At 50.3% G+C, this 60,981-nt stretch overlaps 1 protein-coding gene across 1 annotated transcript; it reads left to right on the forward strand.

Moving 5' to 3' along the window:
• The first annotated feature begins 14,782 nt into the window (after positions 1-14,782).
• LOC144889324 (uncharacterized) lies at positions 14,783-60,092 on the forward strand. Its single transcript, XM_078769469.1, has 13 exons — positions 14,783-14,905; positions 15,077-15,279; positions 15,360-15,419; positions 16,025-16,090; positions 16,196-16,261; positions 17,341-17,409; positions 50,218-50,319; positions 51,191-51,250; positions 51,874-51,939; positions 52,044-52,109; positions 52,755-52,820; positions 58,680-58,991; positions 60,021-60,092. Exons 2-12 carry the CDS (start codon positions 15,272-15,274, stop codon positions 58,849-58,851), a joined length of 801 nt encoding a protein of 266 aa, XP_078625595.1. The 5' UTR covers positions 14,783-14,905; positions 15,077-15,271; the 3' UTR covers positions 58,852-58,991; positions 60,021-60,092.
• The last annotated feature ends 889 nt before the right edge of the window (positions 60,093-60,981 follow it).

Consider the following 60,981-nt stretch of genomic DNA (forward strand, 5'->3'; position numbering starts at 1 on the left):
TGGTCTCAACTTTCTCACAAAATATACACTCTGGCGGGAAGATGGGTTCAGCAGAACCTCCTGGTTTACGAGGAGAGTGATGCCATGATGAGGTTGATGGCCCTGGTTCTGTATCATCTCCCAGACGATGAAAGTGGCGGACAAAGTGCTTATAACACTTGCTGTGATATCCTACTCTTTCTAGGTCATCAGGAAGAGTTGCCGGGATCTGATCACATACTGATTGCATACGACATGGGGAGTCATGCGGTTGGTTGAGACGTCTATCCCGGATCTTTTGAAGCAGTTGCAGTTTTTCTGAAGCAGATCCTTTAATTTTACGGAGGGGCGTGAAATCCCCATGATCAGACATGGATGGTACATGAAGGATGCATGTAGGAGGAGAGCTTTGGGCTGCAGGTTCTACACTCCGTTTTCTTTTGGGCATGCTTGCTGTCGATGTCTACCATCACTGTTAAATGACAAATAAGAAATCACGAATGATGTTAAAAGTGCCTGTGAAAGGAGGCTCTGAGTTTTCAGTGAGGTAACAGAGGTTCTGAGTCATGTTCTACACTAGGGTACTTTTTAGCTGACTAAACCATGTTTAGTGGCATCAAAAGTGCTAATAGCTAAAACATCTAAATTCTTCCACACTAACGTTAGCTATCTAGGCCAATGAAACATTGTGCTAAGTTACTGTAGCTAGCTCAGCTGTCGTGCCTCTTTCTGGTTCAATTCATATACAGAAGTCAACAGATATGTCTCATGTTTGGCATTAACAAAAGTTTAAGTTACACCGACATTAGGAACATACTGTACATAGATGAGGCTAGCTTTAACGTTAGCTAACATGGTGCTAGCTGGCTCAGCTGTTATTCTGCCTGTTTATGATTTCATGCAGAAACTGAAGTCAAGAGTGTGAGTAACATTATAGTTAGCATCTTACCTGGCTAGATTGGAGGATGAATACCAAGAACAACACACAGATGGAATGGAAGACTGAACTTTCAACTGAGGTATTCAATAACATCAACGTTACCAATTGATACGAGCGCGCGACATTACCAATTGATACGAGCGCGCGAGCGCGCATGTTACATGGATGGAAATGTAAAATGGCAGCTATAGCAGCACTAATTTGGATCTCTAGTCTGTCATTTCTGCACTGTGATTGGATAACATAAAAAAATATGTTTGGGAGTTAACAGCAGGAGTTGGTAGATTTTACGTGGGCTGGGTGAGAAACCTTTAAATAAGCAAGTGAAAATCTCTCGCAATACAAAGTCAATGGTGGGAAGAAAAGTTGAGTGGTACCAATGTTACTGCCAATGTCCCGCCCCTATGCAAGACTCAGGAGCATCTTGTTGACATTTAACCTTGAAAATACCTGGGTTTAGACCCCTTATGTACCATGTTAAGTTATCTGCAGTATTAACGTATCCTTATCATTTGTAAAACTGATTATTTTGTAATTACAGCATTAATATGCATACTAGTATACCATAGACACATGTAATCATGTTATGAATAGTTCTATCATGATCTATGCCCTTCAAAACATGGGTCTAGACACCTTCATTTTTCAATTATCTGCAATATTGGCTGAGATATGTCAAAAATCGTTTTTTTGATAATGGCAGCAGTAATTTGCATAAAAATGGTATGTGGGACATTTTTTCAGCTTGGGGCCATAGCTAGTCATTTTCTACACATTTTTTCCAATCTAGAAACACTGATTAGAAGTATATCTCCGGGGGGTGCAGGGGGACCTAGTCTTCCTACTAGACTATTCACAGTGTAATTTGTGCGAGGCTTTTGTCCGAGTGAGCTTGAGTCGAGAGGGCGAATGTACGGGTTGGGAATGTACGGGTCTCCCTTCCCCCGCCCGGCAACGCCGGTACTGGAGGACGTCACAGGATCGGTGAGTCTCCAAAAGCCGCTTCGTGCTGTTGCGAATATGCACGACTATGTCCGATTGTTGTGCTGCTCTCCGACCATGAGAACTGCAACGTCGTTGTTGACTGGCCATCCCCTTCCCTCCCCCTTTCCCCTCCCCCCTCCGTCCCCCCTTCCCTTCCCCCTCCACCCTACCCCCTCCACCCTACCCCTCCCCTTCTCCCCTCCCCCTCCCCTTCTCCCCTCCACCTCCATTTTCCCCCTCCTCCTCCCTTTTCCCCCTCCCCCCTCCCACCCCCTCCCCGCTCCCACCCCCTCCCCCCTCCCCCTCCCCCCTCCCCCTCCCCCCTCCCGCTCCCCCCTCCCATCCCCCACCCTCCCATCCCTCACCCTCCCCATCCCCTCCCTCCTCCCCTCCCCCCTCCCTCCTCCCCTCCTCCCATCCCCCCTCCCATCCCCCACCCTCCCATCCCTCACCCTCCCCATCCCCTCCCTCCTCCCCTCCCCCCTCCCTCCTCTCCTCCTCCCATCCCCCCTCCCCCCTCCCACCCCCTCCCGCTCCCCCCTCCCATCCCCCACCCTCCCATCCCTCACCCTCCCCATCCCCTCCCTCCTCCCCTCCCCCCTCCCTCCTCCCCTCTTCTCCCCTCTCCCCCTCCCCCTCCCACTCTTCTCCCCTCCCCCCCGTTCCCCTCCCCTCCCCCCCGTTCCCCTCAAGAAAGGTGGGCTAATGAAGAAGAAGTCACAGGAAGAAGATCGTGTTGAAGAATAGAATGACATGCTGTATTAAATATTTATTTATATCGTGTTATAGTTAAAGGAGTTAAAGGATTCTGATGTACAGTCCCATACTCCATCTATATAATAATAGCGTAAGGACTCGACTTTGTTATCCCTTTTACGCCGCACCCAGTGACCCGATGCCCACGGCACTAATGGATTTACGATCTACGAACCGCGCTCTTTGTTTATCACGTACAGCCATACTCGAAAAATCTGAATTAGCCGACGTTGGGGCCCAAAAGCATCCAATTAACTGCCGATACGACGCCATCTTACGACGCTATCGTATTGGAGTCTGCTGAGCGAAGGCGAAGCAAGCCGTCCGCTGATTGGACAGGCGAAGGCGAAAGCAAGCCGTCCACTGAGTGCACAATGCAGAGCATGCATTTGTGCTGGTGTCGGCGATCGTTGTTCATATATGCACTCTTCATTCTCATCTTTCTTCCTAACTCTTACTCGGACAAGCAAATCCCCATATGCCATCCATAATGGTACACTCTATCCATACACCACATCCTCCCTTCCGTGGATGTTCCACGGGTTTCGGCTAGTACTGTATGACAAAGACTCCGTCCTACCGAAACAGTTTCTTGACAATCGTCCCACTGCACTGGTGGTTTGCCATTGCATTCCCAGAAGTATTTCGGACAGGAATTTGTACTTTATTCAGGATGCCGGTGATGGCTCGCCTACTCTTCGTGAAGGACACCGTGGCGTGGGGTCTACCAACTAACGCCAGAAGACGGGATTCCCGTTTAACGTCCATCCTGGAAATGATGATTCACACTGCCTATGAATCACCACGATGCCACTTTATAGCTTGGTTGGGATTCGAACCCAGGGTAGACAGCTTGGAGCCGAGTTTGTGTACCTGCCAGCCCTTGTTTAAGAATTAAGCGATTTAAATCCAAACATCGGACCGAATTTACTAAAGTCGTTTAGCGAGCGTCTTGTCAACACACGTCTAACCCTTAAACACTGACAAAAACATTGTTGTACACGCACAGCAAAACACACGCCTAACACACGCGAATGGTATAAAATAATATAATATAATATTGTGGCGGACACAAAAGCCCACTGGCGTGGTGACATCATTCCGCGCACCAAGTGGGCGGTGGCCACGCCCGAGGGGTACGCGTGGCCTCATGATATACACCGGGCGCGCAGCCCGGAGTGCGCCAGTGTTACAGTGAGCTCCTGAAATAAAGACGCTTATAAGTTACCGCTTGTCCGCTTCCTCCTTGCTCGCAAGCAGCGCGCGTAACGCCGCGCTTTACTGGTGACCCCCTTGACGTTGGATCTGCCGGAGCGATCCTTCCACACGCGACGCCATTGCCATGGCCAACTTCATCAAACTTCCCGAATTTTGGGAGGCTCAGGCCGAAGTCTGGTTCGTCCAGGCCGAAGCCCAATTTCAGCTTCGGCGCCTCACCGGCGATGACACGCGCTATTGCCACGTCGTCGCCTCCCTCGGGCCCGGCACGGCCGCTCGAGTTGTGTCCGTCCTTCGCCACCCACCGGACGGCCACAAGTACGAGGCACTCAAGCGGCTACTCCTAGCCACGTTCGGCCTCACGGACGACGCACGGGCCGACCGCCTCCTGGATCTCCCCGAGCTCGGTGACACGCGCCCGTCGGTCCGAATGGACCATATGCTGTCACTGTTGGGCGACGAAGCCCCCGGTTCTCTATTCCGGGCGCTTTTCCGTCGCCAACTTCCAGCGCAGGTTCGCCTCGCGTTGGCCGGGACCGGGCTAACGGAACCCCGTGCATTGGCGGCCGAGGCGGACAAGTACTTCGCCGCTTCGGACACGCGGGCGAGAGTCGGCGTGGCCGTCACGGCCCTCGTGGCTGATGCTGCTGATGCTGCTGCTGATGCTGCTGATCCACAGCATCAGCTTATACAGCATACGCAGCATGCTGATACGCACCTCGTGACCGCCGCCACGCCCCGCCCACCGCCGCGGCGAAAACCGCCACCACGGGGAAACCCGCCAACTCCACCGGCCTGGCGGAGCCAGCCGCGCTCCTCCAGCTCCACCACCTGGTGCTGGTTCCACGCCAAGTTCGGCCACGAAGCTCGGCAGTGTCATCCGCCATGCTCCTTCAACAGGTCGGGAAATGCCTGGGCCGGCGCTCAATAGTGGCGATGAGCGCCGGCCGTTCGAGCAGCCTGCTGTTCATAACGGACACCTTCTCCGGGCGCCGTTACCTGTGTGACACGGGAGCGCAGGTGAGTGTCGTTCCCGCCGGCACGTCAGACAAGCACGCCGCGGGTGGGGGCCCCGCGCTGCTTGCCGCGAACGGGACGCCCATCCGTACGTACGGAAAATGCTGCCTCTCTCTGCGGTTCGGAGGGCAGGTTTTCCGATGGACGTTCGTCACCGCCGACGTGCCCATGGCACTGCTTGGCGCGGACTTCCTGTGCGCTAATGGGCTCCTGGTCGACGTCAAGCGCAGATGTCTTGTCCAGGCCGAGACGTTCAGCTCGCTCGCTTGTGCGTTGCCCAGCTCAACGAGCGGCTTGCCAAGCGGCTTGCCGAACGGTTCGGTTCCGGCCACGTTGGTCTGTACGCTTCCGGAAGCGGACGCATTCACCCGCCTCCTCGCCGGCTTCCCGGCCCTCACGCAGCCCACCTTCTCGGCGGGGGCCGTCAAGCACGGGGTGGCCCATCACATCCCCACCGTCGGGCCACTGGTCTACGCCCGGGCACACCGCCTCGAGCCGACGTAGCTGGCGGTGGCAAAAGCGGCGTTCGCTACCCTGGAGCGACTCGGCATCGTTCGGCGCTCAGAGAGTGCTTGGGCGTCGCCGCTGCACATCGTGCCGAAGCCCGGCGGGGGATGGCGACCGTGCGGGGACTATCGCCGTCTCAATGACGCCACGACTCCCGACCGCTACCCCGTCCCCCACATTCAGGACTTTTCCGCCCGTTTGGCGGGCATGTCCTTCTTCTCGAAGGTGGACCTCATACGCGGCTACCATCAGGTCCCCGTCAGGCCGGAGGACGTCCCGAAGACGGCGGTCATCACGCCATTCGGACTCTTCGAGTTCCTGCGCATGCCCTTCGGTCTGAAGAATGCGGCTCAGGCGTTCCAGCGACTGATGGACAGCGTCCTGCGTGACTTGGATTTTGTCTACGTCTACCTGGACGATATCCTCGTCGCCAGGGCGTCCCGCGAAGAGCACCTACGCCACCTCCGCACGCTCTTCGAACGCCTGGGCCAGCATGGCCTGATTGTGAACCCCGCAAAGTGCCGGTTCGGCGCCACCATAATCGATTTTCTGGGGCACCGTGTCACCAGGCACGGAGCCGTCCCCCTGCCGGCCAAGGTGGAGGCGGTGAAGGGGTGTCCGCGCCCCCGCACGATCAGAGGGCTGCAGGAGTTCCTGGGCATGGTGAACTTTTACCATCGGTTCCTGCCCCGTATCGCCCAGCTCCTGCGCCCCCTGCACGAAGCTCTCCGAGGTAAGCCGGGCAAAGGCGACGTTACCTGGACCGAGCAGATGGACACGGCGTTCACGGGCACGAAGCTCGCCTTGGCTAACGCCACCATGCTCGCGCACCCGGCGCCTGATGCACCGATCGCCCTCACCACCGATGCCTCGGACTATGCGGTGGGCGCGGTGCACGAGCAATGGGTGCGTGGAGCTTGGCAACCGCTGGCGTTCTTTAGCCGGCAGCTTCGCCCGCCCGAACGCCGTTACAGTACCTTCGACCGCGAGTTGCTCGGGCTTCACTTGGCGGTCAGGCACTTCCGCCATCTGCTCGAGGGCCGTGCGTTCACTGCCTTTGTCGACCACAAGCCGCTGATCTTCGCGATGGGCAAGGTCACCGAGCCGTGGTCGGCCCGGCAGCAGCGTCACCTCTCGGCCGTGTCCGAGTACACGACGGACATCCAGCACGTTGCGGGGAAGGACAACCCGGTGGTGGATTGCCTTTCCCGGGCCGTCGCCCACGCAGTCCACCTCGGCATCGACTATGCCCGGATGGCAGCGGACCAGGCCGCTAACCCTGACGTGCAGGCCTTGCGGACCGCTGTCACGGGCCTCTGCGTCACCGAGGTGGCGTTCGACGGCGCGGGCGCGGCCCTCTTGTGCGACGTCTCCCTCGGGCGTCCTCGCCCCATCGTGCCCACGGGCTGGCAGCGCCAGGTGTTTGACGCCATCCACGGCCTGTCCCACCCGGGCGCGAGGGCCTCCCAAAGGCTGATCGCCGACAAGTTCGTCTGGCATGGCCTCCGGAAGGCCGTCCGCGGCTGGGCCAGGACGTGCCTCGCGTGCCAGCGCGCCAAGGTGCACCGGCACACCCAGGCCCCGTTGGCCCAGTTCACGGTGCCGGAACGCCGGTTTGACCACGTCCACGTGGACCTGGTGGGACCTCTGCCCCCTCTCGCGGGGTTTCACCTACGTCCTCACCATGGTGGACCGCACCACCCGGTGGCCGGAGGCCGTGCCCTTGGCGTCGACAACGGCGGCCGATGTCGCGCAGGCTTTCATCGCCACCTGGGTCGCCCGGTTCGGCGCCCCCTCAGACATCTCATCCGACCGCGGCCCCCAGTTCACCTCGGAGCTCTGGGGGGCGGTCACGCAGGGGCTCGGGGTCCGGCTGCACCGAACCACGGCCTACCACCCCCAGGCTAACGGCCTGTGTGAGCGATTTCACCGCTCATTGAAGGCCGCGCTCCAGGCCACCCTCCGCGACGGCGGCTGGGTCGACAGGCTCCCCTGGGTCCTGCTGGGCCTCCGGACGGCACCCAAGGAGGACCTGCGCGCATCCGCGGCGGAGTTGGTCTTCGAGCAACCGCTGCGGGTGCCGGGCGAGTTCCTCCCCGACTCCACGGCACCATGGTCCGCGGCACAGCAGCGCTCCGCTCTGCAAGAGACCGCCCAGAGGTTCGCCCCGGTGCCAACGGCATGCCACGGGCACCCACCGACGCACGTCGCCCCGGAGCTTCGCACGGCGGAGTACGTCTTCGTCCGCCACGATGCCCACCGGACACCACTGCGGCCCCCGTACGACGGGCCTTTCCGCGTGCTGGAGACCGGGGCGAAGCACTTCACCCTGGACATCGGCGGTACTCCTGACCGCGTTTCGGTAGACCGCCTCAAGCCGGCCCACCTCGACGTGGACCATCCACCGCCAGTGGCCCGACTCCCACGTCGGCGCCCCTGCGGGCGGACCCCCGGCACCGCCCAGCCCCGCCGCCACGCCGCCCCCCGGTCCTGCACCCATCCCAGGGGCAGCCAGGGGCATCCCACCTGGCATCCCTGCACCCCGGACGCCGCCGATCGCCAGGGGGCGCTTCGGCCGGGTCATTCGTCTGCCCCGCAAACTGGCCCTCCAGGTGCGCGGGAATTCTGGGGGGGCACGTGTGGCGGACACAAAAGCCCACTGGCGTGGTGACATCATTCCGCGCACCAAGTGGGCGGTGGCCACGCCCGAGGGGTAGGCGTGGCCTCATGATATACACCGGGCGCGCAGCCCGGAGCGCACCAGTGTTACAGTGAGCTCCTGAAATAAAGACGCTTATAAGTTACCGCTTGTCCGCTTCCTCCTTGCTCGCAAGCAGCGCGCGTAACGCCGCACTTTAATATAATAATATAATATTATAGTATAATGGTCCAAATATACTGGTCTGCGAGCTAAAGACTGGTGGTACCACCAATCGTAATGTCGTGCAACCAGTCAGGACAGGTCGTGACTTGTCGCACTACCGATCGTGAGGTTGAACGACAGGTGGCACCACCAATCGTCAGGTGGCAGGACCAGTAGCATGACCAATCGTGCGAGTATTTGACCCACGATCATGCACGACTGGTGGTGCGTCCATGCGCGACTGGTGGTACGACCATGTAAGACCTGTCTGTGACCTCTTACGATTTGGAATCACAGGTCAGAAGTTTTGAACATGACCATCGACCTTGCTGCGACTGATTTTGCTCTGGCGATCACCCACGACCTCTGCGATCAGTCGCGCGCTCTTTCTACGATTTTCCCGCGATTAACAAAATTTTCGGTCGCAGCTAGGTCGTAACATGGTCGCAGGCCCGGTGTGACTGGGGCTTGAGCGACCTCCGTGGCCCACTCAGCAGGAGAGAATCAAGAATGCGACCGCTCACTATCTAGCACCGAGAAGACGACAAGATGGCCAGTCTCTCTCTCAAGTTTCGTTGCGCGTCTCCCTGACGTCACCCTCCGCCAGACACATGCCCCGTCACGAAGCTTGGGGCGTGCCCTCTCAGCTACAGGCCATCGGGGGGCAGAGCCCAGTCTTTTGGGAATGTTCGCTTGACGTTCCCTTGCCGATCGGTGAATGTGCTAGATTTGTCGGACCTGGTAGCGTGGTGAGTGAATGGATCCATTTACCGTGCTTGTTGCAGTTTGCTTGTCAAGTGCCTTTTTTGATTCAATAACAACAAAGGGAAAAATCACAGGGCAATTACACACTGGGTTTATCCTTATGGACCCTGTCTAGTTAGCATAGCTCCATGTATGGAGACACATATACGATCTACCCCGGACATTCGGCCTACTTAGATACAGAGATGGTTCTACACGACATTCAGAGTACGCTAGCCGACAATTTATATATCAAATGAGGTATGTCATGCCAACACACACTCTTTCTTAATCACCCACCTTAATAACAAACCATGAACATTTGTACAACCCCTGTATCTCTCGAAAGACCATGTTCCCCGGTGGATGCCACAATGCCCAACATTACCTGCGGAGCCATCCCAATGTACGCAAATTTCCACGGGCCCTGTACTTCCTCAGTGAGTACAGGTGAGTGACATGACGCGGTGGATCTTCCCCCATTCACTCACATAAACCCACGATAATCAATCATACACATTTCAATAAGGCCGAGGAAAATATATTTCCGGTCTCTGGTCAGCGCGCGCATCGATTTTGACCCTGCGCGTCAACAATTTTTTTTTCAAATTTGGTATTCACGTTCGCGCACGGTTCTCCCCTACCAAACTACGTTTAGTTTGTCCAAATCCAACCAGCCCTTCCAAAGATATGAGTAGTTTTTTGTTCCGTGACGTCATAAATCCAATCGGCTGGATATTATTTACTGAAACGAAGACGTTCTTTGTCGGGTTCGTGTGAAGCAACCAGAAGGCCGAGAGAGCTGCGGGCTACACGATGAAGTTTGCAGCGTCAAAATCGATTCAGCGGTTCGGCAGATAGATAAACGAATAAATGTGATCCGTTTACCCGATGACGTCACCACGTGTTTCTGAATTACGTGTCCTGCATAAATACGAATCCATTTTTTGAAAATAAACATCGTCTTGCGGTTCGTCCAGGATATCGCTACGACCACAAGGCCCACAAAGTCAGGAGTGGTCTCAAAATTTGTGCATTTATTCCCACTACACGAAGACCTTTACGGCGTCTAAATCCGACCGGTGGTTCGGGAGATAAATGAAGAAATGTGATCCGTTTACGTTATGACGTCACCACGTGCAGCGTGTCATCCCGTGCATGAACAGCTTTCCAGGGGGTGTAGTCATTTGCGCATGCGCGGTCTTTTCAGCGTTGAAGTCTTTCAGACCACTTGCGCATGCGCATTGTTGACGCGATGGACGCATTGGAATGTTTAACGGTATGGCGAGGCGATCTCGAGATCGAAATTGCAGTCTATAATATGCTTGAAGAACTTAATGATTTTCAGAATAAATACATTTTAAAATAACCTAAGCTTATGTTCATTATTTACAAAAAAAGGCCGACCAGTCCCATTGGTTGTCTTTAATTTCTCTCTGGACGGCGCCACAGCAGATGAGGAGGACCGCAAGACATGAGGACACAAAAAACACCTCTATATGTGCAATCCATGCTTTTCAAAAAAAAAACCGCATCGCCGCATCAATTCTGGAACTTTGGTCTGACCAGAGACCAGCAATATATATTTTTGGGCCTAATCACGACACTGCTTCCAACCCCCGTACAAGACCATGGCCTCCGTGTCATTACCCATAAGTGTGAACCTCAATTACGTAGCGGGGAAGTACCGTACACGCAAGATGGTGGGGGCACTTCAGGCTTTGGTGCCCGCAGTCCAAAAGGCGTGCATTTTGGCTGACTTCTTCACCTCCCCCCCCCCCCCCCCCTTTCAACTCTAGGCCCCTGATAGCTAAACAGCTCCTTATCTGTCATCCTGCCAGGGAGGGTATCTGCACCAGGCTCCCTTGGCCTCAGGCTCTCATAGCCTCTGGGTCGCTAGGGGTCTCAATACCGGCTGGTAGTCCAACCAGACCCCCCTCTGACGGGTTTCCAATTTCTGACACCACTGGCTGCCAGGGACAAATTACCTCGGGGGGGGGGGGGGAGGGGGGCGGCGCAGTCACCGCTCCTCCAGAGCTTGATCCATTCCTGCGGACACACACACCTTTGCCACCCACAAAATCAAAAATGACATTCACTCCCCTGCTGCCATTCAATTCTCAACACGGTCATGCAATAAAGATGTTGGTATTTGGTGGTGTACTCTCATGGCCTGCTTACATGTTGTATTTCCCACATTTACTCTTCCAAACACAATTCAATTTCCATTCTCACAACACAAAAACACCGAAACATTTACACATACACAATCGCCACCCAAAAGACACTTTGTGGCGCTCAAACCCATTCCCTCACCGACCATGTCGTCACTCTCGTCCGCCCCATTCCAAATGACTCATTTTCCAATTCGTGAGCAAGTACCGAACACTTGGGACAGTAAACATCAAGGCCTTACCTTAAGTGCAGGTCGTCACAGGTTGGTCGGTGCAAGAGTGCCATCCACCCTGCCGAATTCCCAAATTTACCCATGGGGCCAACCAATTTCCTACAAATTTCCTTTTATCCGACTGTACTGGCAAGCATGAGGACCCGCCTCCTCCGGTGACCTTTATTACACGACTAAACTTGGCGATGACAGCTCTGCCCCTCTACCGTGCGAGGGCTATCGGGATAAGTTGAACAGCCGGACCGCCAACATGGCCCACGAGTGTCCACAAGGGCGTGACCCACTATCCATCCTTCAGCCCCCTGTGAGGACCACGGCTCCACTAGCCCAAGCTGGCCAATGTGGTGAGCACCTGCCGCCAACTCCGCCATTAGCAAGGCCTCAGACCGGAGGAGCACTGTCGTAGTGTGTGGCATCCCCATCATGTCCCCTGCATCTCCTCGCATCCCCCAGTTTGACCAAATGCGCAGCCGCCATTGCCCAACCACATTTGATCTTGCCCAAGGTCTCGTTGACAGTCATGTTCAACCAAGGAACTCAATCCCAGAAGACATGGTCGCACACCTTGGCCACCCATACCACCACATTGACCTCCAGACTGCCCAACTCTATCCTTACAACTCCACATCCCAATATTGGTGCCGTCGCCACCATAGCCATTTGAAGGCTGTGTCCTGATTACCTATCAATTTTTTCCCAGCCTCCAACACTGGTCTAACAGGATTAATTTCGATCATTATTATTAGGTCAACACAATTGTAATGAAATAATCGATTGCTCTCTGCGACCAAAGGTTGTGTCACGTACAAACGATAGGGATTGCAGACATCTTGGAGCCCAGGGCGTCTTGACCTTTGTATGGACATTCATATATTTAGTTTTAAAACCATTTTTATTAACCACAATACAATTAACTAGTTTGCCAACATTTGAATTCTAATTCATAACCATGTAAAACGGTACACTATTTCGTTTAGCAAAGATGTAACATATAAATTTCATATGAATAGGGCAAATGTGTCCTTTTGTGAGATGTTAGTACAAAGGTGTTTGCATTTATCAGTTCAAAACAGAGGCCGCTGTGCTCCAGACATCTCCTGCAAACACTCCAAGTGAGGAGTTGGCTGGCCTTCACCCCACCCTGCCATCTCACCAACAGCACGGCTGGGGCACAACACTCTCAGAGCAGAATTAATGAACTAAATAGTCTCCAATAATTATCAATCACCGTTAAAATTATCCAATTAAAATACGTTTCTCCTTTGTAACATCCTTACTGAGTTAAACAATGTCAGTGTGTCTGTTGGTGTGTGTCTGCCTGTACATGTGGATTAAAATCTTCGACACACCTGGATCAATAATGGTGTCACTGGCCCCATTGTCCACCATGGCTTCACAAAATTCTCCCTCAATTTTGCATCTAACCCTCAAATTACCCATGCCAATTTTTTTTTTACACAATTCACTGCATTTACCAAAGGAGGGTGCTTCTCCATACACTTGCCAGCCGAGCATGGCCCCGTATGTTTGGCTCATTCAAATTTCCCGATTTATCCCATGGCTCTCTTCCCAAGCCGAGAGTCCACAAAATCACAGCACAACATCTGTGGAAGACCATGCTCATACCATCATGTTCCACAGATGCCCCATTGTTTGTCCGGTGGGCTATATCATACCTGTCCATGCGGTTCGACCCTGTCCATAGACCAGCACAGCATGGCAGGTCATTACATGATGGCTGTCCCAGTCTCGGGGAGAGGCTGCCAGGCCGCATGCCTGGGCGGTCACCACATCAGGCCCTTATTGGCCGTCCATGGTGCCGCCACCAAAGCGTGGCCTACAACACCTCCCCCTAGTGGTCCTCATGGTGCACCACGCCAGGTGCCCATTGAGTGGCCATCTCGGACACCCAAGAGGTCCCAACCCCCTCCAGGGTCCGGCGACCCTGCCGGCCTGAGACACTCACTCGGGCGGTGCCCCGATTTAGCAGGCACGCCACACTCCACCAGACCCCCCGTGAGGCCTGGGTCATACCACAACACCCGTAGTCGGACCCCACGTCCAAATCCTGTCAGTTCAGCCCCCCATCTGTCTAGCATAAACCAATTTTGAAGGGGGCAAATTTTCAACGAGGCCGACCCCAATAACCTCTCCCGGTCCGAATTCCACAGCCCGGGGACAAACTCCCTCCAAGGATGTCTGAATCCAGCACTGGGCCGAAACACTCCCCCATCCCCCCCCCCCCCCCCCCCAGCTGGGTATTTAATTTCAGAACCTCCTGTTTGTGGTTCGTAGTGAGGGTGCCCTTACTCACCTTAATCTCATCCTGGGGATATTTGACAGACCGACTCACCTGTCCCCGACTCTGTAGATATCCCAGACTCTGTTGGACCCGAGCAATCCCCTCCTTCACGATACTGTCCAAGGTGCTCGGCCGCTCTTGTAGCCCTTCATCCATCTTTTCCCGAGTCAATTGCGGCCCCAACAGGTCTTTATCTACCAATACCCGCTCTGGTTCCATTACACGAGCCTCCAATATTTCCCCCACCTCTTGCTCCAAACCACCGCCCTGGTGCTGCAACAGTCCAAATTCCTCAACTTGTTGTTGCATTACGCCATGCGCCAATGCGCCATGCACCATTACGCCATGCGCCAGTCAACACGCCACTTTGGAATCCACACAGGTCCGACAGTCTTCCAGGTCCTAATTTAACAAACATTCTTTCTCCTGTGTTCCCCAATTTTATCGTCCAAATTCTCCCCCATTCGGATAGCCTGGGTGCAGGTAGGTATGCTGTAGCCCTTTTCGATTTTTAAAACAATTTCCTCTCGTTTTGCTTCAGATTCCAATGCTAATCCCTTTTCCATTTCCCTAATTTGCATGTTCACTTTTGTCTCGAATTCCTGCAGTCTGTCCTTAATCTAGTTTTCCAATTCTTCCTTCAATCCATTAATTTGTTCTTCTATTCCATTAATCCGTTCACCCAGTTCTTGTGTTATTTCCCCAATTTTTTTCTTCCAATTGTTCGTTCATTTCCCTTACTGCATTCCTTTGTTCATCCATTTGTTCATTTATTCCCTCAATTTTTCCCTCCAACCAATGACTCATTCCCTTCATTTGTTCACGATTGCCGTTTATATCTTCCTTCAATCCCTTCATATCGTCACTCATTCCCATTAATAATTTGAACATGGCCTGGAAAGTCATCGCACCTGTTCCTGGCGTCCCAGGCCGGGAGGAGGGTGGACTAACGCTCAGGACGTGGGAGGCTCCAATCCTACCCTCGTACAACTCTACCCCCGGCCCGCTCGATTGTAACGATTGTTTGGGATTCAGTCAAAATATATTTGTTTTACTTATTTGCAGATGTCACGTGACAAGACTCACTTCAATGTGGAAAACAGTCCACCAACCTTTGCAAGGGAAACATTGGTTGCCCTTCTGGCTGCGATGCTTCGGGAGGATCCAATGGGGAGGATCACTATGACGGTGAGGGATTGATGAAGTTTTCATCTGCAGTATTTCATTTGCATGAACAAGAATGTTCACACATGCTCGGGTTACTGACCTGTTGTTGTGGATAAAAATGCAATTGCTCACCAGTGAAGGTGTTTCCTGATCGTGTTCATCTTTGATTCCAACACATCCATTGCTTTGCAGGAGATTGTGAACCACACCTGGTTCAAGGAAAATCACCCTATGAAATAGTTCCTTTTGTTCTGTTTTTACATCTTCCATGGTTATTGTTTCTCTGCAACATGGAGTCTCATGGAAGAGCATGGTGAAAGAGAGCGTGAACTGATAATAGGGCTGCAGGGCAAGTCTTGAACAAAATAAACATGAACTTCCGCTTCCATGTCGAGGTGTGTAATTTTCCCACATATATCTATTTTATTATTTAATCCTGTTCATCAAGCTAACATTTCAATCTTTTTTAACCTAGGCAAAAGTTTACCACACATGACAAGAAGAACAAGTGTTGTGTTGACAATGCACAAGACGTGTAAGTAAGAGAAAGTATTCCTTTGGGTACATGGGTTCGAATCCAGGTGTCAGGAAATATTGGTTTGAGAATTTGTGCTTGAAAATGGCACAGTTCAAGTGCAGGTGTCGGTAAATTCGAGTTTGGAAATGAGGTTCGAATACGGAGAGTAAAAATGAAGGTTTGGGAATGAGGATTGAAGTTAAATGAAGGTTTGGTAAGAGGATTGAAGGAAAATGAAGGATTGGGAATGTGGAAGAGAACAATGGGGAAGGTTCAAACCACAATCACAACGTATCTCCCTTTCCCCTGGTCCGAGGGTGGGTAATCTTACGAAGAAATCACTGTGGAAATATCTGAAATCCAGGGTTATGTTATGTGTTGGATGTAACTCTGCGGGGTCTTTTCCAAATCTGAAACACATCGATTGCATATTCACTCGTCCGTCCACCTGTCTTGACCAAATCATGTTTTCTTTTAAACACCTTTGCCCACATTGTTTTAGTTTACGTGATGTTTACGGGAGGGGACATTATTTTGTAAGTTGTTGAAATGGAGAATGTATATGATATCCAATTTGGCACATTTTTACTCATTTGTGAATGAAGAGTTCTGTTCTTTTGCAGAGAACTAAAGATGAACAGGTCTTTACCATCGAAGACAAAAAACATCAGTTGTTGGAAGCGTCTGAGGTAAATAATTTGATTTTCCTCCTCTTGACTTTTTTAACTTGTTTTTGGATGTATCCATCGCAACAAATGCACAATAAACTATCGTTTCAATTATTTTCAACCTAGGCATAAGTGCTGCAGACGTGATAAGAAGAAGAACAAGAAACCTTGTGGCTTTCCTGTACATAACATGTGAGTAAGAGAAAATATCCCTTTGGAATGTCGTGACATTAACCGTACCACCGATATAAATGGTATTTCCGAAAGGAAATGAAGCTCAACCTGTCATATCTCGATCACATTTTGCTCCTTAAATATTTCCTCTACCATTGGTTGGAGGTTTCTGGGCTGAAGGATTACTTTGAGGTGCTTGCACTGAGGTGTTTAGCCTGGGTTGGAATCTTTCTCAGATATTAACGGCCATCCTGATGTTTTGCATGAAGGGTGAGGCATCAATATGTGTATCGTCCCACTAAAGGAGATGAAGTTGGAGGACCATCTGCCGACCGACCGAACAATTCGCATTTCCACCCTTTCCAGCCTTCGTTGCTGCTCTACGTTCATTACCAATGTCTCACTCCCATAAATCATAACACTTCTCACACCTGCAGAATACACCTTTCCCCTCAGCTTCAACGACACTCCCCTCTTCGTCAGCACGCCACTTAGTTCCCGAAACTTCTTCTATGCACATCTCACTCTGGCAACCATTGCCGAGTCTGATCCACCTTCTCCATTCAGCATGTCTCCGAGGAAACAAAATGTTTTCACACCTTCCAGCTTCACGCCATCTCCAAGATCCCACTCAATATTTCCTCCATCTGCAGCTCCCTCTGTGCACTCCTTACACTTGAATGTAGCTACCACACTGTTTAATGACCCTCTCAGACCACTACATTTTTGATGAACCCACTCAGCGCACATTGTACATTGAATGGAGTTCAATCAGACACCCTTCCTGCACACAGCACACGACCACTTCCCAGTTCTTTCCACCTCACCACATGCTTTACCACTTGCCATCACCTTCGTCTTTCCAATATTCACTTTCAGACCTTTTGTCTCCATACATTCCTTCCACTTGTTCATCTTCTCCTTCAGTCAATCCATACTTTCTGCAATCAACACCAGATCATCTGCACACAACAACTCCCACGGCAAACCCTCCTTTACGAAATGTGCATGTTTATCATGTCGTTTAAAGGTGTTTGACTTTGGATGAGTTTCTTTTGCCATACTAACTTGTGCTCCATCATCTTGTTTCCCTTCAGTGAAGTTGATCGACATCCCAACAAAAGATCCAGACAATCACCGCATTGTCCTCGCTATGGAGCATGTGGGTGAGGTTTCTGACGTCATTTTGCTGAAAATCCACTGTTTGTGTCTGTCAAGTCAACTTTTACTTTAGCAGCTAAATGATTTAGTAATAAGGCAACATGAATTATGATGTTCTGATTGTTGGACCATCTCATTCAGTTCTGACAAATCTCAGTTTCACCCTGTCACTCCAGGACGATTGTCAAAAACAACCAACTGATCTATTTTCCTGGTCAGACACAGGAAGTGGTTCGGTTTCTTGACTTTATCAGCTTCACCATCAGCCATGATGTGGATCACATATCAAAGCTGTCTTCCAAACTGAGCTGCGGTTTCCATCAGTCCCAATAATTCCTTAAACTCATTGCCTCCAAGGTGTCCGTGTTGGTCAATGGTGACCGCGTGAGAGCTTTATATTCCACAGGATCCAGGAAACCCGTTTGTGATTGTGCAACCTCTCATTTAGGGGAAGAGATGGCAGCATCACAAACTGATTTGGTTTTTGTTAAATAAGAAGCTCTCAACATTATTATCACCAGCAATGGTACCCGCACTCTGGGCAGGGCTTCAGTTGGGAGGCCCAAATGAAAAGGCAAAATATCAGAAATTGAAGGCTTTTTTATTTTAAACGATTCATATAAACATCCGTTAAATCATATCACACGCAAATCATCAAAATCTGAACAGTATCTTTAGAATTTCAATAAAAGCCATATCACTGTTCATATGGGGAAATATTATTCCATCATGTTTCAAATCGTGATCGCGATCTGTTAGCGTATACACCGCCCAAATAGCTTTGTGGAATTCTCTCATGTAGAAATTAAACGTCATTTGAACTTTGGCCGAGGTCATTATTTACTTTTAATGATGTTTGTATACGAATGATGTTTAATGATGTTTATATTGGTTTTGGGTCGTCCTTTCCGCATATTGTGAGTTGGAGAGACGGCCGTGATGGCGGGGAGGGGGTTGGAATTCTCTCAAGCAGGGATTCAACCCGTGTCCTCATAAAAGGTCCTTGTCTGTGGTCACCGAGTCCGATCGGTGCAGCGATTGGTGCAGCCGTTTGTGCGGCACCCGGGAAAACAACATCGTCACAATGAAAACATCGTCACAATGAACGTTATGCGAACGCGAATGTTATGCAGGAGTCCAAACCTGAGAATGCTGGAGACCAAAGCTGAAATTGGAAAAATTTAATAGCCTACTTTACTCCTGGGGATCCCAGGATTACCCACCCAAAATATTTTTCAATTTTCTTCTTTCATGGAGACCAAAGCTGAAATTGGAAAAATGTAATAGCCTGTTTTACTCCTGGGGATCCCAGGATTACCCACACAAAATATCGTTGCGATCGGTTCAGCTGTTTTTGCGGTACCTTCGAACGGACGGACAGACAGACAGACAGACAGACAGACGGACGGACATTTGGTGAAGTATAGTAAGATGTCATGTGATGAGGCTGAAACACATTGCCAGTTCCGCACGTGACAGAATGAGCGGCTAATCTCATTTATGCGGCCTGTCAAAAGACAGAGAGTCTTGGAAGATACTGATAAGCCTCTCCCTCCACCACTACACAAATTCCTCCAGTAATCCCCTCCTGGTTCAACTCAAAGTGCACACTTTCCACACACACTTTTTGGTTCCTCTTTTCTCCCATTTCTGCAACTGCCCTCTGGAAACAATTCAATCACATTCTCTCCTCTTATTGCAGGTGGTGCACCACCATCTCATGTCACCCTCCATCCTTTCCTCAATATTTTGTCTTTGCCCATGAACCATCTTATCATTCTATCCTTCACTTCCAGTGTCTTGTGTTGACCCCTCCACCTCTCTCTCTCTCTCTCTCTCTCTCTCTCTCTCGCCCCCTGCTGGCCGTTCGTGTGTTGGGCGTGGCAAGATGGCGCGTGCTCGTGCTTGTGCGTTGTAGCTCCTGGCTCGTGTTGTTTTTCATCCTCTCCCCACCAACCTTTTTACCTTTCCCTTTCCCTTGTTTTTTTTTTCCTTTTGTACTCTTGTCGTGTATGTTGACCTTTTTCCTCCCTTCCTGCTTCGTTACCACCTGTCCCTCGTTTTTTTCTCCTCCTTCGAGACAGAGAGAGGGAGAGCCAGCACGGTAAGGGTTTGTTTGAACCACGTTTTTTCCTAACGTGGTTTAAACCGTGCTTTCGTTTTTAGTTACTTAATATATATATTTTTTTCTATTCTTTTTTTTTGGGATTATACAAATCTATTTGCTTTCACTTCGTTTCTCCTTTGACGATATGGCTAATAGGAGTAGCCAAAGGCCTGCCGATCGTGTTACCGATGAGGGTTTATCGCGTAAGCACGGGCTGTGCCTTGTCCCGCCGGAGGGAGTTGAAATGGATGACATTTTGCTCGCGATTGGGGATTTGATCGACGTGAGTAACATTCGTGCCGCGTCTCGTATGAATCACAAAATTGTGGTTTTTGTTTCGCAAATAAGTCTGGCCGATATTGTTGTGCAGAATGGTTTGACCTTGGGAAACGATCTGTTTGTTCCTGTGTCGTCGATGGACACGCCGGCAGTTAAAGTCATTCTGAGCAATGTTCCGCCTTTTCTAGGTAACGAGGAAATCCTACACAAGCTCGGTGAGTTTGGTACTGTCGTCTCTCGAATCATTAGGGTTCCTCTACGTACGAGAAACGGCAGGTTGAAGCACGTACAATCATTTCGACGTTTTTGTTTTGTTGTTCTAAAAGACGCAGCGAAGCAGTTGAACACCTCCCACACCTTTAAAGTAGGCGAGCATGAATATAGAATCTTCATGGCGACCGAGACCTTGATCTGCTACGGATGTGGAGCACACGGACACACTAAGCAGTATTGCCCAGACGCCAAGAAGACGTACGCTACAGCAGCTGGGTCGGCCCCCCCTGTAACTGATGCAGTGCCCCCCGTTCATGAGCCTGGTGGAGTACAGACGTCCACACCAGAAGACCAGGGTGTGGAAAGTGGTGGCGGTGTTGCTGAGGTTAGTGCAGCAGGGGTGCACCCAGTCGATGTGGACAAGAGGCTGCAACCTCAAGAGAATATGGTCTTTGAGGAGGTATTGATGAAAGGCACCGAGGCTAAGAGGAACCTAAAACGCACCTTTTTGAGCGCCGAGGTGGAAGACAAAGGTAGCAAAGTGATACTCGTACAAACAAACAGTATCTCAGACTATCCTGATGATTCTCGGCAAGCTGGGCAGGGTGGTGACGAAACAGAGGAGAGTAGGACTTCACCCCTTGCTCTTGTTGAAGAAAATCAATGCAGCAGTATTGGTTGTGATGATGGCACCACTGTCCCTTGTGACAACGAGCAGTCCCAGGGCCTGAGTGACAACGGTTGTTGCTCACATCCAGTTGAAACGACCAAGGATGATGGTCCAAGCAGACCTATAATAGGCAGCAGTGGTGGCACAGATGTGCCCCTTGTGATGCAACAAGAAGACTGCAGTGGTGATGACACAGAAGGTGTGCCTGCTCCTGACACACAACAAAGGAGTTTCAACGTTGATGTGGTTAGGGAGCTGGATGAGGAAGCTCAAAGCCTTGTGTCTGTGAATGATCATCAGGGAGAAGAACAGATGGAAGCAACAAAGGAAAACGTCATCAGTTTCCTAAACGAGACGTTTAGGCAACGCTACGTTGTGATCAAAGACCATTTTCCCGATGTGAAAACTTTCATCAGGGCTGCAAGACCCCTCCTGCAAAGAAATGACCCAATGGAAATCTCGGAGGCCCAATTTCAGCGTCTTCGGAAAGCGGTCACAAAGGCGAATAAGGAATTGCAGGCGGAGGGTGAGTTACCTTTGTAAATGGCTTTGCGAAAGATATGTATCGCATCCCTGAATATCAATGGGGGTTGTACCCCCTTACGAAAAATTCAGACAATTCAGGCGATGGAGAGGGTGAAAGCCGACATCATCCTGATACAGGAGACTCATGCTACGAACACCCTGGTTGCTGAATGGGGAAAACTTTATCGAGGGCAGTGGTGGCTGAGTGGGTTTACCACACCCAAAGCTGGTGTTGCCATCGCCTTGAGTGATAGAATCCCTGCTCGGAAGATTGTCTTTAAGGAAATTTATAAGGGACATCTGATAGCGGTGGATTTCTATTGCAACACGCAAAGGATCATCATTGTGAACGTATATGCACCGAGTGAGCCCATGGAAAGAAGAGTGTTCTTTTCCACTCTGCATGACTTTGTAAAAGGACTGGATACAACCGCTTTCATCTGTGTTGCTGGTGATTTCAATTGCACTATCAATCCTTCCGTAGACAGGACCGGTCATGAACCCCATCCAGCTTCTATGAGGATTTTGGAGAACATCATCAAAAATCAGCATTTGAAAGATGTTTGGAGGTTGCAACACCCAACTTCACGGTGCTATACGTGGTGCAGATGCCATGATGGGAGGATATCAATGGCAAGGCTAGACAGATTCTACGTGAATAAGCCAATGCTAAATGTGATGGCCACAACCCAGATACTCCCAACTGGTTTCACAGACCATTACCTGGTTTCAATGGGTTTTAATTTGCCTCTGACCTCAGGGGGTAGTGCGTACTGGTCACTTAATACCCACCTGCTGAATGATATGAGATTCAAAGAGGCTTTTCGAGCCGTGTGGGAAAGAATTCGGTCCTCCAAATTTGAACATGCTAACCTTCGACTGTGGTGGGACCTCGCAAAGGGTCAGGTCAAATCGTTCTGTCAACAATATAGTCTTTATGCCACTAAATTGAAAAATCGCTCGATTGATTCATTAAAGGCTGAAATTGCAGCCCTGGAGGAAAACATTAATACGGCTGGGAAAGACACTACAGGTGACCGGCTGCTATGGACTAAAAAGGCAATGTTGACTGAACTGGTACGGCAGCGAGCAATGGGCACCCTGGTACGCATGAGAATGAGTTATTTAACGTTGGATATGCCAAATAAGGCCTTGTTTGGTTTGGAGAACTCTGTTAAAAAATCACAACAGATTCATGGGCTACGTGCTGCTAATGGGCCAATAGTGACCTCCCAACAGGAGATTAAGTCTGTTTCGAAGGGTTTTTATACAAACTTGTACTCCCCCCAGAGCATAAGTAATGAGACCTTGCAGGAGCTGACTACCGGGCTTCCAAGACTTGAGGAAGACCAGCAACGCACATTGAACATGTCAGTTTCGGCTGCTGAACTTGAAACTGCTATGCGGAGCTTGAAGGATGGTAAAGCCTCTGGGATTGATGGTTTGCCCGGAGAGTTCTATAAGACTTTTTGGAAACTTGTGGGACCTGACCTGCTTGAGGTATTTGATGAATGCCTTCATGTTGGAGAGCTTCCCCTGTCCTGCAGAAGAGCAGTCATTTGCCTGTTGCCAAAGGCTGGGGACACTCAACTAGTCGAGAACTGGCGGCCTGTCTCATTGCTGTGTGCGGATTACAAGCTTTTGTCAAAGGCCTTAGCAAACCGTTTGGGAACTGTGATCAGCTCTATTGTGCACCCTGACCAGACCTACTGTGTACCAGGAAGGTCAATTTATGACAATATTTTTCTGATAAGGGATATTATTTCTTGTAATAAGTACTTGCGTGCCAGTTTTGGGTTGTTGTTTCTTGACCAAACAAAGGCTTTTGATCGTGTTGATCATACATATTTGTTTTCTGTTCTGGAGCGGATGGGTTTTGGCGAAACTTTCATTTCCTATGTCAAGCTGTTATACACTAACACCTTCTGCATAATGAAAGTAAACAACAGTTTATGTCCCCCTTTTCCTTTCCGTCGGGGTATCCGTCAAGGGTGTCCCCTTTCTGGACTTCTGTATATAATTGCCCTTGAACCACTCTTAGCATCCATCAGGCAGCGAATAACTCAGGATGTGGGAGCCGTTTTTGGTTCAAGATTTGTGGTCACAGCTTATGCTGATGATGTATGTGTTCTGATTAAGGGCCCAAGTAGTGTTGCTGCGGTGCAGCGTTGCTTTAAAGACTACTCTGCGGCCTCTTCCGCCGAAGTAAATTGGGGCAAGAGTGTAGCCTTATGGTGCGGTTCAGATAACCTTTCTTTAACACTGCCACCGTCACTCCCACATAATTTAGAGTGGAAAACAGATGGAGTCAAATATCTTGGTGTCTATCTTGGCAACCAGGAAGTAGAAACGAAGAACTGGGAAGGAATGATTGAACAAATTACACACCGGTTGAAACGATGGGAAGGACTGCTGCGATCTCTTTCTTATAAAGGCCGCTCTCTTGTTATAAATAACTTGATAGCAGCAAGATTATGGCATAAACTAATTGCCTTGCAGCCACCCAAGGAGTTGATACCAGCCATCCAGCGGGTCTTGGTTAATTTCTTTTGGAATGGATACCACTGGCTTCGGCCGCAAATACTGTACCATCCTCGGAAGGAGGGTGGACATGGAATTGTGGAGGTGTCCACCCGGCTTATGGCTTTTCGCCTACAGTCTGTGCAACGTCTGTTGTATGCTGAAGAGCTGCCCTGGCGCTCATTTGCGTTTTTCTTGTTGCAACAAGCGGGAGGCCTGTGTTATGATAGGCACTTGTTCCTGGTGAACCTTGACCGTGTCAGCTTAGTTTCAATCCCAACTTTTTATCAGGGTTTGCTGAGAGTTTGGAAAGGTTTTGGGGTTCATCGTTGCCTTGAGGCTTATAATTGCCGGATGTTTATCCAAGAGCCTATTTTCTATAACGGGTTTTTTCCATGCATTCCTCATAGTCCGACTTTGATTAGGAAATTTACTCAAGGAGGAATTGGCAAAGTTTGTGACCTGAGGGATACATCTGGGACAAAATGGATGTCTGCTGGCAGGGTGGCGGCCATTCTTGGTTTAAGATCCGTGCGTATTGTCAGCCAAATTATACGCATCGTCAAGAGGAAGTTTAAGGAGTTAAATATTGGCTGGGAAGGTATAAACAATGTCGAGGATGTTCGGCTGTCTTTCCCTGAAATTAAGGTGCTCCCAGCTCTCCAGTCGAATGGTGAACTTGTATCTCATTTTCACTTGGTAACAAAGGCGGGTATTCACAAGCTCCTTCGAGAAAACCAAGCATCATCCTTCTCCGGAGTGGCGCGAGTGGCCTTGTGGTCCGAAAGGTTAGGGCCAGGGTCTCCTGCCACGCCACTGTGGCCTAATATGTACAAATTACCTATTTACGGGTTCCTCGCAGATATCCAGTGGAGACTAGCACATTGGGCTCTCCCTACGAACACCTTTGTTCATCACCTTGACAGCTCAGTGCCAGTAGCATGCCCCTTCTGTGTACAGAAGGAGGATCTCTTTCATGCCTATGTGAAATGCGAAAGACTAATACCTCTTTTCTTGATTCTCACACACCTTTTTGATCAGTTGTCTTTTCCTTTTACTTCACATTCTTTTATTTTTGGTGTATCTTTCAGACCCCCCTGCAAGGACTCTGGTGTCCTCCTAAACTTCTTAGCTGCTGTAGCAAAATATTCAATATATAAATCGAGGAAAATTAAAATTGATAATGGGCATGGGTTTGATGTTGTTCCTATGTTTAAAGGGCTGGTGTCTGCAAGAATAAGGTTAGAGTTTGATTATTATGTGGCGAATGAAAATGTCAAACTCTTTGAATGCAAATGGTGTATTAATGAAGCTTTATGTGTTGTGAATGAATCGAATTTGTACTTTTCTTTTTAACATTAAGAACTGTTGTTTTTTTCTATTTTTTTCTCTCCTGTAAAAATGTAACTTGACCTGGTGTGTTTTTTTGTGAAATAAATGGTGTTGCAAATTCAAATTCTCTTTCTCTCTTTCTCTCTTTCTCACTTTCTCTCTTTCTCTCTTTCTCTCTTTCTCTCTTTCTCTATCTCTTTCTCTTTCTCTTTCTCTTTCTCTATCTCTATCTCTCTCACCCACCCCTCTTCCTGGTCATTCGTTCCCCTACTTGTGTCCAGCTGTAGCCCTCTATCACCTTGCTCTTCAATGACCTTTGAATTTGCAAGCAAATTTTTATCTTTATCATTTTGTGTTTATTTTATCAATGAAACATTCAAATCTTCAAAAACAAAAGAACTTTTCCTCTACTCCTGTTTTCTCAAAAATGCAGATGCAAAAATCTTTGCTCTCTGCAGACCTGGATAAAACCACAAACCAGTCAAACAAGTGGAACATGTCTTTCAATCCTGACAAATCTCACACTCTCACTTTGTCTCTCCAAAAAGACTGTCTGGACAATCCTCCCTTCTACTTTCTCACCAATCCTCTCAAAAAGTTCTGTCACTCAAGCGTTTTGGTCTCACTATCTGCCATGATCTTTCCTGGGAAGACCACATTTCCAAGCTGGTCTCCAAAGCCAGTCACCGACTGGGCATCCTCCGTCGTGAGGTCCTTTTTTGGCACATCTGAGCTCCTCACCACTTACAAAGCTTTCATCCGCAGCTCAATGGAATACTGCTCTCCCCTCTGGGCTGGTCCTCCTGCCTCACACCTAGCTCGGCTTCACGCTGTTGAATCCAAAGGTTTCAGAATTATTGGTATCTCCTGCAATTAAGCTGATTCTGATGTCCTATCACTCGCTCACCGCAGGCAGGTTGGTGGTCTTTCTGTCTTCTGTCGACTCCTCTGCGGCTCTCCCTGGTCTGTCTGTGCTCTAACCCCCCCACCCCCCCCCCCCAAATATTCCTGCAGGATACACAAGATCTGCCAGCAACCCTCTTCTGGTGAAACTGCCAAAATAAAGACTCTGCTCACCTTCACTCTTTCATTCCTCTTTTCTCTCACCTCTGGAACAAACTCCTACACTATTCAAACCCACTTCTCCCTCCAGGTGTTCAAAACAGCTGTTCACCACGATCTCTTATCTTACACCATCCAAAACCTTGATGTTTTCTACCCCCGATAAAATAGTGTGTCAGAGATTACAGAAGAGTTACAAGAAAGGGAAGGATGAGGAGGACGAAAGGTTTGATGGTGATGGGATGAGGCACAGTGAGGGGTTGTTTGAGGGGGGGCAGAGGAAAGTAGAAGGTTGGGGGAGGTGGAGGTTTGAGATAGAAGGGAGACGAAGTGGGGAGGAGGCAGCTTTGAGAAGGAGGTGGGAGGAGGGAGAATTTGGGAGGGATGGTTGGGGGGAGATTTGAAGGGGAGGGGTTGGGGGAGAGAGTTGAACGGGAGGGGCAAGGGGGGAGTTTAGGAGGGGAAGGGCAAGTGGGGAGTTTAGGAGGGGAGGGGCAAGGGGGAAGTTTAGGAGGGGAGGGGCAAGGGGGGAGATTTGGAGGGGAGGGGCAAGGGGGGAGATTTGGAGGGGAGGGGCAAGGGGGGAGATTTGGAGGAGAGGGGCAAGGGGGGAGTTTAGGAGGGGAGGGGCAAGGGGGGAGTTTAGGAGGGGAGGGGCAAGTGGGGAGTTTAGGAGGGGAGGGGCAAGGGGGGAGTTTAAGAGGGGAGGGGCAAGTGGGGAGATTTGGAGGGGAGGGGCAAGGGGGGAGTTTAGAAAGTGGATGATTAATGAAAGATGAACATTTATAACAAATTGGGTTTGTTGTGATTTTCAAGTTAGCGATCCGTTTAAGAACGATGGAGGAAGGGTGGAATGAATGAGAATTTAGAGCATGGAGTGATTTGGAATCATAAGAGATTGAATATTTTTTTGAAATGGAATGAGTTGAAGAGGAAATTGAAAGGAGCCTTTTAAATAGTAAGAAAAACAGCGTGTTGTAATATACGACTGAATAAAACATTCCAGGGGAAAGTTTAAACATATTTAAACACAACCGTGAAGAACAATCTTATATTCACAAAAATACCAATTAGTCAGGTTCACTATGTTTTTTCATTCAAAATCATGGTAGATTAGCAAACCTATACATTTTTGGAAACGTTATTGCATGGAAAATCTGAAAATCAATGTTTACATTTGCCAATTCCGACCAATTCGATTCGACCAATTCGACCAATCCCATTCGACCAATTCGACCCATTCGACCAATCGCTTCGATCGACCATTCGACCAATTCGATCGATTCGATTCGATTCATCGAATTCGATTCGATCGACCATTCGACCAATTCGATTTGCCAATCAATTTGACCGACCTTTGCTTGTGTGGAACGGACTGTGAAAACGATGCGGACTATATTGTCGGATACGACACACAGGACAGTGATGACGAACTCTAAATGGCATATTCTGTAATCGTGTATGTTTGATGCCATTGACTGCCTGTGTATATTTTGTCATTGACTGCCTGTGTAGATGTGAAGTTATACTGACTGCATGTGTATATATGATTTTGCTGACTGCCTGTGTATGTTTGGTGATATTAATTATTGTGACACATTTTGATGTTATTAACTGCCTGTACAAAATGATAACATGTATTTGATTATGCAACTTATCGCAAATATAAAGACAGTATTTTGCAATTCAAAACCTTTGATTCGTGTCTTACCATTCCCCATAGCACTAATTTGATACTTTCATTGGATTCCTTGTCCCTGAAAATATAGGTTTAGTATATTTTTAAAAGTTTTTAGGGTAATTAGAGGCAGAAATAGAACAAAATATGTATTTTACAGTGGCCATTTTGAAAATCCAAAATGGCCGCCATACAGGTATCTCTCCAAATGTAAACATTGATTTTTTGTTTCCTTATGCTATAACCTTTCCAAAAATGTATAGGTTTGCTAATCTACCATGATTTTGAACGAAATATAATTTATTGACATAGTGAACCTGACTAAATGGGGAGAGGGAGCCTAGAGGGACGACCACGAGTCACTTGAACAGGGCAAAACGTGGAAGGCAAGGGGAAATTTGGGGGCGGGGCGAGACAGCGCACGTGGGCAGAGGCAAAAGCACACGATGGGACAAAAGCACACGAGGAGAAAGGGAAATAAAAGTTTTTTTTTGTTTGTTTTTTTTTTTTTTTTTGGGGGGGGGGGGGGGGTGTGAGGTTACAACGTTAGACAAATAGTAGATGTTCGGTGAAGTTTGTGGGAGAAGGGAAAAATCAAAAAACCTAGCAAAACCAGCGAAGGAAGAAACAAACTTCGACGGGAGAAGCCTGAGGCTGCAAGGCCTCACACGCCACGCGGCAAACAAACGATTAATTTATGATAAACACCGAGAAACATCCAAGGGACACACTAAGTTCACATGCCGAAAGATAAAATACAGTGACGACAAAATACAATTGTGAACAGACTTAACTTTGAAAACGTGGAGACCGTGTGGAGCTTCGAAAATTCGTGACGTCGTCTCCAACCAGCTTTGCTGTCATTTTTTTTTTTTTTTTGGTTTATTGTTGTTTATAACTCATGTATTTGTTGTTTACTAATTGTGCTTCCACTTGTCTCATTATACTCACCAAGTGGGTAATAGTCTTCTTTACAGGACCAAGTAAAATCTTGTAGGTCTTCCAAGTTTTTTTTTTTTTTTTTTCTTTATTTATTTATTAGTTTATTTCCAAGTTTCTTCCACTTCCGCTTCCGGTCCGGTCTGGAGAGGACGCTGGCGTTACTTGTTCGCCGCTTCTCCGACTGGGCCATTGTACATAGTTTGCTTTTCTGGTGGTCGTGGCGGATTTTTGACCGTTGGGTCTGCCCTCTGCTCGGTCCCGGCTCTGCTCCTGGCTTCGCCTGCCCGGCTCCTCCACTGTTTCCTCAGGCCCGCTCCCGTTGTTTGCGGCGGTGGCTGTTTGCCGCTGTGGTCTTGATTAGCGGCTGCAGTCGTTTGCCGCTGCGTTTGCCGCTTTGCCTCCTCGACCTTGGCCTCGTACTCGTCCCTTCGCTCCTGCCTGGCATGGCTCTGAGGTACTCCGCCGCAAGGCTTCTTCTGCTCAATACCCGCTCCACCCCATCATGCATCTCTGCCATCAAATCAAATGGACTCCTCCGACGACCCAGGTACATTCACCGTGGCTCCGGTCGTAAGTTTGTTTATTTGCAATCAGGTCACTCCATCCCCGTCCTCTGGTCGGCTCAGCGCACTCTCACTCTTCGTCCCAGCGCACCTGGTCACAGCAACGCACACGATCGCACCTCCTGCCTACGAACCCTGGCTAAATCACCTGAATTCATCCCTGCTGTTCAAAACAACATCAAGCTCACCCTGTTCAACACCCGGTCCCTCAACAACAAATGCCTCATCCTGAACGAATACATCCTGGATAACAAACTGGACTTTCTCTGTCTCACCGAAACCTGGCAACAACCTCTGGACTACTACACACTTAACCTCACCACACCCAATGGATATTCCTACGTCAATAAACCACGCTCGGAGGGCCGAGGTGGTGGAATTGCCGTTATCCACCGTCAAGACATCAAGACCAACCTCATCTCCATCTCATCTGCTCCATCATTTGAACACCTGGCTTTAAAACTCTCTGGTCGCACGCAGTCAGTCATGGCTGTCGTCTACCGCCCTCCCAAACCACACCCATCATTCCTGTCTGACTTCTCCTACTTTCTGACCCAGCTATGTTCCCTCTCCCCCTCAATCCTCCTCCTTGGTGATTTCAATATCCACATGGACTCCACTGACTCCACAATAACCACTGACTTCACTGATTTACTCACCTGCTTTAACCTCACTCAACATGTCGACTTTCCTACCCATATCCGTGGTCACATTTTGGACCTTGTCTGCTCCACTGGATTAAATTTGCACCATCTCTATGGCTCTGACCTCACCCTCTCTGACCACTTAGCCATCACTCTGACCATCAACATCCCCGCCCCAACACCAAGGCATTATCGCACAATCAACTTCCGTAAGCTAAACGCTCTTTCACCTACCTCATTCTCATCCACCCTCTCTGAAAAAATGTCCACTTCTCCCTTCATTGACCTCCACACCCCTTCTGACCTCACTGACTACTACAACCACACTCTCTCCTCCTGCCTTGACCAGCTTGCGCCTGTAAAAACCAAAACAGTTTCTTTCACCCATTCTGCTCCCTGGTTTACCCCTGAACTCCACCTGATGAAAACTCGTGCTCGCCAACTTGAAAGACTCCGCAATAAAACGGGTCTCACAGTTCACTCCCAAGCCTACACCCCACTCCTGGTACCATTTGTGAAGAATCAGCTCTTCGTTTGCAAAGAAGTCCACAAATAGCCTGAAAAATGACGCAGTTTTTTATTAAAGCCAACTTATACGGATCCGGAGGAGACCGACGTCTACAGCAAGCTACAGCAAGAACATGCCAAGTCAAGCCTTCCTGAAAACGCATTGATTCTCATTCACTTATATACGAATACGATTATCAGAAAATCTCCGAGAGAACGAAGCGACTGGCGAGAGTCCCTCCCACCGTTATCATTCGGGGGAGTCAGCCTTTCCTTATCATTTGGACCAATTGTTTCTCTGGGCTCCGAGAAAACAGAACTGTAACTCACAAAGAGAAGAGTGTATGCTTAGCCAAACAAACCCATATATTTTATGGGTTTGTGTACATGAGTAATCCAAAGCATGTTTATACAGAGTCATGCGTTGCTGAGATTAAAACAAAATATATATAGTTAACGATAGGTTCATGTCATTCTACTAGCATTACGCAAAAACAAGCGCATGTGGGCGTGGTTTTATGACCAGCCTCGAAAAAAGCACACGTATACCATTGTCCAGCATGACCTCATTTTAAACACAAACTGAAGCATGTTTATTAGAATTCAGGCGCCGCTATGATTATATAATTAATGTTTTTCAAGTTTATATCTGCAATTCGAGCACTCCGCTTGAAACTACACATTCCACGCGCGCATGAACGTCCGACATCCAGCGTCCGATATTCAGCAAAGTCGCAATGACCCACAATGCATTTGGGCACACATCCTCCGAGCAACCTCATACAGCACACCCGTGACTCGCGGCTCGCTCGGCTTTTGCCTAAAAACACAATAACTCTACTCTAACTTCCACGGAGCCGCACGGCGGAAACGCAGGTTTGTACCACCTTTTAATAAAACGAACATTGCCAGGATTCTCGGATAGACGTTTAATTTCACAACACACATGACAAAAATCCGATTTAAATTCAGAGATCGCCGATCGACCTGGCACAACCATCTTAACGCGATGACGCCACGCCGCCCCCCCCCGTCTTGGCGCGCACCCTCGTGCCTCCGCACGAATCTCAGCACTCCCTGCACGCCGCTCTATTCGCGTTCCCGGCGGGGTTTACCTCACTTGGGACATGCAGTCGGCTGTCATAACAGAGAATTGTCAATAAAGAATCTACGACTTGACATTCCTTCCTCTTGTCTCGTCGAGACAAAGTATCTTAAGAGACAACGTGCCACATCGGGCTTTATTGAAAAATAATTGTGTAATGCGGGTATTGAAAAAATAATTGTAATGCGTGTATCTCCCAAGGGCATATCGTGCACCCAAAGCGCCTCGCCTGGCGATTTGGCGAGCGTGTCGTGCGGTGCGTGCTTGGAACCTGAGGGCTCAGAACATGAAAGTCCATTAACGTTTCGGATCCACAACGAAGGTGTCTGGTCCAGATGAGGTTCTGCTCCGCCAGAGGGCCCATCACCTCCCCTGCGGAACTTGCTCCCCCCACCCTTTGCAGACCCAGTCCTTGCAGATCTTCGAAGTTAATCAACGGTCATGCCCATGAGGTCCCTCACGTGTTGCTGTTCTGGGGAATACAAAATGTCGTCAGTATCTTGTGTCTCAATTTCCTGGTCAGGGTACAGAGCGTAAAAATCCGAATCCGAATCACTTGAAGCAAAGAGATCCGCAACATGTGGATCAAAGAGATCCGAAACATTTGGATCAAAGAGATCCGAAACATTTGAAGAAAAGAGAGGGACTTCCTTTATGTCAAAGTCTCCCATGGGCGCCTGGTCGGCTTGCGGGTCTAGGATATCCACGTCGGGTCCCTCGACCGCCAGACCCAGTGTCGCAATCAGATCCATAGTTGGGTCGGAAGGGGGCGTGCAGCTGTCCGCTTGTAATACATAAGCAGCGTTAGCCAGTACACGCAAGGGGTTTATAGCACAAGTATCACAGTCATCACATACACCGTTACAGGCAGCAGCCAGTTCCCACATGGGATCCACACAAGTATCACAGTCGTCACAAAATTCAATGCAATTTTCTGGAGCGCCGGTCACGTCTGCCTTGTTGAAGGACCCGTTCAGGTCGACGGCCTCTGTGGTCAGAACCATAGTCGTTGTCGGCGGCTTTTTCACTTTCCATCCTGTAAAATACTTTCTCATACAGAGGAGGACTAGAGATTTCATTAGTGCCCCCCAAATTACTACCCCGATTATCACAGCCAGTGCGGTCAATAACCACTTCACTATGGTGCCCGTCCATCCCTGGAACCAGTCAGTGAGCCAGCTAAATGTATAAGAATTTTCGCGCGCGATCCGATCGATCGTCAGGGCGTGGCTAGTTTCCCTTAGTCTCACTATTGCGGCTGACACTCCTTCAGATGGATCGGGTATGTAAGTGCAACATTTTCCCTCTATAATTCCGCATACCCCTCCTTTCTCTGCCAAGAGCATGTCCAAAGCCACCCGATTCTGCATCACCATTGTACGCATGTGAATTACCGTGTCCAATAGTATGTCATGAGCCGTAGCGGTGTCGTTTGCCACCTTTTCTAGGGTCAAAGCCAATTTGTCTATTCGGAAACTATCCATGACTGTGCCCGCTCCTGGGAAGAAGAAACCAAACACCTTTTCCCATAGACTCCCGTGTAGTTTAGTGGTTCCATCTTCATTCATGACTGACCTCTTATTACGCCTGTCCAAGGACTTTGGGTCTAGCTCATCCAGTATCTCAACGTCAGGAAGGACTGAACCCAGATAACATGTGCCCCCCCAATTATTTGGTAAATAGGGGTAAGCCTTGTCGCCGCATATAAACATTGTCCCATGGGGTGGGACCAGGTGGGTGGATAAGCACTGGAGTCCCTTTACCACCCCATTAATCCTACTAACCCCCCTAGAGAATGTTATAGCCGTTATGTTGTGGTTGCGTTTATCTTGCAGTACTATTCGTAATGTAATCCCCGAGCTCCCTTGTCCCAGCTTCCCGGGGAGAGTGTAGGCGCATTCTGATTCTCCCATACGCAAGTGGCCGGAACCCTGGAGGCAGACCCTCCCTTTCTGTGGTTTGACCCAGACGGGGGCAGGCCTCTCGGCCACATGGGCAATCATTGACGGGCGATAATTAAATTGTCGATTGCAACTCTTGCCGTTGTCAACCCCTTCTCTTTCCAGCGTGGTGACTAAACATGGGGAATCGATAGGTTGTGAGCAGAGGTCATTGAGGGACAGAGGTAGCACTATCATGTGTATTCCTGTGGTGCCTGCTTGGGGAAAGCGCATGCACGACCAGCAGTGTGTCCTATTTTGAATTGTTGCCACCTCCCTGGCCACTTTCCAATATGTGTTTTCACCCTTCTTTGGGGCCTTATTCTGGGGTTGTGGCGTGAGTATGTATTCGATGCATGGTATGTAGTTCCTTTTGCCACCGGCCGCGCCAGGGGTCCAGACGCTGCACCGGACCTGCATGGTCATGTCTTTCCCTAGGCGTGTGCGTGTTTGTAGCTTAAAATCAGGGGTTCCCCATTGGTATCCTGGTTGGGCCAAGGTCTTAATGCTAGCTTGCCCGTCTTCCCGGAACTCTCGTTGCTTTTGTAGTACCATGCCAACGCGTCCAGGCCCTGCCGACAGTGCTAGCCAATTTATGTTCACCCAATTTGTGTGCAGGGCTTTCTGTTCGAAACATGGTAGTGATACTCTTTGTCCCCATGTTACGGTGAGGTGTCGGGTTTCGTTTTCGCATCTATTGGAATCGGAGTTTCCCCTAGCTGCTGTCGCTATCAATAGTATTGTACCTATGATTAGGCCCATCCTTACTGTGGTTGCTGTGGTGTAGTGTCTGGTGCTTGTATGGCCAACTTACAGTGCGTGGCGTGGATCCACGAAGTCTTGCCCTCGCAAAAGACTGCCGTTGGTGTAGTCAGCAACACCTGGACTGGTCCCTTCCACCTTGGTTCCAAGGCGTTCTTGCGGGTGAAGTGTTTTACGAGCACGTAATCGCCGGTCTGGAAGTCGTGGATGGCGTGGCTTGTTGGTTCAGGCAACGCCTCTCGTACCCGGGCGTGAATTCTGCGTGCCACGTTGGACAATCCTCTGCAAAACTTTAAAAGCATGTCATCCATCACAGGCAAGTCAAGTTTGGACATGTCCATCGGTGCCGAAACAGGCAAACTCATAGGTCGTCCCATTAATATCTCGTGGGGGGAAAGGCCCGTGGTGCAGCCCGGGGTGGACCGGATACTCATTAACGCCAGCGGGAGTGCTTCCGGCCACTTCAAACCTGTGTCTGCACAGATCTTGGCTACCTTGAGTTTCAGCGTCCCATTGGTGCGTTCCACAAGTCCCGCTGATTGTGGGTGATAAGCGCAATGGAAAGATTGTTTCACGCCCAGTGCCTTTAGGATACCCTTAATCACCTCTCCCGTGAAGTGGCCCCCTTTGTCTGACGAAATTTTCTGAGGGATGCCGAATCTGCACATGAAATCCCGCACGAGGCGCTTGGCTACTGTCGGGGCGTCTGACTTGACGCATGGATAGGCCTCGACCCATTTTGTGAACATGTCCACGATTACCAGGACATATCGGAACGACATACTTGGTTCCATGTTAATAAAATCGAACTGGACATGACAGAAGGGCCCGATTGGCCGAGGATGGCCCGCATTATGTGGGTGCCTAGGGGGTGCCCCCCTGTTGTGTTGCTGGCAAACCGCGCATGACCGGCACACCTCTGATGCGATTCGCGACAGTCCCGGTGCCGCCCAGGTATAGTTTATCTGTTCCATCACCCCCCTCTGGCACACATGGCCATTTTGATGTCCCATACGTGCCAGCCAAGGCAGTAGTTCCTTGGGTGCTATCGGTTTTCCGTGAAGGGTCCACATCGCATTTGGTCCGGGGCGTGTGGCCCCTCTTTTTACCCAGTCATTGTGTTCGGCTGCTGTTGCTGCGTTTTGAAGTTTTATAACGTCCTCATTAGTTGGTGAGGCGGTGATGATGGTGCACCCAATTTGCGGGGAGGGGGTAGGTCCTGAGGTCGGTACGTTGGCAGTTTGCGTGTGTGCCCCCTTTGCTCGCGTTACCATCGGCATGTTCTGTCCTATTTGTTGGTTGGCCGCTTTTCCTGCCGCTGCGTCTGCTCTGGCGTTGCCTCGGGCGACGTCAGAGTCTGTCCTTTGGTGGCCGCGACATTTAATTACCGCGATAGCGCGGGGAAGCAAGATGCTTTGGAGTAGCCCTTCAACCAGTTCGCCGTTCTTTATGACCGAACCCGCGGATGTGAGAAAGCCTCGCATCTTCCAGATTGCCCCTTTGTCGTGAACTACCCCGTGCGCGTATGCTGAATCTGTATAAATGTTGACGGCCAGGTCCGCCGCCAAGCTGCATGCTCTAGTCAAGGCGCACAGCTCCGCCTGCTGGGCGGAAAATGTGGGCGGAAGGCGCCCACTTTCTACCGTCTCGCTATCTGAACACACCGCGTATCCAGATAGCAAAGAGCCGTCCCATCCGCGTTTAGCCGACCCATCGACGTAGTACACACGATCGGGGTCGTTGAGGGGAACGTCCTTCAGGTCCGGACGTACCGTGGAGACTTGCTGTACTACATCGACACATACGTGGGGTTCGCCCTCCTCTGGGGTGGGCATCAGTGAGGCCGGGTTGAGTGTAGTGCAACGTTTAATGGTGACGTTGGCGGCCGTAATCAGTGCTGTTTCGTAATGCATTAATCTAGTGGTCGACAAATGTTGTGTTGTCCGCTGTAGTAACAGTGAAGTGACGCAGTGCGGTACCTGTAGCGTTACCGGGTGCCCCATCACAATGTCCGCTGTCCTTTCCACAGCGTACCTAGCCGCTGCCACGGCTTGCAGGCACACCGGAAACCCTTGCTCGACCGGTTCCAGCTTTTTACTAAAGTAGGCTACCGGTCGTTCCTTATCTCCATGAGTCTGTGTCAAAACGGACTGAGCAAAACCCCTTATTGCATGAGTGTAAAGGGTGAATGGTTTCGCATAATCGGGGAGTCCTAAAGTCGGTGCCGTTACCAATGCCTTTTTCAGCCCCTCGAAACAGCGCATCAATTCGTCCGTCCAAACCAAGTAGTTTGGTTCTCCTACTCTAGTGGCTTCGTACAGCGGTTTAGCAAGTAGCGCGTAGTCAATTATCCAAGAGCGGCAGTAACCCGTCATACCTAGGAAGCGCAACATCTGTCGTTGCGTACTTGGCCGTGGCGATTCCATGATGGCGGTCACCCGTCCAACATGCAGTTCCCGCTTCCCGTGTGAAATGGCATGACCCAAATAGGTTACTACCTTCCGTACAAATTGGAGCTTTCTCCGTCCCACCTTGTGGCCCTTGGCCGCCAAGGCTCTTAGCAGGGCCATGGAGTCCACTTCACAGGCTTCCTTGGAAGGGGAACAAATCAACAAGTCGTCAATGTATTGCAACAACACCGAACCCCCTTTTAGTTCCACGTCTGCCAAATCGCGGTGCAACGCTCGGGAGAACAGGGTGGGGCTGTCGGAGAACCCTTGGGGTAACACCGTCCAGGTGAACTGGCGCCCCCTAAAGGTGAAGGCGAACAAGTATTGTGACTCGGGTGCGATGGGTACGGAGAAAAAGGCCGAGCATAAGTCAATGACGGTAAAATGTGTTGCGTCCGGTGGAATAGATGTCATAAGGCCTTCCGCGTTCGGTACCACTGGGTGTATGCCTTGTATGACTTTGTTCACTTCCCTCAAATCCTGCACGAACCTCCATTTATCCTGCATTGGTTTCTTTACGGGCAAAATTGGTGTGTTGCATTGGCTGTTAGTTTCTACAATTATTTTCTGTTTCACCAAAGATTGAATCACTGGCTCTATGCCCGCATCGGCCTCGTGCCGCAATTTATATTGTCTCACGTTTGGGAGGGACATTCCTGGTTGGACCGGTATTACCAGAGGCTTGGCATCGCGGATTCGCCCGACATCGTTGTCGTGTTGGGACCACAAATCGGCCGGAACCTCCTCCAAGAGGTCATCGGACTCGCCCGGGCCCTGAGACACCGTTCGTACAACGTGGTTGCCCTTTGGGGGCAGGTCTGTCTCTTCAAATTTTCCTTCTATACTCTGCTCCTCAAGGGTGATCAAATACCCTTCGTCATTGTCGAGCATCGTCACTGTCCAGTGGTCCACTTCATAAATGGCGCTGCACGGAATTTCTCGCAAACGCCCCATCATCCATCCTATACTTTCCGCCGGCCATCCTTTGGCGGTGGTGAGGGTAACATGGGCGTCCACCCCTGCGGGGTACTGAGACAACGCCCGCTGTTCCGCGGTTAGGGTTACCTCGACGCCTATTCCCTCCCGTCCAACCCATATATTTGACAATATTAGGTCCGAATTCTTACCTATTGACCCCTTTATCTTTCCTCGGTACTCGTCGTCATCGCCCCTAGCATCGTAGTAGGCCGTGCAATGGGGAGGGTTGTCCTTTATGTCTGTTGTAATTTGGTGTACGTGCAGCCAATCTCGCAACCCGTCACTCTGGGAGCATACTGTGTCTAGGACGTGTGCCCAAGAGGCCAAAGCCCCCTTTTCCAGGCTCCACCAGTATGCGGTGGGGCCGGGCCGAGACAATGCCGTCATTAACAGATCGCGTTTGGATTCCGCGACGTCTACAAAAACTCCCTGCTCCGTACATGAAATTTGGCAGCCTAAACGGCAAAGTAAATCCCGTCCCAACAAGTTAGTCGGGGCGGTGGTAGTCATCAAGAAAGCGTGTCTAGCCTCTAATGGGCCGCACACCACTCTTACCTCTTCTGAAATGGGAAGCGCTTGGGGCAAGCCTGAAACTCCCACTATCTGAACATCTCTATCAGTGGGGCGCAAAGATGGTAGCTGCCCTTCGTTAATAGTACTGTGAGTCGCGCCCGTATCTACGAGAAAATCTACCGGTTGCCCATCCACGTCTAGTGTCCAGGTCGGCTCCTCGGTTGGTGTCATAGTCAAGAGGGGGCATTCTACGGGCGGCCCGCCGGCGTCCCGTCAATAGGCTACTTGATTTCTCTGTGGCGGGTATCCCTGGCGGGGCCCCCGGCAATCACGTTTCCAATGTCCCATCTGTCCGCAACGGAAGCACGCCCCTTGTGGAGCGGTGGATGCGGGATGCCTGTTACTGTTGCGCTGACCCTGTTGCGTCGGACGCCTCGCAGGCTGTTGGTTCCGCTGTCCCCATTGTGGCGGCCCATTCCCGTTTGCTCCGCTTGGGGTCCAATAACTTGGGGGAGGCCCATCGATTTGGGGAGGGGGTCCCTGTGGATACCCGTTCTGGGGAGGGGGCGTTTGTACTGCCCAGGTCTGTGGAGGGGGTGGTTGCATGGCCCAGCTCTGCGGCGGTGGAGGGGGCCCCTGCATGTTCCAGTTTTGCGGTGGAGGGGGCCCTTGTGGGTTCCAATTTTGGGGAGGGGGCCCTTGTGGGTTCCAATTTTGGGGAGGGGGCCCTTGTGGGTTCCAATTTTGGGGAGGGGGCCCTTGTGTCCGCATGTCGACTCGTCCATTGTCGTTGTCATCAGCGTCATTTTCGTTTTCGTCGTCGCGCCCCCACTCTTCGTTGGGCTCTAACCTGGTGTCCCGATTCTGGGCCCGTCCTTGGCCTTGATTTCCCTTCTTATTTTGGTTGAGTCGGTCCCGTTTCTCCTGGACGAGCATTTGCAACATGTCGTCCTTAACATCGGCCTTCTTCTCGTCGCCCTCGCCACATTGTTCGGCCGCTTCGACTAGTTGGTCGGTTGGGGTGTTTCTCCATCCTATCATAGCCGTTTGAATGCGCTTCTTAACTGTCGGTCTCATTCCTTCTACAAAAAAGTTGTTCACTACAGCGTGAGGGAGATCTTGTGCCCGCACCTGGCCCAGTCCTCCCCACCTTAACACTGCTCGTTCTACCCTCTCTTTCCAATCGAGGGCTGCCTCGCCATGCTTCTGTTTTAGGCCGTATATTTTATTCCAATCTGGCCCCGCGGCTGGCATCAGTGCGGTGTGTACCCCGGCCAACAATAAGTCGACCAGGGCCTCCCAATCGGCGAGGGTCTGGGCCGCGGTTTGGGCCGGGGGCGGTGCTACATTTGGCCAGCGTGCGTGTACTTTGGCCTGGTCCCACACCCGCGCTGGCAATACAGCCTTCCCCATGTGGCAGACGTCTCGCCAATCTGCGAGGGCCCATCACCTCCCTGTGGCAGACTACAACACTACAAAGATGCCCTCTCCCGCGCCCGCTCTGCCTACTACTCTCAAATTATCCACTCTGGCTCCGGAAACCCAAAAGCACTCTTCTCGACAATAAACAAACTCCTCCGCCCCCTGAACACCACCACCCAGTCATTCACAGTAGACAACTGCATCTCCTTCCTCTCTTTCTTCCAACGCAAAATTGACAACATCTACAACAGCTTGACCACCGCCGCACCCGCTCCCCCTCCAACCACCTGCCCCCCCTTGTCCTGCCATCCCCTGTCTCGGTTCTCCCCAATCTCCCCTACTGACCTCTCTGAACTCCTCATAGGAATGAAAACTGCCACCTGCACTCTTGACCCCATCCCCTCCAGCTTTGTCAAAGCCTCCCTCCCTGCTCTCTCTCCACTTATCATTGCAACAATAAACTCCTCCCTGTCTACAGGCATCGTCCCACCTTCCCTCAAAATTGCTGCTGTTACCCCCATTCTAAAAAAACCTGGTCTAAACCCTGACACCCTAAACAACTTCAGACCCATCTCCAACCTACCCTTTCTGTCAAAAGTTTTGGAACGCGCTGTAGCCACTCAACTCAAACATCATCTCTCTGCCAATAACCTGTATGAAACATTCCAATCCGGATTCCGGTCCAACCACAGTACTGAAACTGCTCTCCTCAAAATCACCAACGACCTTCTCCTCTCCTCTGACGCTGGCAACCTCAACATTCTCGTCCTCCTCGACCTCAGCGCTGCCTTTGACACCATCGATCACACTATCCTCCTCACCCGACTTGAATCCACCTTTAACGTTACCGGCACTGCCCTCTCTTGGATTAAATCATACCTCTATGACAGATGCCAGTTCATCTCCATCAATAACTGCAAATCCCCCACTGCTCCCCTCCCCCAAGGTGTCCCCCAAGGTTCAGTTCTTGGCCCCCTCCTCTTCATCCTTTACCTGTCCCCGCTCGGTCACTTAATCCGCCGTCATGGTCTCCAATTCCACTGCTTCGCCGATGACATCCAGCTTTTCATCTCCACCAAGTTCGTCTCCACCGACACCCACTCTATCCTGACAAACTGCATCACTGAAATAAAATCCTGGCTTCAAATCAACTTCCTCAAGCTTAACTGTGATAAATCTGAAATAATCATCATTGGCCCAAAAACGCTCACAAAATCCACCCATAACTTTGCCCTCAACATCGACGGTATCCCAGTATCCACCTCCCCTCACATCCGGAATCTTGGCGTCATCTTTGACCAAACCCTTTCCTTCGACAAATACACTAAACAGATCACAAAGTCAGCCTTCTTTCACCTGAAAAACATTGCCCGTCTCCGCTCATCCCTCTCCTCCACGGCTGCAGAAACCCTCATCCACGCCTTCATCACCTCCCGTCTGGACTACTGCAATAGCCTCCTCTATGGTTCACCCTAAAAAATCACCAATAAACTCCAATACATTCAGAACTCCGCTGCCCGTCTACTCACCCATTCCCGGACCCGTGACCACATCATCCCCGTCCTTTACAAGCTTCACTGGCTCCCCATCCCCCAGAGAATCCAGTACAAAATCCTCCTCTTGACATACAAAGCCCTCCATAACCTGGCCCCATCCTACCTGGCTGACCTCCTCTCCAGACACACTCCCACCCGCAACCTCCGCTCTGCTGGTACAAACCTCCTGACCCCCTCCATCCGGACCAAATTCAGATCCTGGGGGGACAGGGCCTTCTCCATCGCTGCGCCCACCCTCTGGAACTCACTACCTCACACCATCAGAGACTCCTCCTCACTCACCACATTCAAAACATCACTAAAGACCCACCTGTTCAACACTGCATTCAACATTCAACCCACAGCATTTAACCCCTGACTATCTCTTCTCCTTCTCCCTCCTTTTGCTTTAAATATTTCCCTATTGATTCTTGTCTTTTTTGAAATTGTTGTTTTCATGTATTGTTATGCATTATGTTTGCCACTCTGTCAAAGCGCCTTTGGGCTTCTGGAAAAGCGCTATACAAAATAAATGAATTATTATTATTATTATTATTGAAAAGAGCCAATTATACCCTAAATCGGGCATATCATACCCCCATTTATCAATTATCATATTAACAATATGTCCTTCTTTATCTATCTATAATTCCAGTAATCTCTGTCTGTCTGTCTGTCTGTACGTTTGTTTGTCTGTGACCGCTGTTTCTCGACAACCACGGGTCCGATATACTTTTAACTTGCCAGGTATATTGCTGGGGACCCGAGGATGTGCCTTTTCAAGGTTTCATATTAATCGGACAATTACTTACCGAGCTATGTCCAAAAAACGATTCAACCAATCAGAGAGCAGCGAACGATCGCGTGTGCCGAACGTGGCGGGCACACTCTGCCTCGGATGGCACATTTGAGAGCGTATTCATTTATTTCACGTTTGCAAACTATGTTGGCGTTAAACTATGTTTTACAACTAATAAAAACGAATTTGCGATTCATTCGCTTTCCTGCGCGTTTGTGCACGCGATGGCGATTTCTTTACCAAACTCCGGAAGCCGTTCGCTTTGGACCAAACCATTGCATGTAAATAGAGGGGGGGGATTGTCACCACTCGCAAGCCGTTCGCTTTGGACCAAACCATTTCATGTAAATAGAGGGGGGGGATATAATTTTAGATATAGATATAGTACGGGCATGCCCTAGTAAAGTTTAATTGTGAGTGGCACGTTAAATTTAATATGAAAAGATGTATGGTCTGGAGAACCGGGTGTTGTGGCTGTAAATTCTATTTGTTTATCAACACGTGCCGTTTTCTCTAGGGATATATATTGTAATACATCACCTAATCTCACCAAGTCATTGTCATCTGTGGGGTTCGGATAATTTATAACTATTTTTCATATTAATATTTTTAGTTATATCATATTTCTGTCGTTCGGCCTGGGCCTTTGTATAATAATTCGATAAATCAATAGCCATCTCTTGAGATCCCCTAAAGATAGAATCGTCTTTTCCAATGTAGGTCATTTTACATAAGATTTAAAATAATATCATAAAAATTTCCATTATTGTTGAGGTGAAATAATACGTATAAACATAATTGCCCACAACATTTAGAATTTAGTTCTTGAACCTGAAATGTTTGAAAAACACCATGCTGCAAGAAGTCTTTTACTTCAAGAGGTGGAGGAAGCCCATATAGTACATGGTGTTATGTAGAATTATTATATGTAAGTGCAAAATTTGCTACACTAGTGGAACCAATGGTTTTTTTGCATCTATATACCCTTGGCAACAAGACCTGAGTTGGTTCCATTTTTTCAATGGCGTCTTCGGCGGCCATTTTGAATTTCAAAATGGCCGCCGTTTTTTTGCAATTTTGTATGTATTCTAATTTCTACAGTCTTAAACTACACATCGATAACTATAATTACAATAATGAAAGAAATATGAACATTTGCTTTATTCTTTTTTATCTTACAGGTATTCATAGACAAGTTGTATTTCAGCTTCACCGCCGCATAATGTCATCGTTTGAAGAGCCGCCTTCTAAGAAGCAATGCACAAGTTACGAACTTTGTGTATTCTGCCAAGAGAGAACTCCTGAACCTTTGGTTGACGTTGCTCATGCCAATTTCAAATGTGCTTCATATGAAACATTTCTTAGCAGCTTACACAAAAGAGTGCAACTTGGCAACTTAAGCTTTGCGTCAGCTAGTAAGAGACTATGTGATGTTTCTTCAGTAGTACTTAAAGAAAAAAAGGCTACATGGCATGGCACAAGCAATGTTACAAGGCAGTGACAAATCGTGCTCATATCAAACGTGATGAAGTGAACTTTAGTAAATCTTGTGAATCAAAGAATATTTCAAATCTGACGAACCGCAAGAGGGGACGACCGTCGAATCCTCAAAACCGAGCAGCACCGTCAACTTCAGCAACAACTGTGTCAACAGTTACAAGATCTCAAAGCAAAAGTGACTCATTCTTCAGAGATAAATGTTTCTTTTGCCAGAAAGATACCAATGAGGTTCTCCATCCTTGTACTAGTTATAGTAGAGGCTCGCATTTCACAGATATTGTCAATAAGAGTGGAAACAAGACTTGGCAGGTAAACCTAGGTGATGTGATAACTTCTGGTGATTTACTTGCTAGAGATATGGTGTACCATCACCTTTGTTACACTCGTAACTGGGAAAAATATGTTCAACGTCCACATCGTAAGGGTGGTGAGTTGTCCTTTGAAGCCAAACAGGAAGAGAACCTGAAATCCATAACAGCTGAAGTAGAGTTTACAAGCATCATACAGCAAAGGATTGATGAAGGAGAGTTCATCCCCATGCCTGATGTGCACCTTCTGTATAAAGATATCTTCCAGAACCACAACGTTCCTGGTTTTGATCCCAACAAGAGGCTATACTTAAACCAGAAACTGAAGAACAACCTGGATAATGTCGAAATCACAGGCATATCTGGAAAACTATCAACAGTTCATTCCAGTGATGCTGGTGCTGCAGCTATTCGGGCAGCTTCTGCTGAACAAAAGGATATGCAAGCAAAGTTCAAAATTCTCTTTCAAAGTGGAAAGATTATAAGAAATGCAATAACACAGGCGAGGCAAAATCCTTGGAAATTTGAGGGGTCGCTAAAGGACAGTATTGAAGTTGGAATACCGGACCAACTGTTCTGTATGATAAGATGGATCATCCACTCACGGGTATGGTAATGAAGCCGTGTGATCATTCACTGTAAAATCAAATCTAAGAGTTGAGCTTCTCATTTTATTATATGTGAGATAAACGATCTTTGTATTAGCATTTATTAATTATTTTCATATTCATCAACTGATATAGAAGGGCTTATGTTTCATTGAAACAATTGTTGTTTCCTGCCTCCTTACTACCTAACAACAGTAATAATCTATTAACTAATTGTGATGAGTCATTCGGAAGAAAATTAACGCCGGAGCCTGAACCCAGTCTAAGTTTATTGAAAGCATTTTTAATATGTTTTCCTTCTCGTTCTTACTTTTTTTAACCTTAAGATCCTCCTCATAATCAAGCGTGTTTAGCAACTCAATATACTCTCTATCTTCCTCTCTTTCCATATCAAGCGGTTCATCAAAATATTTTGAACCGCTGAGCCCGGTGTTTGAGAAGAAACATTAATCTAGGGGATAATTTAACATTTGGGTGAACATGGGTGAAGTTCCAGGGGTGAACATGGTTTGGGTGAAGTAGGTATATATCATGAGTGAGATACCTAGCCTTTGTCAAGGGACGCATCAAACCCAGGAATCCACGAACTGGAAGCTGTATGTGCTGTGCCAATCTGATGATGCGAAGAAAGGCTCACTTGTACAACAACCCAGAATCGACTCCTATAAAAATCCAAGAATGGGAGACAGAGAGATCCAAGAATGCCATGTTCAAATCAATACGGAACTACCTACACCGTGTGGAGGCAGTCCTATTCTTTGTGGCAGCATCTCGAAATGCTGATCTGATGCTCCATCTTACAGCTGGAGAAGCACTGGGCAAGCTGTTCTTTGCAATGGACCGGATCAAGTACAAGCGACTGGCCCCGATATATCAGCGATATGTATGACCTGAGAACCAACCACCCTGAGACCTGGAGAGAACTTGGAGCAGGCAACATATCAGTCACCAATAATGACATTCCTTTTGTATCTATTGGTGCAGACCATGCATGCGAACATCTGAACAGGTTAATGAAGGTTCACTCTGGGCTCGTTGGCATCTCCAACAACGCCAATGCTAGACAGATTCTTCATGGCCACACCGGAGCTCTCAAGCTTGTCTGGAGAGTTTAAGAGTCAGTTCGGCAGTGTAGATGGCAAGATCACAGAGCATCATGACCTTTGATCAAGTACAGTCAAGAGGGAGCATGACACAGTTGATAAAATTAAGACAGCCATACTTTGTCACAGCAATCCATTTGCAACTGATGGGGATAGGCTGCACAATCTGATCACCCATGCCTACATCCCAGATGAGTTTGTACCTCAGATCTTGAACATTGATGTCACTGGTCAAAAGCTCTATGAAGATTATGTGTCAGAGCGAATCAACGGGGATGTCAGCCTATGGACACCAGTGAAGAAAGAGAAAAACAAAATGTACATGTCTGCAAACATGAAAACCACTGTGAAACTTCGAGACAGTACTGTAGATCTGATGGAGACCAAGGATCTGTATGGACGGCTTATGGTCCTTGCCAGATCAAGCAGAGACATTGATCAGAAACACGCCATTGGAAACTATGAATTCACTCTGACAACACGGGCACTGTTTGCCCCAGATGGCACAATGCTGCAATGCAAGGACAAGTCAAAGTTGATTCACCAACTCGAGAAGTTGGGAACAGCTGAAACATCCCAAGAAGATCAGCAACAGATCCAAGTTGCAAGCCTCCAGTCGAAAGATGCAATGGATACAGAAACCATCGACTCAACATCTAATGAAGGTACCAATTCCAGACAGGTACCCGATCCCGCATATTCAGGACTTTTCTGCCCGTTTGGCGGGACGGGTCATCTTTTCGAAAATTGACCTGATGCGGGGCTACCACCAGGTACCTGTCCGGGCGGCCGACGTCCCGAAGACGGCCGTCATCACGCCGTTCGGCCTGTTCGAATTTTTGCGGATGCCGTTTGGCCTCAAGAACGCGGCCCAGGCGTTCCAGCGCTTGATGGACGGCATGCTGCGCGACCTGCCGTTTCTTTTCGTCTATCTGGACGATATCCTCGTCGCCAGCACGTCCCGCGCCGAGCACCTCCTCCACCTCCGAACACTGTTCGGTCGCCTCAGCGAGCACGGCTTAATTGTCAACCCGGTCAAATGCCACTTCGGCGCGACGACCGTTGACTTTTTGGGCCACCGCATCACCAAGACCGGGGCCGTGCCGCTGCCGACCAAGGTCGAGGCCATCACCACGTTCCCGCGTCCCCGTTCCATCAAGGCCCTCCAAGAGTTCCTCGGCATGGTGAATTTTTATCACCGATTCGTGCCCCGTGCTGCTCAGCTCATGCGGCCCCTTTACGAGGCCCTCCGGGGCAAGCCGGCCAAGCATGACATTGTTTGGTCCGCGGCCATGGACGCGGCCTTCGCCAGCGCCAAACGGGCCCTCGCCGACGCAACGCTGCTGGCTCACCCGGTGCTCAACGCGCCCATCGCCCTCACTACGGACGCCTCCAAATACGCGGTGGGCGCCGTCCATGAGCAATGGGTGGACGGGGTTTGGCAGCCACTCGCTTTTTTCAGCCGGCAACTCCAGCCGAACGAGTTAAACTACAGCACGTTCGACCGCGAGCTGCTCGGGCTATTCCTGGCCGTTCGCCATTTCCAACACCTCCTGGAGGGCCGCCCGTTCACGGCTTTCGTCGACCACAAGCCGTTGGTCTACGCAATGGCTAAGGTCACGGAGCCGTGGTCGGCCCGCCAGCAGCGCCACCTCTCCGCCGTGTCGGAGTTCACCACGGACATCCGGCACGTCGCCGGCAAAGACAACGCCGTGGCCGACTGTCTTTCTCGGGCCAGCGCGAACGCGGTCCACCTCGGCGTGGACTTCGCGCTCATGGCGGCCGACCAGATCACCGACGTCTCGGTGCAGGCACTCCGTGCGGCGGACACGGGCCTCCACCTGGCCGACATTCCCTTCGCGGGCACCGTCCTGCTCTGCGACGTCTCCCAGGGCCAGCCTCACCCCATCGTGCCCGTTTCCTGGCAGCGCCACATCTTCGCCTCCATCCACGGCCTTTCTCACCCGGGCCGGAAAGCTTCTCAGAAGCTGGTGTCGGCGCTTTTCGTCTGGCACGGCCTTCGACGAAACATCCGCGACTGGGCCAACGCCTGCACGGCCTGCCAGCGGGTCAAGGTCCACCGCCACACCCAGGCCCCGCTGGCACCTTTCGCCATGCCTGAACGGCGTTTCGACCACGTCCACGTGGACCTGGTGGGTCCCCTGCCCCCCTCGCGGGGGTTCACCCACCTGCTCACCATGGTGGACAGGACCACCAGGTGGCCGGAGGCCGTGCCCCTCACCTCCACCACCACCGTCGACGTGGCGCAGGCGTTCATCGCCACCTGGGTCGCGCGCTTCGGCGCACCAGCGGACATCTCGTCCGACCGCGGCCCACAGTTCACGTCCGAGCTTTGGGGCGCGGTCGCCCGTTCGTTGGGGGTCACGCTGCACCGCACCACGGCCTACCACCCCCAAGCCAACGGGTTGTGTGAGCGGTTTCACCGCTCCATGAAGGCCGCACTCATGGCCGGCCTTCAGGACGACGGTTGGGCCGACCGGCTGCCGTGGGTCCTTTTGGGCCTTTGCACGGCCCCCAAGGAAGACCTCCAGGCGTCCGCCGCCGAGCTCGTCTACGGTCAGCCGCTCCGCGTCCCGGGCGAATTCGTGCCCGACGCTACCAGTCCCTGGTCCGCCGCTCGCCAGCGCTCGGACCTCCAGGAGGCCGCCCGACGATTTGCCCCCGTGCTGACGTCCCGCCACGGTGGCCCCCAGTCCTACGTCCCCCCGGCGCTTCGCACAGCGGAGTACGTCTTTGTGCGTCATGACGCGCACCGGGGGCCACTCCGGCCGCCGTACGACGGGCCCTTCCGGGTCCTGCGACGGGGCGACAGGTCTTTCATCGTCGACTTCGGCGGCCGGCCGGACCGGATTTCTGTGGACCGCCTCAAACCGGCACACATGGACGTCGACCGACCACCACGGTTGGCCCTTCCTCCGTGGCGAGGCCGCCCCCCGTCCACAGTTCCCCCCGCTCGACCACCCACCACCACGTCGGACCCCTCCCCACGACCCTCCAGGGGTCGCTTCGGCCGGGTCATCCGGACGCCCCTTAAATTGACCCTGCCGGTGCAGGTCGATTCTGGAGGGGCGTGTGTAGCGGTTACCGCTGGATGCACACAATCGCCTTGCACCGGCCAGAACACGGCCAGACGCGCCTCTCCCGGGCACGCCCGAACCTCCCGGGCACGCCCGGTCTCGTCTTTCCCGGGCATGCCCGCTCTCGCCTTTCCAGGGCTCGCCCAGAGCGTCCGGGCATGCCCGCTATCGCCTTTCCAGGGCTCGCCCAGAGTGTCCGGGCATGCCCGCTATCGCCTTTCCAGGGCTCGCCCAGGGCGTCCGGGCATGCCCGCTATCGCCTTTCCAGGGCTCGCCCAGAGCGTCCGGGCATGCCCGCTATCGCCTTTCCAGTGCTCGTCCAGAGCGCCCGGGCACACCCAGCCTCGACTTGCCAGGGCGCAGCCAAACACGCCCGGGCAGGTCCAGACTCGCCTTTCCAAGGCTCGCCCTTGACACCCGGGCATGCCCGGTATAGCTTTTGCCGGGCAAACTTCCCGACATAAATGTGTATATATATTGCTGCCCGATAAACGGGCTTGTCAGAATACCTGAGCTGTTTTGTTTCAATAAAGCAACTCGGACGAATTCCGTCTTTGGTCGCGTCAATTCTTTCGACTCGCGTTGGAGCGCAGTTCCTTCAACACCATCATTTCGGTGAATTCATCAGTTTATTACCAGATGAGCAAAGTGCAAAGTTAAGCAGTTGGTTCACCGTGTCTGTGTATGATCGAGGAACAAACTTGATTTCAATTTAATTTGATATTTTGAACACTACAACACGAATTGGAACATGAAACGGCAGATTAGCAGAAGTTTGACTCTGGAATTGGTACGGAATCTCGTCCCGAGTGCACAGAGGAGTAAGGTAATTGTGTTAGTCTGTCTGCCTGTCTGTCAGGCGAATTAAATTGAAAATCATTCCAAACATGAAACTTCTTGTTTTAGTAACCTCGTAGAAATCACAAACACCAGGCACAAATGGTGAATTAAACGTGTTAAATAAGGTGGTATAAAAATATAAATGGCGGTAAACTTACGAAAAAAAATAGTTTCTAGAATCTAGAGCCTTTAAAACTTTTTATTTCAAATGAATTAAATACTTGAACACTGTAGAACACAAATCGCCTTTTTGACTATTTTTGCCCAAACCTCCAGTTTCGCAGTACTTGGACAAAATATTACCCCATCTCGACCAATCAAATTTGATGAGCTCATGCTCTCAACTTTGGAGAAATTGAGATTTGGACAAAATCCTGGCTTGTAAAAAACATAGATCGTGCTCGGAAAGGCAAAGCAAGATTTGAAAAGATGCTTCGTATCTTTTTCTCAAGACTGCAGGAAGTAAGGTGTTCTATGAACTCTGTAGTTTACTTATGATCACTTGCCGGCGGGAGGAAGGAGCGGTGCAAGAGTGCGGAGGACGTACAGGATCACCATCGGGGAATGATGTGTGTGAGCTGATGGATAAACAAACATCGAGAACACATTCATTTGTCCACCTGCCCATCTCGACCAAAATCATGGGTTTTTTTGTTATTTTTATGCACCTTTGCCTGATATTGTTTTATTTTTTTGTGATGTTTAGTATAGGGACATTGTAGTGTCAGTTGTTGAAATGGACAATGTATATATATCCGGTTTAGCACATTTGCACTCAGTTGTGTATTTAAGGGTTCTGTTCTTTTTCAGGGAACAAAACATGAACAAGACCACTTGTTCAAATGATGACGGTGTGAAACATTCTTTACCGTCAATTACAGCGAAGAAACCTAATCTTTGGATGTGGCTCAAGTAAATAATTTTCTTTTCCTCCTCTTCACTTTTTTTACTTTTTTTTGGATATATCCACTGCAACAAATGGACAAGAAGCTAACATTTAAATAGATATATGTGGGGAAGTTACATGCTCCAGACCAGGAATCGAACCCAGGTCCTCTGGAAAACCGTACCAGTGTTCTACCATCTGAGCTATTTGGGCGACCCTGACTGAGCATGCAATTTTCCCACATATGGTTGCCACTCTCTTTCCGTCAATGCTTCCAGAGCACTCACCGCCAACCATAGGAGCACCAACGGCCTGAACACGAGAGGGTCTTCCTCCAATAGGGAGACAAATCCATGTCTGTGATTATAAACACCACATACGGAGGGGACAAATCCATGTCCGCTATTATGAACACCGTATATGGAGGGGACAAATCCATGTCCGCTCTTATAAACACCATATATATATGGAGGCACCTTATAAACATCACCATATATGGAGGCGACAAATCCATGTCCGCTATTATAAACACCATATATTGAGGGGACAAATCCATGTCCGCTATGAGAAACACCATATATTGAGGGGACAAATCCATGTCCGCTATTATAAACACCATATATGGAGGAAGACCTTTCGTATTCAGGCTGTTGGTGGTCGGTCCTATGTTTGGCAGCAAGTGCCCCAGAAGCATTGACAGAAAGAGTGGAAATCATATGTGAGAAAATTGCATGCACAATCAGGGTCGCCCAGATAGCTCAGATGGCAGAGCGCTGGTATGGTTTTCCAGTGGAACTGGGTTCGATTTCCGGTCTAGGTGTGTAATTTTCCTACATATATCAATTTTATTATTTAATCCTGTTCATCAAGCTAACATTTCAATCTTTTTCAACCTAGGCAAAAGTTTGCCACACGTGACAAGAAGAACAAGTGTTGTGGTGACAATGCACAAGACGTGTAAGTAAGAGAAAATATTCCTTTGGGTACATGGGTTCGAATCCAGGTGTCAGGAAATATTGGTTTGAGAATTTGTGCTTGAAAATTGCATCAGTTCAAGTGCAGGTGTCGGTAAATACGAGTTTGGAAATGAGGTTCGAATACGGAGAGGAAAAAATGAAGGTTTGGGAATGAGCATTGAAGGTAAATGAAGGTTTGGGAAAGAGGCTTGATTGAAGGAAAATGAAGGATTGGGAATGCGGAAGAGAACAATGGGGAAGGTTCAAACCACAATCACAGCGTATCTCCCTTTCCCCTGGTCCGAGGGTGGGTAACCTTACGAAGAAATCACTGTGGAAATATCTGAACTCTAAGGTTATGTTATGTGTTGGATGTAACTCTGCGGGGTCTTTTCCAAATCTGAAACACATCGATTGCATATTCACTCGTCCGTCCACCTGTCATGACCAAATCATGTTTTCTTTTTGTTTTCTTTTAAACACCTTTTCCCACATTGTTTTAGTTTCCGTGATGTTTACTGGAGGGGACATTATTTAGCAAGTTGTTGAAATGGAGAATGTATATGATATCCGATTTGGCACATTTTTACTCATTTGTGCATGAAGAGTTCTGTTCTTTTGCAGGGAACCAAAGATGAACAAGTCTTTACCATCGAAGACAAAGAAGATCAGTTGTTGGAAGCGTCTGAGGTAAATAATTTGATTTTCCTCCTCTTGGCTTTTTTAACTTGTTTTTAGATGTATCCATCGCAACAAATGCACAAAAACTGACTTTTCAATTATTTTCAACCTAGGCATAAGTGTTGCAGACGTGATAAGAAGAAGAACAAGAAACCTTGTGGCTTTCCTGTACATAACATGTGAGTAAGAGAAAATATCCCTTTGGAATGTCGTGACATTAACCGTACCACCGATATAAATGGTATTTCCGAAAGGAAATGAAGCTCAACCTGTCATATCTCAATCACATTTTGCTCCTTAAATATTTCCTCTACCATTGGTTAGAGGTTTCTAGGCTGAAGGATTGCTTTGAGGTGCTTGCCCTGACGTGTTTAGCCTGGGTTGGAATCTTTCCCAGATATTAACGGCCATCCTGATGTTTTGCATGAAGGGTGAGGCATCGATGTGTGTATCGTCCCACTAAAGGACATTAAGTTAGAGGACCATCTGCCAGCTCTGGGCGTGTTGGTGGACGTTAGATGCCATCACGTCTCTTGCACAGAGTTGGCAAATTACCGCCAGGGTCTTTTCTTTGCCCGCGGGGTCTTTTCCAAATCTGAAACACATCGATTGCACATTCACTCGTCCGTCCGCCTGTCTTTACCAAATCATGGGTTTTTTATGTCCACTTTTATGCACCTTTGCCCACATTGTTTAATTTTATTTTATGTGATGTTGACTGGAGGGGACATTATTTTGTAAGTTGTTGAAATGGAGAATGTATATGACATCTGATATAGCACATTTGTACTCAGTGGTGGCTGAAGAGTTCTGTTCTTTTGCAGGGAACCAAAGATGAGCAAGTCTTTACCATCCAAGACAAAGAAAATTAGTTGTTGGAAGTGTCTGAGGTAAATAATTTTATTTTCCTCCTCTTGACTTTTTTAACTTGTTTTTGGATATATCGACCACACCAAATGTACAAGAAACTGACTTTTCAATCTTTTTCAACTTAGGCAAAAGTTTACCACACATGATAAGAACAAGTGTTGTGGTGACAATGCACATGACATGTAATTATGGAAAATATTCCTTTGGGTACATGGGTTCGAATCCAGGTGTCAGGAAATATTGGTTTGAGAATGGGTGCTTGAAAATGGCATCAGTTTAAGTACAGGTGTCGGTAAGTTCGAGTTTGGAAATGAGCTTCGAATAAGGAGAGGAAAAATGAAGGTTTGGGAGTGAGGATTGAAGATAAATGAAGGTTTGGGAAAGAGAATTGAAGGAAAATGAAGGATTGGGAATGCGGAAGAGAACAACGGGGAAGGTTCAAACCATAATCGCAACGTATCTCCCTTACCCCTAGTACGAGAGTGGGTAACCGAACGAAGCAATCACTGTGGAAATATCTGAACTCCAGGGTTATGTTATGTGTTGGACGTAACTCTGCGGGGTCTTTTCCAAATCTCAAACATGATAAGAAGAAGAAGAACAAGAAACCTTGTGGCTTTCTTGTGCATAGCATGTGTGTAAGAGAAAATATCCCTTTGGAATGTCATGACATTAAACGTACTACTGTAGCGGCTGCCGCTGGGGTTACACAATCGCCTTGCACCTATCAAGGACGCGGAGCGATCACCAGGCCGGGCTCGTCCAGGACGCCCGGGCAGGCCCGCGCTCGACTTGCCAGGCCTCGGTCGGGACGCCCGGGCAGGCTCGCCCTCGGCTTGCCAGGCCGCAGCCGGCCCGCGGGGCCACGCCCCCTGGCGCCAGGCCTGGGCAAACCCCCTGGCGGAATAGATATATATTGCCGACCGTAAAACGTTTTTCCCGGAGTGCCTGAGTGTTTGATTCTAATAAAGCAGCTCAGATGAATTCAAGCTTTTTGTCGCGTCCATTCTTTCGATCGACGTGGGAGCCACAGCTCCTTCATTGGTGACCTATCGACATGGACACGGCAGTCGCCCTTAAACTGCCTACCTTCTGGGAGGCTCACGCGGCGGTTTGGTTCGCACAAGCGGAGTCCCTGTTCGCCCTGCGAGGCATCACGGCGGACGACACCCGCTTCCACCACGTGGTCGCTGCGCTCGGTTCAGCCACCGCAGCCCGCGCCCTGAGCCTCCTCGAGAGACCGCCAGCCGCGGACAAATACGGCGCGATTAAGAAGCTTCTCCTCGATGCTTTCGCCCTCCCAGCGGCGGAACGCGCACGGCGCCTGCTCGATTTGCCGGAGCTCGGCGACACGCGCCCTTCCGAGCGAATGGACTACATGCTTTCGCTGCTCGGCGAGCACTCTCCGGCATTCCTGTTCCGGGAGCTGTTCCTCCGTCAGCTGCCTAACCCGGTACGCCTCGCCCTGGCAAGCACGACGATCACAGATCCCCGGGCCCTTGCCAGAGAAGCCGACAAAATCTCCGCCGCGGGACAGCGCATCGCAGCGGCGACATGGGACCCGCCGCCGCCTGATGCACCATCCATGGCGCCCGAGCACCCGGCGCGTTCGACGGCCGAACTGCCGACGCAATTGGCGGCCGCTATACCGAGCCGACCACGTTCAGCACGACGTCCGAAGCCTCCACCCGACCAAGCGTGGTGTTCCTATCATGCCAGGTTCGGACAGAAGGCCCGGACATGCCGACCCCCGTGCACCTTCGGCGGGTCGGGAAACGGCCAGGCCGGCGTTCATTACCTGCCATGAACGCCGGCCACAGTCACACGGGCAACTTACTGTTCATCACGGATAAAGCGTCCGGACGGCGCTTCCTGTGCGACACCGGCGCCCAAGTGAGCGTCATGCCCGCCTCTGACCAGGACAGGCAATCCGCGGTTTGCGGCCCCTCCTTGGTTGCGGCCAACGGATCGACTATCCGCACCTTCGGCCCGCGCAACGTCACCCTCTGCTTCGGCGGCCAACGCTTCGCTTGGACGTTTGTAACCGCCAACGTGCCCATGGCTCTGCTCGGCGCCGACTTCCTCTGCGCACACGGACTGCTGGTGGACGTCCAACGGCGTCGTTTAATCAACGCTGAAACCTTCAGCTCCCTGGTATGCACATTGAGCAGCTCCGCGCCGACCGAGCTGGCATGCACCGTCCCGGCGGCGAACGAGTTTGCTCGCCTGCTCGCGGAGTTCCCGGCCCTCACGCGGCCGACGTTTTCGGCCGTCGCAGTACGGCATGGGATCGAGCACCACATACCAACCACGGGCCCGCCGGTCTACGCCAGGGCCCGCCGCCTCGACCCAGCCAAGCTTGCCGTTGCGAAGGCCGAATTCGACGCGTTGGAGCACCTCGGCATCGTGCGGCGCTCCGATAGCGCGTGGGCCTCGCCACTGCACATCGTGCCAAAGCCGGGGGGTGGATGGCGCCCGTGTGGCGACTACCGCCGTCTTAATGACGCTACAACACCCGACAGGTACCCGATCCCGCATATCCAAGACTTCTCCGCCCGTCTGGCGGGACGGGTCATTTTTTCAAAAATTGATCTCATACGGGGATATCACCAGGTACCTGTCAGGGCGGCCGACGTCCCTAAAACGGCAGTCATCACGCCGTTCGGCTTATTCGAGTTCTTGCGGATGCCGTTTGGTCTCAAGAACGCGGCTCAGGCGTTCCAGCGCTTGATGGACGGCGTGCTGCGTGACCTGCCGTTCCTTTTCGTTTACCTGGACGACATCCTCGTCGCCAGCACGTCCCGGGCCGAGCACCTCCTCCACCTCCGAACACTGTTCGGGGCGCCTCAGCGAGCACGGCCTCATCGTCAACCCGGCCAAATGCCACTTCGGCACGACGGCCGTTGATTTTTTGGGCCACCACATCACCAAGAACGGGGCTGTGCCGCTGCCAACCAAGGTCGAGGCCATCACCACTTTCCCGCGTCCCCGCACCATAAAGGCCCTGCAGGAATTCCTGGGAATGGTGAATTTTTATCACCGCTTCGTGCCCCGCGCTGCTCAACTCATGCGGCCCCTCTACGAAGCCCTCCGGGGCAAGCCGGCCAAGCACGACATCGCCTGGTCCGCAGCAATGGATGCGGCCTTCCAAAGCTCAAAGCGGGCCCTCGCCGACGCAACACTGCTCGCTCACCCGGTGCTCAACGCTCCCATCGCCCTCACCACGGATGCCTCCGACTACGCGGTGGGCGCCGTACATGAGCAATGGGTGAACGGGGTTTGGCAGCCACTCGCTTTTTTCAGCCGGCAGCTCCGGCCGAACGAGCTCAAATACAGCACGTTTGACCGGGAGCTCCTCGGTCTACACCTGGCCGTCCGCCATTTCCGCCACCTCCTGGAGGGCCGACCTTTCACGGCGTTCGTCGACCACAAGCCGTTGGTTTACGCCATGGCCAAGGTCACGGAGCCATGGTCGGCCCGCCAACAGCGCCACCTCTCCGCCGTGTCGGAGTTTACCACGGACATCCGGCACGTCGCCGGCAAAAACAACGCCGTGGCCGACTGTCTTTCCCGGGCCAGCGCGAACGCGGTCCACCTGGGCGTGGATTTTGCGCTCATGGCGGCGGACCAAACCACCGACACCACGGTGCAAGCCCTCCGGGCGGCGGACACGGGCCTCCGCCTGGCCGACATCCCCTGCGCGGACACTGTCCTGCTCTGCGACGTCTCCCAAGGCCGGCCTCGCCCCATCGTGCCCGTCACCTGGCAACGCCGCATCTTCGCCTCCCTCCACGGCCTTTCCCACCCGGGCCGGAAAGCTTCCCAGAAGCTGGTGTCGGCGCGTTTCGTCTGGCACGGCCTTCGTCGGGACGTCCGCGATTGGACCAGCGCCTGCACCGCCTGCCAACGGGCCAAGGTCCACCGACACACCCAGGCCCCGCTGGCACCTTTCACCGTGCCCGAACGACGTTTCGACCACGTCAACGTGGATCTGGTGGGCCCCCTTCCCCCATCACGAGGGTTCACACACCTGCTCACCATGGTGGACAGGACCACCAGGTGGCCGGAGGCCGTTCCCCTCGTCTCCACCACCACCGCCGACGTGGCGCAGGCCTTCATCGCCACCTGGGTCGCCCGCTTCGGCGCACCGGCGGACATCTCGTCAGACCGCGGACCACAGTTCACCTCCGAGCTGTGGGGCGCGGTCGCCCGCAACCTGGGGGTCAAGCTCCACCGTACTACGGCCTACCACCCCCAAGCAAACGGGTTGTGCGAGCGATTCCACCGCTCCATGAAGGCCGCGCTCATGGCCGGCCTTCAAGACGGCGGTTGGGCCGACCGGCTGCCGTGGGTCCTTTTGGGCCTTCGCACGGCCCCCAAGGAGGACCTCCAGGCATCCACCGCCGAGCTGGTCTATGGCCAGGTGCTACGCGTCCCGGGCGAATTCGTGCCCGACGCTACCAGCCCCTGGTCCGCAGCTCGCCAGCGCTCGGACCTCCAGGAGGCCGCCCGACGGTTTGCCCCCGTGCCGACATCCCACCACGGTGACCCCCAGTCCTACGTCCCCCCAGCACTCCGCACCGCGGAGTATGTTTTTGTGCGTCACGACGCACATCGGCGGCCACTCCAGCCGCCGTACGACGGGCCCTTCCGGGTGCTGCGACGGGACGACAAGTCGTTCGTCATCGACATCGGCGGCAGGTCGGACCGGATTGCAGTGGACCGCCTCAAGCCGGCGCACGTGGACGTCGACCACCCACCACGGGTGGCCCTCCCGCCGCGGCGAGGCCGCCCCCCGTCCACGGTGCCCCCCACTCGACCGCCCACCACCTCACCGGACCCCCTCCCACGACCCACCAGGGGTCGCTTCGGCCGGGTCATCAGGACCCCCCTCAAGTTGACCCTGTCGGTGCAAGTCGATTCTGGGGGGACGTGTGTAGCGGCTGCCGCTGGGGTTACACAATCGCCTTGCACCTATCAAGGACGCGGAGCGATCACCAGGCCGGGCTCGTCCAGGACGCCCGGGCAGGCCCGCGCTCGACTTGCCAGGCCTCGGTCGGGACGCCCGGGCAGGCTCGCCCTCGGCTTGCCAGGCCGCAGCCGGCCCGCGGGGCCACGCCCCCTGGCGCCAGGCCTGGGCAAACCCCCTGGCGGAATAGATATATATTGCCGACCGTAAAACGTTTTTCCCGGAGTGCCTGAGTGTTTGATTCTAATAAAGCAGCTCAGATGAATTCAAGCTTTTTGTCGCGTCCATTCTTTCGATCGACGTGGGAGCCACAGCTCCTTCACTACCGATATAAATGGTATTTCCGAAAGGAAATTAAGACCACTTTTTGTAGTGGATGGAGGTTATGTTTTCACTCCTGTCTGTGAACAAGATATCTCAAAAGGTTGTGGATTGATGCGGACGAAATTTTGTGGAGAGCTAATGTATGTGAGCAGGACGAAATTATTAGATTTTGGTGAAGATTCGGATTCGGATCCGGCAAGTAGAATTTTGAAAGTGATTCTTCACCATTGGGAGATATGGCCAAAAACGATACATAGCAGGATATCTGAAAAAGTTATGGACGATTTTTGACATGGATGAGTTATGACAAAACTAGGTGCATAAATTGGTTAGGTGACAAGAACAAGCTGATTGGATTTTGGTTCAGGTCTGGATCCAGATACAACCTACCGGTGAGATACAAAACGTAAACTGTTCACCTGGCGGTGGTATGCTCTCGACTGAGTGCCGTTCTAGTTTATTTTATGTGATGTTTCATGGAGGGGACAGTGTGGTGTCAGTTGTTGAAATGGAGAATGTATCATATGATATCTGGTTCAGCACATTTGTACTCAGTTGTGGATTTAAGTGTTCTGTTCTTTTTCAGGGAACCAAAGATGAACGAGTCTCCTGCTTCACAAGACGTTCCAAACCATCTTTCGCATGTGGACCAGTCAACACCGTCCACCAAACCAAAGAAACAACCTATTTTCCTCCTCTTGACTTTTTTAAAACATGTTTTTGGATATATCTCCTGCAATAAATGCACAATAAACTGACTTTTCAATCCTTTTCAACTTAGGGACAAGTTCATCAAACATGATCAGAAGAAGAAGCCTTGTCGCAACACTGAGCATACCTTGGAAGTACAACAAACAACAACAGGCATTTTAAGGCCATTTTCCCTGCTGGAGCGGGGGTGAGCCTTCCGGGCCCCATGACAATCGTCTTCATTTTGCCCTATTTTCTGCCTCTCCCCTTGTTGACCCCCTTGCCCACATTTCTTCTTCCACCACCTTCAGCCAAGTCTTTCTCGGTTTTCCCCATCCTCTACTTCCTTCTACATTCATTTCCATCACTCTTCTCAACCAGTCACTTTCATCCTTCCTCAACACATGACCAAACCATCTCAGCCTGTTTCTCTTCACAGCATCCATCACAGGCTCTATTCCCATCATCTTTCACAATTCATCATTTGTCTTCCTCTCTCTCAACGATACTCCACACATCCACCGAACAATTCGCATTTCCACCCTTTCCAGCCTTCGTTGCTGTTCTACGTTCATTACCCATGTCTCGCTCCCACAAATCATAACACTTCTCACACATGCAGCATACACCTTTCCCTTCAGCTTCAACGACACTCCCCTCCTTGTCAGCACGCCACTCAGTTCCCGAAACTTCTTCCATGCACATCTCACTCTAGCAACCGTTGCCGAGTCTGATCCACCTTCTCCATTCAGCATGTCTCCTAGGTAACAAAATGTTTTCACACCTTCCAGCTTCACGCTGTCTCTAAGATCCAACTCAACATTTCCTCCATCTGCAGTTAATGACCCTCTCAGACCACTACATTTTTGATGAACTCGCTCAGCGCACATTGTACATTGAATGGAGTTCAATCAGACACCCTTCCTGCACACAGCACACGGCCACTTCCCAGTTCTTTCCACCTCACCACATGCTTTACCACTTGCCATCACCTTCGTCTTTCCAATATTCACTTTCAGACCTTTTGTCTCCATACATTCCTTCCACTTGTTCATTTTCTCCTTCAGTCCATCCATACTTTCTGCAATCAACACCAGATCATCTGCACACAACAACTCCCACGGCAAACCCTCCTTTACGAAATGTGCATGTTTATCATGTCGTTTAAAGGTGTTTGACTTTGGATGAGTTTCTTTTGCCGTACTAACTTGTGCTCCATCATCTTGTTTCCCTTCAGTGAAGTTGATCGACATCCCAACAAAAGATCCAGACAATCACCGCATTGTCCTCGCTATGGAGTATGTAGTGAGGTTTCTGACATCATTTTGCTGAAAATCCACTGTTTGTGTCTGTCAAGTCAACTTTTACTTTAACAGCTAAATGATTTAGTAATGAGTCAACATGAATTATGATGTTCTGATTATTGGACCATCTCATTCGGTTCTGACAAATCTCAGTTTCACCCTGTCACTCCGGGACGATTGTCAAAAAACAACCAACTGATCTATTTTCCTGGTGAGACACAGGAAGTGGTTCGGTTTCTTGACTTTATCAGCTTCACCATCAGCCATGATGTGGATCACATATCAAAGGTGTCTTCCAAACTGAGCTGCGGTTTCCATCATTCCCAATAATTCCTTAAACTCATAGCCTACAAGGTGTCCCGTGTTGGTCAATGGGGACCGCGTGAGAGCTTTATATTCCACAGGATCCAGGAAACCCGTTTGTGATTGTGCAACCTCTCATTTAGGTGAAGAGATGGCAGCATCACAAACTGATTTGGTTTTTGTTAAATAAGAAGCTCTCAACATTATTATCACTAGCAACGGTACCCGCCCTATGGGCGGGGCTTCAGTTGGGAGGCCCAAATGAAAAGGCAAAATATCAGAAATTGAAGCTTTTTTATTTTAAACGATTCATATAAACATCCGTTAAATCATATCACACACAAATCATCAAAATCTGAACAGTATCTTGAGAATTTCAATAAAAGCCACATCACTGTTCATATCGGTAAATATTATTCCATCATGTTTCAAATCGTGATCGCGATCTGTTAGCGTATACACCGCCCAAATAGCTATGTGGAATTCTCTCATGTAGAGATTAAACGTCGTTTGAACTTTGGCCGAGGTCATTATTTACTTTTAATGATGTTTAATTACGAATGATGTTTAATGATGTTTATATTGGTTTTG

Source organism: Myxine glutinosa, unplaced genomic scaffold (assembly GCF_964187855.1).
Source record: "Myxine glutinosa unplaced genomic scaffold, kmMyxGlut1.1 SCAFFOLD_2627, whole genome shotgun sequence".
Lineage (NCBI taxonomy): Eukaryota > Metazoa > Chordata > Myxini > Myxiniformes > Myxinidae > Myxine > Myxine glutinosa.

Coding starts and splice junctions, on each gene's coding strand:
- LOC144889324 (XM_078769469.1), top strand. Junction 16,262..17,340: donor GGCTTTCCTGTACATAACAT/GTGAGTAAGAGA, acceptor GTTTCCCTTCAG/TGAAGTTGATCGACATCCCA. Junction 50,320..51,190: donor AATCTTTGGATGTGGCTCAA/GTAAATAATTTT, acceptor TTTTCAACCTAG/GCAAAAGTTTGCCACACGTG.